The sequence below is a fragment of the Acipenser ruthenus genome, chromosome 18 (assembly GCF_902713425.1).
Source record: "Acipenser ruthenus chromosome 18, fAciRut3.2 maternal haplotype, whole genome shotgun sequence".
Lineage (NCBI taxonomy): Eukaryota > Metazoa > Chordata > Actinopteri > Acipenseriformes > Acipenseridae > Acipenser > Acipenser ruthenus.
In genome coordinates, this window is record NC_081206.1 from 19497465 (window position 1) to 19569553 (window position 72089).

General features: G+C 37.7%; 2 protein-coding genes across 2 annotated transcripts; one reads left to right on the top strand and one right to left on the bottom strand.

The window, feature by feature from the left end:
• Positions 1-20642: 20642 nt before the first annotated feature.
• Positions 20643-57557, bottom strand: plcb2 (phospholipase C, beta 2). Its single transcript, XM_058992176.1, has 32 exons — positions 57443-57557; positions 56680-56757; positions 49759-49827; positions 46685-46825; positions 45605-45684; positions 43276-43329; positions 42513-42588; positions 41597-41697; positions 41141-41307; positions 39696-39842; positions 38763-38920; positions 36283-36365; positions 35718-35802; positions 35319-35505; positions 34864-35012; positions 33943-34039; positions 33273-33357; positions 32767-32891; positions 32023-32174; positions 31524-31688; positions 30620-30719; positions 29911-30015; positions 29481-29536; positions 29051-29135; positions 28164-28544; positions 27300-27495; positions 26881-27016; positions 26318-26394; positions 24711-24806; positions 24318-24375; positions 23988-24074; positions 20643-22765 (listed from the first exon to the last, which is right to left on the bottom strand). Exons 1-32 carry the CDS (start codon positions 57524-57526, stop codon positions 22595-22597), a joined length of 3831 nt encoding a protein of 1276 aa, XP_058848159.1. The 5' UTR covers positions 57527-57557; the 3' UTR covers positions 20643-22594.
• A 7912-nt stretch (positions 57558-65469) lies between these two features.
• Positions 65470-67897, top strand: LOC117419153 (uncharacterized). Its single transcript, XM_058991437.1, has 2 exons — positions 65470-65661; positions 65859-67897. Exon 2 carries the CDS (start codon positions 65921-65923, stop codon positions 66674-66676), a length of 756 nt encoding a protein of 251 aa, XP_058847420.1. The 5' UTR covers positions 65470-65661; positions 65859-65920; the 3' UTR covers positions 66677-67897.
• The last annotated feature ends 4192 nt before the right edge of the window (positions 67898-72089 follow it).

The following is a 72089-nucleotide window of genomic DNA, read 5'->3' on the forward strand; positions in this document are numbered from 1 at the left end:
TAAACACTAAGCAAAGCATATTCATTCATGCAAATCCATTCAAAACCAAAACTCTGCTCCAGTGCAAAGTTTGGACTACTTCAAATAAATCAAATAATTAGCATACTAATACAAGCAAGCAAGCCATATTTTCCCCAAAATGAATAAACAGCTAATGCTTAACGATGGTATCTCTCGACTCCCATGCCAGCAGACAGTTGCAAAATCTGCAAATCATTATTTTGTCACCGTCAGCTGCATACATCCCGTCGTGCTTAAATTCTTTGCAGCGTTGTTTAATTGTTATGCACGGTTTAGACATTTTAGAAACAAACGTCTCTTTTCTTCCATCACAATTTTAATTCCCCAACGACTCACTCCAAATGATACATCTGCAGAAGTGCTTGTCAGAGCTTCCGTTTCCCTTCAGACAGTGTCTAGGGTAACGGCTGAGCCTTGACAACTACGATTGTAGTATTTTTGTATAAACCTCCCAATTTAAAAATGTAATTCTATGTTTGCTTTATAATGATTCTTCATTTTATTTAGTTTTATATTTGCATTTTGTTTTATTTCTTTTTAACACATCTAGCATTCCATCTGATACATCATGCCCTCTAGGTGCTTTGCTTTTGTTCACCAAAATGCCATTTCTAGATTTGTATGATTCCTGAGTTCCCTGTGACATGTCACAAACTAGGCTATCAGGTATCTTGTTTTAGACTCACTAATTAGTGCCTTGCTCTTCCGAGAAGTATGAGCGTAGGTTGTGTATGGAAGAAATTGGGTTTGTATCACAGCACATTTTGTATCACTGCTGTAATTACCATTAAACTGCAGTTTAAAAAAAAAACATTAGTGTCTAGCTGCTGAACAGTCATAGCACTTGAGTCTGAGGTTCAGAGGCAGATAGTTTGATTGCCAATTTCACCAATGATCCCGTGCTTTGTTTCCTGGGATCAAAAGCATTATCAGAGGTGATATTTATTGAAATAGACAGTGCTTCCCAATGTAGATCTGCCTTTGACTTGTTACTACAACTTGTTTACCACTTTTTGACCCGTCTAAATGTTGCACCACCACACAAGACTGAGATAAACATGCTTGTGGTGAAAGAAAATGGAGTTGACAAAGTAAAAGGACAGGGATCCAATGCATGTAAAGGTTCATAATACAAGGTTTCGCTGAACACTCCCCCTAAACCAGAGCTGATTCTGTCACCCATTTCATAATGAAACTATCAGGTTGATTTTATAAAGGGCTCAAAATAAGAACTAGACTTTTAAACCTGTTATAGTTCACATACTGGAATATGCACACATGTGTTTTTAAAAAGTTGTGTTGGAAGTTGAGCTGGAAGTTGTGTTGTATAATGTGTTTTCATCTGAACATCTACTCTAATGTTGCAAAGATGAGAATAGAGGTTAATATGTCTGGCATCCAAAATGTATACAACAGCAGGTTCATACTCAGCCACATCTGGCCAATGACAGCCCTGGGTTTAGTACATGTCATGGTTTTAGCCTAAAGGATTATATGGAGTGCATAAAAGGGTGGGATGTCTGCACATTTGGCAGTGCTCCTGGGTTTTCCAGTGTAGCTATGGTGTGTTGCTTAGGAATCACTCTGTACATACATAAGGGTAGATTATAGTTTTCTGAGACTTGCGTGAGACTTGATTCTGTCCCCCAATCCTTTGTAGAATCTGATTGCAGAAATACTACATATTGTAATCTTTTATTTTCCTCGTATATACAGGTTACTGTCTGGAATCTTGTTGTTCTGTTAGTTTTGTTTAAATAACTTCCTGAGACCCACAACAGCATAACATGAAGTTACAAAAGGGGATTCCTTACATAAAACTGACAGAACACAACATGAATTTAATTCCCTTTTTTAACTGTATACTTGTATTTATTAAGCATTATTCCTTAAGCATTAAACTACGGTGAGAGATCTGGCTAGCTGGTTTAAAAAAACTTGTGTGCTTATAGAAAAGTAACATCACCGGCAATGAAACAAACAGCCCGGGATGTGTTATTACTTTGGAAACGCAGGGCTCTTGTCTATAACCAGCTGTCTGCTTTGTTTTCCTGTAAGGCACTTGGAGTGCGAAGCAGGTGGTTATTAGAATCTAAGGATGTCATTGGAAGTGGTTAGCTTCTCAACAGGATCTGACAGAAAACTGACATCTCGCCTTGCTCTTCCTGTGAAAGTGCAGTCGCACTCTGCATTTTACTCAGAAAGGGTTTGATTTACAGTATTACAGTCTAGCTGCTCAAATGCTCAAACAGCCTTTAATTACTGCTTTCCATTAATTAGTATTATATTTAAAGTGGTAGCTTCATACACATTTAAGTTACGCATTTGGTAAACCGAATTTTTCATTTGTTTCTGTGTTTGTTATATAGTCAGAAGCATAGAGTACAAATCAAAGGAGGTTATGATGAAGTTTTCTAACACCCTCGAGGCCGTGCTAGAATACTGTGTTCAGTTCAGGTCACCACATTACCAAAAGAGCGGTGTGTGGTTGTTGAAATTCTAATGAAAAGCAACCAGGCCAATCCCAGGGCTAATAAGGAATGAGTTATGAAGATGTTTGAGGGAATTTGATTTATTTTAGCTTAGAGCAAAGAGTTAGGTGTGTGTGTGTGTGTGTGTGTGTGTGTGTGTGTGTGTGTGTGTGTGTGTGTGTGTGTGTGTGTGTGTGTGTGTCTGTGTCTGTGTCTGTGTATGTGTGTGTGTGTCTAACCAATACTTTAAGTGCAGCACAGAAAACCAAGACCAGAGGGCAATTGGAAATGAAGTGGAGACAGACAGAGAAAGGAGACATTTCTTTACACAGACAGTCGTGAGGGTATGAAATAGGTTACCTAGTTATATTGTTTAACGTTGAATCATGTGGGATCGTTTAAGATGAGACTTGACAAGTTTGGAGATCAAAAGGCAAATGTATTATTTTGCCCCCAAACTTCGCTCATGTTCCGTATTGCATGCAGGCTTCCTCTGCTTTATTCTCTATCGCAAACACAATGTTTCTCTTGAGTGTCAACACTGTTCTCTTCAAAACTATTTAAAATCCCGTCACCAGTGTGCGACCGTGAGCTACAGTATTTGTGTCTAACATTTGTTTAGAAAGCAGGGTTATTTTACTATTGAGGTGACATTAGTTTGCAAGTACATGTTACACAACACACAGCAGCGACAATCAAATCTATCAATCAAAACCTTTACTTTTCCAGATTAGTCAATTGAGAACAAATTCTCATTTACAATGACGACCTGACAAGAGGCTCACAACACCACAGCAAACAACGTAAAACACAAACAGAAAGAACACCCTCAAATGCACTAATAAAATGCTGTTTTGTTAACCTCTAGGCATGTCAATTAAACAAGTCACAGGCTTTTCCACATATCGATTTTTAGATGCCTTTCAGTTTATTGTTAATGCATTTAAAGAGTTGCATGGTGGTCACAGAAGGGTAGGATTTACTAAACCGGTGGTACCACACTAGAATAAGACCACTATGAGAAGGACCTTGGTGTTGTGCTAGACTTGATGCTGACAGCAACCAGGTAGCGTCGGGTGGCAATTGCAGTTTTACCGTGCTTGGGTATGTAGTCAGAATTTTAGAGTTAGCAGTCAACTCATAGTATATGAGCAGCAGTGTGGAGTAGTGGTAAGGGCTCTGGACTCTTGACCGGAGGGTCGTGGGTTTAATCCCTGGTGGGGGGACACTGCTGCTGTACCCTTGAGCAAGTTACTTTACCTAGATTGCTCCAGTAAAAACCCAACTGTATAAATGGGTAATTGTATGTAAAAATAATGTGATATCTTGTAACAATTGTAAGTCGCCCTGGATAAGGGTGTCAGCTAATAAATAAATAATAATATAGAAATAAAATGAGGTTATTTTTCAAAAATGAAGAACAGAACATTCAAAGGTAAATCTGTGACTTTAAAGACTGACGTTTTAAATGAGCAATAAATACCTTGTTTACCTGCTTTTAAACTAATGTTAGTGAATTGTTAGTATACCCACGTAATGAACTGCCAAGTTTATTAATGAAAAAGGGAGTCACTTTTGCCCCGATTTTGTATTGCTCTATTTTACTTTTATTTTGCACATTGGGCTTTTTTTCTATGTATCACATCTTTACATGGTTTATTATTTGTTTCTTACTTCTTTTGGATTATCATAGTAACACTGTCACAGTATATATTTTTTTTAAAAAGCAAAGAATAAGAAAAAACATGAACATAAAAACATGTTATATAATTAAACAAGACAGGACTGGAACTTGTCCTAGTACACATGAAAGTTAATTTTTTTTCTCGATTGCTTATCCAACTGTAATTAAACTTGGTATTGTACAGTAGGTAACCTTGACCTACTTCAGTTCTGGCATCTGATGAGTTGGACTATAATCAAGCCACTTCAGAATCACTTGCATTTCCTATGAGATGCTGTTCCCACTTTGATCCATGTATAATGACTTCCACACTACCTTGTTTAATGTTGTAACCATTGGCGTAATAATTATATGAGATGGAGCTAGTGCAATCCGACCAACTGTGAGAATAATTAGGTCAGGGGTTTCAGAAATAAAGCGCCATAGTTCATAATGTGTCCAAGGAACATCACAAATGAAGAGGCAATTGGTTATTGCATGCAGGAATCTGCCTACCTGTTTTAAGCAAATCCGTTGAGGGAAGTTAATACAGTAATGACCTATATTGAAGCTGAAACTAAAAGTTCAGCTATTTACTGAAACATGTTGTGCTTTAATTCTCCCCTAAACTGCATACTTCCATGTCCTGACTGAATAACACAATCATTTTAAGAGGCAGTTTGGTGCCTCTTAAAATGAAGCATGACAACAATATATTCAGAGCTATACCAGGATGGATCTCAAATCTTAAAGATTTGTGTGGATTGTTTTACATAAGATTAAAAAGGTAATTTATTTTTAGTACACAATGTCCCTAAAGTTGTGTCTTAATGTATGCTTTGAATAAACTATAGTGTCGGAACCTTTACAGCTTTAGCCAATAGACTTTCGACACACAAAGTGTAAATAAAGTGACTTCTAATTAAAGTTAATTACTTAATATCCACAGACAAGAAATGTCACTGTTCTGCTACTGTGGGTATAATATAAATGAATCTATAGGTTCATTCTAAATAGACAGCATTTTATTTTAGTTTTATTAAGTACTGTATCTAAAACATTGCCTTGTTTTTGCAAGTTCTTAGATCTGGGATTTGATACTTTATATGTTACCAACACTTAAGTATTGCTGGTGCTGTATTTTTGGACCCCAAGGACCAACAGGCACTACTACCCTTTGGTTGTAGATGATGCATGAATGGTTACTAACTTAAGCCACATTTTGATCATGACTGTGATATAAAGAACCATTTACTAAAATGAATGTAATGAATTATGTTAGACTGGTATCAATAACCACAAAATAATAAATAAAATCAACTATTTTGTAAAAGACAGTTCACCTGGACAGGATTCTTTCTGAAATACAGTTTCCTTTAAAATTTTACATAGCCCAATTTACATAACCGGTTATATGACCTATTTTGAAAAGGTCATAAATAAGTAGGACACAGTTGTATCTGGAAAAACTAAGGTTGTGTCTAAATTGGGAACAGTAATGAAATAACAATGTTCTCTTGCATGTAATAATGGTATTCAGATGTAATAGTCAAGATTTCAAATACTGCCTGCATATGAACATGGTGTTCGCCACTGCTTTGACTGTGCTTTTCCTTGCATTATTGAGCTTAAGCTGAGTTATATTAATATACCGTAGCTTTATATTTGTTAGCTGTCTTGGTAGAGGGAGAGGAGAGTGGAGCCTTGGAATATCATTGATGTAGATGTTATGCAGTGTTACTAAGCTGATGGGACTCGGTTGCTGTAATCAACATGGATATACCTTCCTTAACAACTAACTGTCAATTTTATCATTCATTTATTTATTCAACAATTTTATTCTTGGCTCATTCCAGCTCGAAGGCTTTCCAACCAAAAATAATCAATTAATGCAAGTGGTTGAAGTAAAAGGTGGAGTAGATCCTTTGATAAACTTGAGATGGGATGACTCAGATTCAATACATTTTGTATAGCTCCTCGTTTTGTTCAGACCCATAAGCATGCATGTAAAACTCCACTGTTAGCTAAATCAATACACTTTCAATCATTTTGTAAACCTTTTATAATGCTTCATTTCAAATCAGATGTATATTACAGTTGGAAATGATCATTTGATTAACCAAAATGTTGGATTATTGGGTAATTCTGATGACCGGAGCTCACAGTGACAAAGTACTGCTGTATCTAACAGGAATTGCAGGTAATTACCAATGGGCCACAATCATACAATCATTGCAGTTTCAAGAACTACCTTGATCAACCTGAACATAATCAAGAAGCAGTGCATTGGTCTTTGGTCGTGCAATTGTCATCTGAATGCTCAAGTAAGATATCAGATGAGCACCAGTTTATTTGCAGACAGAGTTACAGTAGCAGGTTGATTAGCAGGTACTGAAGTAATTCATTGTTTTACCTCCATTGAAATGTTTAAATATGCAAGTTTACTTGCCTTCTCAGTAGTAAACTAATTTATCTTTACACCTGACGGTAACTTGGATAACAAATCAAATTGCTTTTATTTCTAAAATATTAGCAGAATTGCAGTATAATGAAGCTAGAGCTAGTAAGAGGTTACAAAATATATGGTTTACTAATTCAAGGAAGTTTTATGAATATTACTGTTCTTAAATTAATTTCAAAATATTGCATGAATAAAGTTTGCATATGTTTCAGTTAAACCATTTTTAATACTAAATAGTACTGTGTATCATAACGGAATTCAAATGGTTAAGGCTTTACTTCAGTCTTACTTCGGTGAAAGGTCACTACCAAAAACGCTAGGCCATTTTGCAAAGTCAGTGTAAAATCTGTGCAATGCACACACTGACTGTTCAAAGGAAATAAGCAGCATAATAGAAACAACTGAAGCGTTTGTGACTTTTATGAGAGAATCGTGCGTGCAAGAAATGTGTGCCTAATGGCTTTCTTGGCATTTGCCATTTTAAATATTTACAGCAGGTGTCCTTTCAGTGAGCATTTGAAGCACAAAGTATGTATGTGTCGTAAATCAATGTCACTGTCCAGAAAATCTGCAGCGCTCAATAAATGGAGAGGAATAAGCATTGCTGGATTGTTGCTAAACCCCTGTACATTGTTCAGTTAATTTGACAAAAATTTCAACCAGTTTAACAGCTACTGTAGAAGAGTATAAATTAATCATTATCAAAATTTTGCATGTCAAGAATAAATGTTTTTTTTCACATCAAGTACAGTAAAACTAGCGTTGCAGGACAAACAGTAAAATTGTTATTACACTGTTGAGACTCTGCAGACCTGTGCAGGGCAGGGTAGGATAACCCACTCATTTCTCATTATTTCCTTGGAAGTAATTTATTCCAACAGCTTACCTTTTTTTTTTTAATCAGTCAATATTTTTGAAAAGAAAAATATTTTCTAAACAAACTCATTGTTTTAGTGGGAAAATCCTTTTATTTATTTTTTTAAATTATTGGATAACAAAAAGATCAATTAAAATGTATGCAAGTTCAGGGGGTATAAAGTATTCCTTTAATGTTCATTTATATAAAACCCTGTGTTTTGTAATTATCAAACCACAGAGTGTTTGTTGCAATGTTTTCTATCTATCTATCATTTACCCCTGTGTGATGTTCACTTGCCAAACTACTGTTAATGCCTTTATATCCATGAGATTTATGCAATGCTTTTTTATTTTTTATTTTTTATTTATTTATTTTTAAATTTTTAGACGTCGCCATTATTTTTACCCCGGTTTTCACCCCAATTTAGCATGCCCAATTATTATCTGTATCCCCAGCTCACCGCTCGCAACCCCCCCACCGACTCGGGAAAGGGAGGCTGGAACACGCGTCCTCCGAAACGTGCTCCTTCCAAGCCGTCATTTTTCGCACTGCAGATCCACAGCAATGCCACCAGACCTATAGTGCCGGAGGACAACACAGATCTGGCGGCTCCGCTGCAGAGCCACAGGCGCCCTATCGGCCACAGGGGTCGCTGATGCGCGGTGAGCCGTGGATTCCCCTGCCGACCTAAGCCCTCCCTACCTACCCGGGCAGCGCTCAGCCAATTGTGCGCCGCCCCCTAGGAACTCTCGGTCACGGTCAGCTGTGACATAGCCTGGATTCGAACCTGCGATCTCCAGGCTATAGGGCACATCCTGCGAGGAGCGCCTTTACTGGATGCGCCACTCGAGAGCCCCTTGCAATGCTTTTTTAAATGTTTTTAATAGATCTCACAGGTGGTGTCACGTAATATATCACACAGTTACAATACATCTCACAATAAATCAATAAATTGCAGTATTGATTCATAAAGTTTAAATATTTAAATTACATTTTGTATGACCTAATGAATACTATCACAGTCCTGCATTTAGATTTTTGTATTTTTTTAAAAAATGTATACTTCTGCCCTATGATTTCTTTCTTTTAAATTACCCTGTTCTGCATCTATTTATCCCCTTGTTGTTAGAGGCATACAGGAAACGGGGTCATACAGTGTGCAGTGTTCATGGAGCTGTCTACATAATTCAGGCTTTGTAATTTACAGCTCATAAAATGATCTTGGATATGACTGGACTTCAGTTTATACACTTCTATTCATTTGTGAAAATGTTTTCGGAAGGAAGGAGGCCTTTAGTCTCCCTTTATTGGCAATGAATAATTCAATGTGAATGTGTTGTACAGGTACTGTATATAATTTGGTCTCTCTGCAGCAGTAGTTAGTTGGCAAGATAACTTTGCAAATGGAGCATTTGGCATTCTGGGGAGATTTGCCTGTGGAAACGGATTATATAAGTAATACAATGTATTAATAAAATTCAAAGTTACATAAAACAGAATTTATACAGCCTGTTCCATTATTGGTACCGGTGAATATGACTGTGTGGTTGACAAGACAATTTCTTCAAAGTTGCCAACAAGAATGTACCTCAAGCAGAGCTTGTGTCAATGTATATTCCATGGAGATGCGTTTGTCAAACCTCCACCTAAGTTTGATAGCAGGACATGTGGGGGATTACCTGGGTATGCTGTCCTGCCCGAGAAGCCTTTTGTGGGGTATTTGCTTTGATGTCACTTATTAAATACAGTACCTAAACATATCGGTAGTACCATTGTTGCTACCCTCAATTCTCTTGACAAATCGTTGCCTATTACTACTTTCTGAAGGCTTTTTTTAATATTGTTGAAGACGAGCTGTAGGTCACAAGCAGCTCTATTCTTTACTGGCTCTTGACAGTGTGCAGATGCAAGGTGTGAGTTAATTTGCTTAAAACCCTCCTGTGAAAATTGGGTGTCCTGATATTTGCTCAACAGCTTCCCTTAGCATAATAGACACAGCACCAATATATGGTGAAAGGAGAATTTCAAAGTGAACCCCTAGCTTGGGTGAGATCAGGACTTTGTGGGGTGTTACCTAGACAAATACCATGCTGCCTTTTGAAGGTGAAGGTAGACAACAGTTGAATTGCACTGTAACTGCAGTTTAAAATATATAGTGATCTCATATATCACATATTGTATAGAGAATAATGCATGGGGTAGTGTGTGATATGAGAATGTAATGCCCATCTGAGGGGTGGGATGCTACAAGCATTCCATTCCAAGGGTGGGAATTAAATTCTCATTTGTCACACACTACCTCAATGCAGTATTTTTTATAATCTCTGGTGAGCAAATTATTTCCTGACAGATTTCCAAAGTTCTGTATTGCTTGTTGTGTAGTTCCTTTCCGTTTGACATTATATAATATATACTGTATGTACAGTGCCATGAATATGCATTCAAGCTGCATTCTGCAGTAGCTGAGCTTAATAAATAGAGGTTCCTATTTTCAATGGATTAAGTGGTCGGAGCAGGAGAGCTTTATTTAAATAAACCAAAGGTGAGACAGTCCATTTTAGGATTCGGTCACCCTTAGTCTTGACATGTCCCATGTTAGTAACTATATCGATATCACCCACTTACTAAACTGATTTTTTAACCTGACAGAAACCTGCTTTTTGTTCAATTGCTACCCCATTTTGCCCATACATATTTGTGTGTATCTGTGTAATTAAACCCTTGTTTAAAACAGTTTTTAAAAGTCAAAATGTAACCCATAAAACACACAGAAAAAATCAGAACCTTTTTTTTATATCCTTCTATTTATAGCTAGGTCCAGAAACATCAGCCAATAATGTACAATTCTCTGTCTATCTTGTCTGATTAAAATTGTTACCCAGTATATGTGATCTGCGTAGTCGCAGGAATAGAAGAAGCCAGAAGACTCCCACTCCATCTCCTCCTGACAGGTTCTATTTGTATAGCTCTACAGCACTTTCCAGTGACAGCTTAATACACTGGACAAAACAAATGTCTTTCACAACCTATGTTTGCAAGCTGAAAGATGTGTATGGCTCTATAGTGTGTGTAAACCAGCAACAAAGTTCACCCTAGTTAAAAGTAAAGTTGAGAAACTCATCCCCTGGATCCAATTACAAGCCTAAGAGATCAAGGCCATGCATGTCATTATTCAAGCTTAAGTTACAATCGCATCAGCTGCAGGAATTCAAAACAATATTTTGTTTTTAAATGACAATGTTTGGGAAACATTCCTGTGTGATCAGGGGTACAAATCGTTTTGAATATTGGTGCTAAATTGTTTTGAAAGTTTCGCACCAGAGAGCCTACTGGTGCTAAATTATCAAAACCCGCCCTAATGAAGTCCCCCTCACAACTTTCCACATGACACAAACCTTCTCTCCTGTGTATGTGGGTGGGTCATGTTAGTAGTCCAGACCCAACCATCTATGGTTGCTAAGGAATACAATAAAAAAAATGAAACCTGTCTACTGGCACAAGCATTTAATGTTGCTGGCTCAATTTGAGGTACCCTGGTGCTAGAATCTAGCACCATGGTGCCACATTTTCACCCCTGTTGATGGTGGTTGGGTTGGAAGTCAATTGTAAATTCAATTATATAGCTTATTCAGTTAAAGCCTTTATTGTAGCATTATTAAACTGTTAAACAAACCTACTATGTCCTTGATGATGCCAATATTTTCACAATATGCCCGTACTTGCCTTAATTCCACATTATTCAAATTGATCAAGTCACCTTTTCCCTTATCAAAGCTTTCTGCAATGCAGACAGTTTGATCCATCAAGCTGGCCCACTTCACTGTTCAGCTCAGTAATCACATGCCAAACACTGCCCTCTGCACATTCTTATGCTGGAGTTTGATATGGTTTATGTTTGTACAGTAAGATCCTGACTGACTGCGTTTCAAGCCCCATACACATGAAGATGTCTTTTGTGTGTTATTGTAATAAAGAGACATTTGAACTGTTTTTTTTTGGTATGTCTTCTGTTGATTCATATTATCTGAAGCATGAACACTTGAATGACTGTCTCAGTTACATTATGGGATCAGTTTGGGTGAATGTGAACACAGTTTTCATTCAATTCATATTGTGGAAATGTGGGATATCTCAAGCAGTGCCATTAAATAATATGGTTTTGCAGCTGCTAGGATATGCCTGATATTTGTTAGCAAGTGTTTACACAGGAGTCACAAATAGGTGATTGGGATCAGATAAAGGAGTAAATGTGTTGGAATATAAAATAGACCATTGGAATACAAAACACTGTAAATGGAATGATAAAATAAGAATACATCAACAAATGACAGTACGTTTTCAAAGATATCAGTCCTTACAAGGGGAACATTTGTGAGCACATGTGGCTGTCGTTTTGTGCTAGGAGAGTCAAAAAAATGCTTACGTTGTACTGAAGCTTACGTTGCTATGGTAATGGAGTATTCATCCAACACTGTATCAAGAGGTGGTGGTCAGGGGCCTCTCTTACTTGCAGTGTTTATTCATTGAAGTATGTCAACATGCAGAAGGTAGAATATGACCTGCTAGTACAACTGAGAATGCAGAGAACAGGCAACATGTCTAATTTGCATCACATCCACTTTCCTTTCATGTGTAATACAAAACAGGTGGGTCTAAGAGCCTAGTTTTGTGTGTGCTGTTGGAAGATTGTTAACTGCACTGTACAGTTTGTGTAAGAGGTTATTGTATCAAAAACTGCAATGTATGTCTACAGGCCTTTTCAGAACAAACTTATTTTGTGTTAATAGTTAAATCGTTTAAGTTTAATGATGTATATAATTAACAGCTATGCAGTCACGTTTTGTCACGTTTTGTTCAATGAATCCTGCTATCACAGTTTGTTTTATTATAGCCTTTCGTCTTTTGCATATGCTTTTTTAAAGTTCAATCAAGCAGGAAATAACTTTAGAAGTCAGGAGAGCAAGACAAATGCCCCAATATTTAGAAGAACCTGATTTTAATTACAAGATTTTTAAATAAAATGGAACACGGTTAATACAATAGTTGGCCAAACTCTACATAATACAGGTGTTCTGGTTACGTGATAAGCCATCAATGAATTCTATGAGAGAATTTTGTTAATTTTATTTATTTCTTTTTTAAGCGTATTTGCATTGTTTTGCCATTTTGAGTTCCTGAAATCTGAAGGCTAATGTTATTTATTTTGGTACAGTCTTTGACATTTTAGCTGCTGTTAGACTCATGTATTAACAGAAAGTCCAGCCTGTATAGAGTCATTAGCTGACTACTACTTTGCTTATAGGCCTTTCGCATGTGGAGTTTTTTTTTTTTTTGGACATCATGATATTTTGACATTTCAACAGTTGAGTGTCACAAAGAGGATACTGCCTACCTGAACATCTAGAATATACTTCCATTTTAACATTGTTGTTAGGTTGGCAAAATATATGTGTCGAGAGTCATTTTAAGCATCTTTTATACAGGAAAAACATGTATGCTGTTCCAATCGCCACAACAAAAAATATATTGTTAGAGACTGTTACAGCTTAAAATTCACTATTATTATTATTTGTTTATTTAGCAGACGCCTTTATCCAAGGCGACTTACAGATACTAGGGTGTGTGAACTATGCATCAGCTGCAGAGTCATTTACAATTACATCTCACCCAAAAGACACAAGGAGGTTAAGTGATTTGCTCAAGGTCACACAATGAATCAGTGGCTGAGGTGGGATTTGAACCAGGGACCTTCTGGTTATAAGCCCCTTCCTTTAACCACTGGACCACTATTCTATCTTGGTTTATCCATTCAGACTGCAAAACTAATGAGCAGCACATTCGTTTCTACTGCTGTTATCTTCATGTACATGGATTCAGCTGCAGATGCTGTGGGTGGCAAAAAAAACACTGATGCAAAATTGACCCTGTACTGTACATGTATGAATATTGAACAGACTGGCACATGATAGCAATGTCTGCAATGATACCCTGTTGGACGAGAGCACTGTGAATTTATTATTACACAGTATTGTGCACTGTCACATGTGGAATACTATTCTTTTCTTTTTTTTGTGTGTGTCCCTTGGAAGCATACAAAAATCCTGCTACTCCTACCTCAGTATTGTAACATTTCAGGGAAATGTCTTGCACCCCATCCAGTAGTGAGTAATGTCCCTATTTATGCAACATTTTACTCCTATTTTAAAGTAGTTACCATCATGAAGAAATTACTAGGCAACGCGGTATCCAGATGGCTTTGGGAAACAAGAAAGATGAGCGCTAATTGCCTCCGCACAGTTGAAGTGCCACTGAAACAGCTTCTGAAATATCAATAATTAAAATTCAGGAGGCTTTAATAACGGAGCCCAAAGGATGCACTGAGAGGGCTACCTGACCCCCTCCCCAGCTTTTCCGCGTTTCTAAAGCTAATTCAGAAGAGCCGCCAAGCAGACCCCTTGCTAGGGGGGGGGGGTGTGATTGTGACTCCAATTGTAATTGCTTTTTCAGTGGACTCCGCCCCCACCCACCCCTCTCAGAAAGATTGACCAGCCTGTTGGATGACTTGCCAGATGGGCTGACAAAATTAGATAACAGGGATATGACTTTTTACTTGCTAGAGGACCCACACTTAATTTGTTTATGAATCTGATGAAACTTTAATCCGTGATACCAATACAGTACATCAAATATTTTAGCAATATCTTTAGTACACTGATGAAGGCACAAGCCTACAGTTTTGTTGATTTGATTTATTTTCTAGTTATTTTTTACCTTACCTTGACACTGCTCATCCAATTCCTGATAATGGCTGATCACTCTTACCATTGTCAGCCAGTATTTATAAAGCATTTCATTTCCTGTAATGCTGGTGTTGTGTTAAGCAGTAGTTCTCAGTGTCGGCCCTCAACAGGTTTTTTTTCAACCAAGAACTAATGGTCTGCATTGTTTCCCAGTGCTCATAATACTGGTCTCACAGATATCTGAGACGGTGTGTGTATAGTCAATCAACAATTAATCTATGGGCACAAAAGGGGAACTGTTGGGTAGGATCATGGAGGGTTATAACCCACTGCTTAGCTGAAACAAGCACATACAGTAGACTTTCCTGTAGCAACTGCCAAAACAGAAAACAAACAGGACATCATTAGTGTGAGTCAGGTGGTGATGAGGACTCGGTTACTAAAAATGCACTAAGAGCAAACGTCAAGGAGCCAGCAGCATTCCTGTAGTTAATGCCCGGAATTGTCATGGTTGTTTTCGAGGAAATATTTCCGTCTGTGCTGTTGCACTCCACTTGAAACCATCTTATGGCACCCCAGGGGTCCCCGGACCCCTTTTTGGTACCACTGGTATACAGTTCATTTTGCATTTAGCAGCCATTTGATTTAGCGACAAAGGGATGATATATTTTTATTGCCTCAGAAACTGTAGAAACTTTCAAGGCAACATTACCATCTAAACAACACATGGTACATTGTGACCATTTAAGAGGTTTTCACAAGGATAGCTACTTATTTTTTAACTTAGTCTTTTACTCATCAAGCTGGTATTCGGGTTATACGAGCTATGTGTGTGTCGAATACCAATAAGCGCTTCAGTATGTGATCTTAAAAAAGCTTTTTTATTACATGTCTGCTTCATAAGAACAGAATGTGATGAATGAAAACTTTCACACGGAAGTAAATTACTTACAGAGTGAGTTCCAACAATGAAACATGATTATGGTACTTTAAATGGAATAGAGCAGAGAGAACCTGTTAAAAAAATGATAAGGATTACTTTAATATATTTTTTGACACATTAATTACGGGTGACAATTCCAAATGGGCTCTTTATTTTCCTCTCTGTTGACCCTGTGAAATATGAATGGATAACAGTATTCTAGAATGTGATACAATGCCAGGATTGTTTTTTGTTGAAACTCTTTAATTGGTTTAGTGTCCTTATGTTCATTATTATTATTATTTATTTCTTAGCAGACACCCTTATCCAGGGCGACTTACAATCGTAAGCAAATACATTTCAAGTATCACAGTACAAGTTATAATACAATTGAAGTTCATGTATTGCACTTCAATTAGTTTTAACTTCTTAAAAATCAATAGTTTTCTTTGCCTCCTGGGCTTTCAGGCCTGGCAAGGATTGGTTGACCTTTGTTTTTATTAATATATATATTAGGAAACAATAGAAAAAAAGCCAGACTAATCATTATATAAAAATTGAACTTATCAATGTTATTTCCCTCAGGGATCTAGTGGAGGCATTTGCATGTACATACAGTACGTCACGTAGTCTTCCATGTTGTGATAAAACTTGGTAGAAAGATATTCACTACCACTGTTGGCTTGGGATCAGACTTCCCATTGCAAATGGAAAAACAAAGTGATGCATCCCTATGAGGGGAACCTATATGTCATTCCTCTACTGCTCCTGCTACCCTATTCCAATTACTAATATCTCATTACCCATTACAGGAGCCATCTTCATATTTACAATGTTTTGAAAATCTAACGGCACCCCTCACTGTGACCTACTGTAAGATGGCTGACATATTGTGGTCATGTCACTTTTTGGTTTCCGGATGATAAAGACCTAACAATTGATGCTGGCTTTGGACTCGGTACACAGTTGAATTCTATGATTCTTCAAGTCTATTCGATCGTGGGTCTCATACAAGAAAAATGAACCCTTTTGCGGCAGTAATTTTATAAAGTGGCTGGCACCACACTGCCAAAGCCTCATATCTCAGAGAACTTAAGGAAGTGGCTTTTATGTTTGCAGGGTTACATAAACACTGTTTGCTAAATTTGTTGGTTACCCTGACATTGACCCCTGACTTAATATGGCTGTCACATTGAGGCCATGTGACTTTCTAAAGTTTCTGGGGTATAGAGGAAGAACACTTTGATTTATTGTCTTAATATTTGGTAAACAGTTGTATTCTATAATTTTCTCAATTAAATAGGATGTTATCAACATTCCTTAATAAACAATTCACTCCTTACTGTTTTTTTTTTCTTACAGTTGGTAAACAGTTATTTTCTATAATTTTATTTTTCAGTTAATTTCTATTTCCAGTGTTGTCCTGTACAAAATATACCATTCATTGCCACATAGTTTTAGACCACACACTTTATTTGTCAAGTAGACAATGGATGAGAGACCAGTCTGTCAGTGGTAGAGGGAACAGCTCAGTCTCCATGGCCATCGAATCCATGTCCTTTTTTGAGTACTGGCTTTGTGACTATTGCCAACTGGCACAGAGGGACAAGCTGAGACCACCGCACACATTGGCGCATTTTATTGCCACAGATAATCTTACATATGACTGTTAAAGTATGGGTTATGTTGTCTCTTGTTGTTCTGAGTACATGTGTATCTTCATGTATCATTGTAAGTTAATAGTTGTCAAGAAGTTTGTAATATAAAAGTTGTGATTTTCTCAGAAAATGGCCATGTAAAGCAAATTGGTATTTACTGACAAGGTACTGTATCTCAGTGGTAATTAAACCACAGGTGGTCTACAGTAACTTAAAGTGGGTTGACAAAATTACAACAGTGCCCAACAGTGGAATTAGGATGTTGTTTTAAATGACACAAATTGACTGGACCAGGATATAACCAGTCTTAGAGTTCAGCTGCAATTCCTTTATCACACTAATTGACATAGTAGTCGTGAGTCTTCTGCTCCTACTAATTGGGTGGAACTGCTGTCTGTGTCATTCTAAGCACTTTGAATAACACAGCACACACTGTAATCAATGCGGCTGGGTGCTGTGTTGGATAAGCAGTTTACTGCAATGCTGCCTGTGGGTTGTAACCATGTCCCAGATGAATCCCATTGCGCTTGAGTATATGCATAATTATATAAGTAATGAAAGGGGTTATAGCAATTGAAATGAAAAGCCTTAACTGTGGGGCATTTCCATTCGCTCTCGTCTAACATGTGTAGTTTTGATGAAAGGACCACAAGTACAGAAATAGCAAACATACTAGTTTTAAGAAAGCTCACGGTTTGCATGCCTATTAGTCTATTTTTTCAGTTCCTGGATCTTCTACCTAGAGAACTAAATTCTCTCCACCCCTTCAATGCCACCTTTTCTTCCCATGTTGACAAATGCTTTGAAGCCAGTAGTATTCTTTGACTCTGCAGACCATGAAATAAACTTGCAAATTGAGAGCTTTCTTTAACCAAGTGGTACAACATATCATAATATTTTTAAGTGAAAATTAAAAAAAGAATATTTGGGTGAGAATCTGTTGTTTGCATTACATGGTCAGTTGCAGTGACAATGGATAGCAAAGGGTTCTGTGTAACACATAGAAGTGGTACTGTACTGTGCATGATTTATAAATGAAAATCATCCTGTTTAAATAAACTGAGTACTGTAGGGTTTACTATTTTATTTACCCATGTTTAACCGAACTGAGAAACAACCCATCCTCTACTACAATATATTAGTACAGCTTCAGCAGTCCTTTTTTTTTTTTTTTTTAGAGCGTATTGCTTTCGGATTGACTAGGCTATGGATAACCTAGGATTTCAATTGCTTTTCTTCATGTTTCTGAGATTGACTTCTCATTAGAAATTGTATATTAACAGATGTTTTAAAAGTTCAGTGGTTTTAAGTCATATCTCACATATGGGTCAGTGTGGGAGTTTATCAGGTGTGGTGTTTGGTGGGGATATGTATTGTATTCAACATATAGTACCTTGTAACTATTTTGTTTAACATTTATAATTGTTGTAAAAGGTATCTGACATTCATCTAACCAACACATCCTAAGGACATATAGTAGAAATAAGTGATTAAGCAGGTATTTCCCTTAACGTTAATTACATTTCCACCTTCATTCATTAATGTTCCCCTGTGGATATGCGAACTCTTGTTTGTTAGAACTGTTATGAGCTCCAGAGCGGATGTCAGCGAGCTACCAGTCTTTGGAGGACAAAGGCCAGCCCTGCAAGTGTCCACTTGCACTCACCAGGTGCCTGGCCAGTAGGATCCGCTGTAACACGATGAGGAGAAACAGTCCCTGCAGCTCCTAAACCCGTGGGAGTGCTGGAGTCAGAGAAACTCCCTCTGGAATCCTCAGTGAAGATCGGCACAATCAACAAACCTGATACTCATCTGACAGGGGAAAGTAGCTCTTCTTCCTTGATTTTGCTTGGTGTGGAGGGGATATTACTTCTAGCTTATGGGGGGTGAGGGCATTTAAAAAGGATTACTGCTTACATTATCCGCTTGGAATTTCTCCTCTTTTTTTTTTTTATTTTTTTATTTAGTTGTTGCCAATTTTTTTTTTTTATTTTCTCCCAATTTGGAATGGCCAATTATTTTATTACAGTCGGCTCACCGCTACCACCCCTGCGCTGACTCGGGAGGGCGAAGATGAACACACGCTGTCCTCTGAAGCGTGTGCCGTCAAGCCGACCGCTTTTTTTCACACTGCAGACTCACCATGCAGCCACCCAAGAGCTACAGCGTCGGAGGACAACGCAGCTCTCGGGCAGCTTACAAGCAAGCCTGCAGGCGCCCGGCCAGACTACAGGGGTCGCTGGTGCGCGGTGAGCCGAGGATACCCTGACCGACCTAACCCTCCCTCTCCCCGGGCGACGCTCGGCCAATTGTGCGCCGCCCCTTGGAAGCTCCCGTCCTCGATCGGCAAAGGAATAGCCTGGATTCGAACTCGCGACTTGCAGGCTATAGAGCGCATCCTGCACTCACGTGGAGCGCCTTTCCTGGATGCGCCACTCGGGAGCCCGGTTCTCCTCTTTTGACTGTATAATATTGCAAATACAGTGATGATAAATCTTTAATTGACATCAAATGGATTTCACTTTTTTTTATTCCATAGTATAATCATAATTCACATAAGATCTCTGGTATAGTGTATGCAGTGAAGCATAATGTACAAGACAACTTTCAACCTTTTCTGGGATCTTTTTTCAACTATACTAGTAGACAAGTGATGATTATCTAGCAGTATGTTGAAAGTTCAAGCCATGATTTGAGTAACTTCGACAGAACAATCTTCAGCATTGTTTTGTGTTTCACTACCCTATGAGCCAGGGGATCATTGTGTGACCTTGGGCAAGTCACATGACCTCCTGTATCACCCAGTAAAACTGTATATAAATAATTTCACAAAGCGGTATGGTGTATATATGTATGTTTTTATTGTATTTTTTGTGTAATTATTATTCATACATATCCATAGGCAATAAATAGTTTATTTTAAATTACTTTAGAAAGATAACTGATACCATTACCATTTTTATAAACAAATACAGTAATCATGTTTACTGTCATGATCAATACACATCTATTTACAAAAGTGTAACATTACAATATGGAGTTAAAATACAAAATAAATAATTATACACTGCAACATAACCTTATAAACATGTTTATCCTGGAGAACAACAGAAGCAAGCTTTATATGTCAATTACTTGAGATAAAAACACAATCGACATTGTTACAATCTTGACACATTCTTTACTTGCTTGAGGAGTTACAGATGATGGGCTGTTGTAAGGAACTGCCCTTATAGCTCCCTGCCAGTACATGTAGGTTCTACATTCAAAAAAATACCCCACAGTCTAAGATACAAACGAGGGCTACACAAGAAAGTGCATTTTCAAAATGATTCTACCATTTCAGACACAGTGTAAGAGTCAGGCTCAAAAGCCATGGAGAGTATGCGTTAGTTGCAAGCTCTTGTAGATCAGCCTCCTGAGCTCTGTGAGTAATTGTAAGTGCTGGGAATGCCAGGCAGACAGTACACAAGTTGTGTGATGGATGTCACCTTGATTGGTCACTGCAGGAGCCATCATTACAATCGGTTTATACGGTATGCGGGATGGTAACAGGAAGTTTTCTAGGCAATGTGGATCTCATCTTTCTGTACCATCCTTTTTCCTCTTTTTCCTAGCAGCTTTAGTGTGCATACATTTGAAATGATATATAGATGGAAGGTTGTGAAAGAAAACTATTATTCTAAGGACAGGTGCTAAGCATTTAGTTATAAAGCCTGGCACATTTGAGTACATTTGTCCTGAAACAGCTTCAGTCAGTGCTTTAGTAAGAGAAATTACCCCTATTTAAAAAGGTCTATAATATTTGTTATGAAACTATATTTTATGTGTACGTTTAAATGTTTAAAAAAGTCACCACCATTATATTTAAACTACAGAATCCTTTAGGAACCCTCTTTTAAAACATGTTAGCTGAAAATGGGTTTAAAATAGGATTTAAAACATACCATTATGTTAACAAAATGTATGTAACCATAACCTTTGATATTCTGATTAACATTCAATAGGACTCTAAAATGTGGATTTGTTAAAAACTGTCAATGAAAAGGGAGAAGCAACCATTTTTCATGAGTTTCAGTAAAAGTATGATCACAGCAGAAAAATGCATATAATTGAGAAATTATATACCTCTTAATCCTAATAGTGCATCAACAGAACTTGAAGCTGTCCTAGTTTTTCTATGTAACTCATCATCCATTCACCGGAATCACTTAAAATATTTTTAGATTCTGTGTGCTGCGGCTTCACATCTGCTGGGGTTGATCTGACCTCCACAACTTCATCTCCTTCTAATCACAGTCCCAAAGAAACATTACAAGTCATTTATATAGGCCATTTTCATTATTTAAATACACAACTTTTGATTGGCTTATCAGTTATATAGTCCCGTCAAAATTTAGAACGGGTGGGGGGGGGGGTTGTCAATCATAAGGTGAAAGCGACGTCGAGTTTTAAGATGTAGCAAGTGATACCGGAACTTCTAATTGTTGCAACTATATATTTTTTTACTCACTTTTTTACTATATTGTACTCAAAAGTAGATTTATAATAAACAATTGTATGAAATTATAACAAAAAGCAACTAATCAATGTATTGCTCAAGTTATAGAAGTGGGTCAGTGCATATTTGTAACAGGTTTAAAAAGAAAATCAGTAAAACCTGATATCTAAAACAAAACACAATTCTAATAATGTCTTCTACATAGCAAACAATTACAGATATGTAGATGTCCAATTTTATCAACTCTTACTTCAGACCAATTCATTCTTCCACAGATAATGTGATTAATTACAGCACGCAGGCACAACAATTTAATAGGAGAATGGCTACACTGAAGAGTTGAAAATTGAAAAGCGGCAAAAATGTAATTTAATGGTTCAGTGCTGTTTCTAGACCAGTTATTGGCAGCATACAGATTTGTGAAAAGGAAGTAGTTATTTTGTTGTTCACCAGTTTATACAATTTCACTAGTTAACTATTCTGCAAGTGCCCAAAATGAGTGCATATCATTTGTTTGTCTTGCAGTGCAATGGTATTGAGGTTGTTTTACTTTGGTTGCTATAGACTGGGTTTGATGATAAATGTTACTTTGGTACTTCTTACAGTATTAAACGTGTTGTCTAGTGTTCTGTATTAGAGACCACCTAGATTGTCTATTTCAGTTAGGTAGAACAGTCCGTATCCTACAACCTTGGAAGCTCACTGGCCTTTATAAAATGTAAACTCTCACTGTAACTTACATTACCTACTAGATCATTTCACTTGCCTTTGGCTGGGGACATTTAACTGTTGTCTCTATTAATTATCCAGCAGGTAATGCTCCTTGATTAGGATGGTATTCGTTGTGCCCATCAGTAAAGAGAAGCTTAAAAATATAGGTTTATAGTTCATAGTTCTGTTCATTTAAAAGCCCTTAGCAGCAATATTTTTAAATAATGTAAACCCTTATGTTGTTTTATTAGTATAAATAAATGATTTTTAAAACAATTAACTTTGCTTGATTTAAAAAGAATGCTGTAATTTCTCAAAACAACTTGTAAACATAGCCCCTCTGGATAGCTTAGTTGAGGTTATGAGGAGCCAGTTTTGGCCTCAAAACTCACCATTCAAATTCTAATTCCCAGTGCATATAGGCGCCTCTTATAAACGGTGAGCTTGCTAACCCATAAACTATCCAAAAATGTTGTACCGTAGCTTATGAACTTGATTTCTATTAAAAATAAACAAATAAATAAATGCAAACATATAGGTAATTAAAACAAACTTATGACTAGTGGGGACATGGCATCCCAATGCATCTATCCTGTATACACCTCATTAGATAGACCTTCAACCTGTGATCCATTCTCCTTGGGTTTCTCAACTTCATCTGGAAAGTATGGGCGGACAACGCTGTTCACACCCTCTTCCACGTCCTTAGGGAGAGCTTTCATCTTCTCATCAAACTCTGTGTTCACATCCTGCTTATGCTGTTAACAGAATGCCAGAACAGAGAATTAAGCTTAACTGTGTAGTTAACTTTACGGAACAACATTAAACGTAAAGCAAACAAAATCAAGGACATTATAAATAAGCAAGCCCTAAATTTTAGCCTCACAACAGCAGTAGAGATGAATGCACAAGTCCATAGAAACTCAACATCTGCTTAGAAAAAAGAAAAGAAAAAGGAGGACCTTTGTTCTCTGTGACTGATATTTTGCAGTAATATCATGGAAGAGGTCTGTTTGAGCATGGCGCAAAAATGGAAATGGACTTCTGGGAGGGGGGTTGGCCTAGTGTTTAGGGGTAATGCATGTGAATTAGTGTACCACAGTCTGAGCATGAAACCTTGCCATTGCCAAGCAAGCATCTTAACAGCTGCACAACAGGATTGATCCTTATGGGATTGTGTTTTTCCTTATCCCATTTTGTCTGGCCACATACAGCCACAGAATCCATAACTACACAGCATCACATGACACAAAGCTGCCCTGTTCACCAGGAGATCCTGCTCAGATAAAAGGTAATCTACTGATTCACCATGTGACCTTGAGCTCGCCACAGACCTCCAGTTCAACCCAGCTGTTGTTGGTTCTCATTAAACAAGTTCACATTCCAAACTCTACTAGACACATTGCCTACACTGCATGGCAAATCTTTGAAGTTTAACGCTGCCCGGGTAGGGATTAGGTCAGCTGGGGAGTCCTTGCCTCACCGCACACCAGTAACCCCTGTGGCTGGCCGGGCGCCTGTAGGCTGGCCTGTATGCAATTCAGAACTGCATGGTCCTCCAACGCTGTAAGTTGTGGATATGGCTGCACGGCGGGTTTGCAGAGTGAAAAAAAGCAGACGACTGACAGCACTCGGAGGACGCGAGTGCTCGTCTTCGTCTCTCCAGAGTTAGTTCGGGGGTTGCAGTGGTGAGCCAGGTTGAATAATAATTGGACATTCCAAAATTGGGAGAATATTGGAAAATAATTAGTTAAAAAACAAAACAAAAAAACACACACACAATAGACCATTGGGTTTCACTACTTTGTGGTGCATACTGATGAAATGACCATATCGCTGAAATATTTACTACTGGTCTGCTGTGTTGAATGAAGTTATTTTCCCGTGCCTACTACCATGCTGGGTGGTCCTACAAAGGTTAAACACCTCAATGTCCATAGACACTTGAGTAATTGGTTGGTCTCTGATGACTATGTTTACCTTGTCCGTTTTCTCTTTGATCTCATCCAGAGTGGCAGCTTGTTTCTTCTCCAGTTTTTCCTGCTGGTCAACAATATGTTCTCTAACCTATAAAAAAAAAGCATAACAGCAGCTTTAAATCTATCTTGGCTATAACTACCTAAAGCAGGACCAGAGACAACACAGGACTTCCACAGAGTGGCAGGCAGTGACTGATGATGGCTACTTAACTTCTTTTTCAGCAGAATGATATAGAGTTTGAAAACAGCACGTATGTGCCTCCAGAAATAGCAGAATAACACCCAACATTTTCTCAGCAGGAAGTGAAAGAATCAGCTAGACACTACTTACTGCGGTTGTCATCTGAACAACTTCCTGGATAAAGGTGGTGTTGAGCTCCTTTTTTATCCTGCAATGCAAATAACGTGAACATTTCCGGTTTTAAAGGTGTTTCCAGTAAAAATGCTTCTCTACAAACGTGTGTGAAGGGCAAGCAAATATACCCAGTTATCTTACTTGAGAAGAACGTGGGGCTTGTTTCTGTATTCTGTAAGTATGAAGTATTAGACAAGCATAAAAACAACTGCTATTGGCAAAGAAAAGCAGCAACATCGGTAACCTATGTGTGTGTTTGTGTTGTGAGAGGCATCACATAGCTGTCTTGGCCCCCATTTCTTATGCCAGTACAGGGCCACACCATGTGTTCAGCTGCAATACAAAATGAATGAATGAATGTTTCTGCACCTCTCCAGAGTGGCTTTATCAGAACCAGGCTTCACCATTTCACTTATCTTCTCATTTCGCTTCACTTCAAGCTGCTTCTTCCTGGTTTTAGTTTCACTGCAGAGAAATGAAAGTATGTTTTCCAAAGGTAAAGACATATGTAACAAGCATAAAATACAATAATGTGACACGTATAATTTATTGGGAGCCTATTTGTACCAGGTAACAACAAATTAATGAAAATAATTTACCATATACATTCCAGAATTATAGTATGCAGATATTAATTTTAGACATTTCTAATAGGGGATGTACCTGTGGTTGAAACTAATGTTGAACCATGTCGAAGCAAGGGAATTTATAATTAACATTTAGTTACAGAAGATGAAAAAGCCCCTTCAAAAATCAGGATGTACATACATCCTATTACTATTTCATTTTGCTGTATTGTTATTCAATACTAATGCCACATAGGGGATAGCTGTAACATAATATACATATGTGACATCACAGCTAGAAGACCGTGTCGTGTGTCAAATCGGGGAGAAGGTTTCAGAGGGGAAGCTCTGCCATTGAAGAATATAAACAATCTGGGTGGGCACCTTTCTAATAAAGTCCAGTTCATTGAACTCTAAACAGCTGAGAAATGTCATAGATGGTCACCAAGGAATCACATGTTGCTGTATGTAAATAAGATGGGGTGTCCATTTACTTGAGACAAGCCTGTGTAGATGTTTGATTGTGGGCCACTGCAACTTTAAAATCCTATTCATTTAATCCAATCGATTTTCAGGAAATGCTGGCGGGCTCACAATCATCACAGGTAAAAGTAGTAGGTTAAAAAACAAAAAAGATTGAGCCTTTAGTCTTACAACATCCTAAGCAACACTGGCATCTGGTGGTTCCATCTTGAACATGCAGAATACATGTATTTTGTGGATAATGGTAATAGGTTATATTTTGTAACTATCATATAGCGCTTGTTTGCTTCAGAATAGAGTGTAATTCACATGTATGTGAATGTGCCTGCTCTAATATGTGTACAGTGGTGGCCTGTCTGACGAGGACTCACTAAGAACATTGAACAGATCACAGACTGATTCCACTTCTCAACAGATAGCAGACCCAATGCAGTTTAGCTGACCTAGCTTAGTTGGGATCCAGGTTGTTAATAATAAAGATCGATCCAAATATATTGATAAATACATAAATATTTGTCTTCTGGTCTGCAGTCACAACTAAACTGAACTCTGATGGTAAAGTTCAGATATGGGTTACATGGAGTTTGAGGTAGAATATTTGAAAAACTAAATATTTTCTCAACAGACCCAATCAAATCACTCAGATAGGGCCACGGAATGACTCATTTGCCATTTTATTTTTGCAAGCATGATTTAGTTATGCTGAAGGTCAAGTTGCCCTTCATAGGGAATACTGTGCCCTGAAAGCAGCTGGCAGAATGTTGCTAATTAGCTCATGTGAAGCGAGTGTACTTTTAGTAACAAGAAGCCTCAAGTGTGTCTTTCCCAATTCCTTAGTTCACTAGTTTTTGATTGAGAGCTTTTTCCCTCATTCATTATTACCATCCACAGTAGTACTACAATAAATGAGTGATACAAATTCCTGACCTGTCAACTGATTCCTTCAGTGCTTTCAGCTCAATTGCATGTTTTTCTTTCGCTGTTTCCAGCAGCTTCACAGATTGCTATCATAATAAAGAAAGGACACACTTTTAAAATAATGTACAGTAACAGACGTGGTTAGAAAATCAACAACAATTACAGATATGCTTCATGACCCAACGTAATATCCTTTAGCTATGTTCTTATTGTATGACTTATATTGTAACACTTGAATGTATTTGTATTTGCTTGCGATTGTAAGTCGCCCTGGATAAGGGCGTCTGCTAAGAAATAAATAATAATAATAATAATAATAAATGTGCTTCTAGAAATGTATAGATTCATTTCTTTTGTACCGGATTGCATTGGGATGCAATACCACTAGGTTTAGTCTCTGTACTTTGATTCTGCCTAAAACGGATCTGTGTGGTTTATAATTATCCTTCAACTTTAGCAGGGGTGGCTAAATGTGGCTTTTTTTCTTTATAAAACATTTATAAAGTTTAGAAATGCATTATACTCATAACCTAAATTGAATGTGATTGTTTATTTCCCTAAAAGTTAGGCACCTCTGCACTGTGCTCTTCTTTCTTTTTCTTGATGAGATCGTACTGTTCCTCCCGCAGCTGTGTCAACTCAGTCTTGAGTTTCTCCTTCAGCTCTGCCACCTTGGGGTCTGGGGCAGGGGCAGAGTCTGGGGTGTCACTGCCAATAAAAATCAGAGACTAGCTGTCAAACCATTCTGAGGCAACAGGAAAGGACTGAAGCATTGCCAACCAATCCTACAGCATGTTATTAACACATCTTAAGAAGGGAAGGTGTCCCATTGTAATGTGAAGTTAAGTTTGGCAAAGAAACACACAGGCAGGCTATTGGTAAAAAAAAGGCAAATACTTCCTCTAAGGGCAGGGCAAATACTTCCTCTAAGTGAATGTTTTCATTTCTTATAAATGTCATTTTCAGGATGGCAATAGTGATAGCAGGTTACCCTTTCTTCAAAGAACCTGCTTTCTTTTTGAGCTGGTTCTGAAGAGCTGCAAACATTTTGTTGTATTTCTTAACCAGGTCATCCCCTTTTTTCTGATACTTCTTCTCCAGGTCTTTTATCTGCTTCTCGTGTTTTCGTGAGATTTTCACAAAGTTTTTGTGTTGTTTTAGCTCCTCAATGGTTGCTGTAGGTGGCTCTATGAAAAGAACACAAGTTGACTGACTACATGCACAAGAACCCATTCAAGAAGCCTCCAGTGAGACCAGTACTATTGTCTATTCTGGCTAAAATTATCTACCGTTTAGGTGAGATTCCTAAGAAGTACAGATAAAAAAAAAAAAATTTCAGGTCACCCATTTTATCGATAGTGTTGAGTATTTAAAACCAAATACTAATAAATGACATGGAGTGGGTTTTAAGGTTTCATTCAAGGAATTTAAAAATTCCAATAACATAGCTAGGATAAATTTGATCTGCAATGTGAGAGCATTTCCTCTAGGGCTGACAAAAACTGGATAAAATTGCATGTCTCCATTAAATTAAAATCTAATTCTCGAGAAAATGTCTCTTGCAGTTTGTCAACAGCTACTTGATACCACAGCTAGGAATAAGTTAATACATCATTACAGCACCCACCCCAGATATATGATTCTGGTTATTCTGGTTATAACAGATAAGTAGTAAAAAGATTATTTTGTAATCTTAGTTGTATGGGATTCTAACATTTTCTAAAACTTATTGGAAAAGTATAACCCACCTCACTACCCCCTGAGTAATTTGCAATTTAAATCTACTATGCATGTATCAGCCAAAATTGACTTAAGGCTACAGTGCGAGTGGTTTACAGCTGTGGGTATGAAATACCTGGAGAAGGTTTAGAAGGCTCTTGGGGAGCTGCAGGGGTGGCTGCAGGGGTTTCTGCAGGGGTGGCTGCAGGGGTTTCTGCAGGAGTTTCTGCAGGGGTAGCTTCAGGGGGGGCTGCAGGGGGGGCTGCAGGGGTGGCTGCAGTGGTGGCTTCAGGGGGGGCTGCAGGGGTGGCTTCAGGGGGGGCTGCAGGGGTGGCTTCAGGGGGGGCTGCAGTGGTGGCTTCAGGGGGGGCTGCAGTGGTGGCTTCAGGGGGGGCTGCAGGGGCGGCTGCACGAGGGGCTGCACGAGGGGCTGCACGAGGGGCTGGGATCGGAGTGGGAGTGGGGGCAGCAGCAACATCAGGAGCAGCAGAGGAATCAGCTGGCGGGTCAGGAACAGCTAAAATCACACAGCAGCATGGGATACAAAACATAGGATTTAGTTTTATCAGCAATGGAAAGTATGTACAAAAAAATATGACAGTATGTTCATACAGTGCAGGTATAGAGATGGTGAGTATTTGGGATACATTTTAAAAGAAAGCTGATTTTTTTTTAATGAAAACAACATTATTGTTTTGACTAGAAAATGATAATCCAATGCTTATGGCTTTGCTGTCTTTTGTATATTGTTAAATTATTTTTGTGCTTGTGATTCTCTTCTGCTTTGTAACCACTGTAATTCCCAGGTAAATGTCTAATACAGACAGAATATATGCAAACATCCCCCTTTGTTCGACCTGCTGATTGGATAAGATAATGTGAAACACATTTCTGAAGGATTGCACTTGTGGTATCTGTTGTTACAGACCCTCTAAATCAATAGCCCCCCACTGCCACCTATTGAATAGAAGCAACATACAGAAAAAAAATTGATGGACAACTAATATGAGGTCTTTAACTGACCTGTGTCCAGTTTATTCCCTGGAGTACTTGGTGTCTCTGGAGGATTGTTGTTTGAGGTCTCAGCAGGTGGTTTCTGAACAGGAGCCTGGTAAAAAAAAGGATAGTTACCTGAGTGTCCTTTACTGTATACCAGTTAAGGCAGATTTGGAATAATATAAAATATTTTTAATTTATAAATATTTAAGGTGCATGATGCTGTTATTGCAGTAAAATGCTGCAGCCATTATGAACCAAGGAATAGTCAACTTGGATCAGTTGTTTGGTTTTTAATTTTTTTGTTTGTTTGTTCGTTTGTTTGATTTACCAGCTCTGAAACATTTAAAGTAAACTAAGGAATAACCTCTACATCCATAAACTAGCTTGCTTTTCTTGAACTGCAGGGACATACTGTAATGTGCTTGTAACAGAACTTTCAAAAACACACACTTACCGGTTTAACTACTTTCTTATCTTCTTTAGTGGGATTTGATAGGAGGTCTGTGAAATCTAAAAATATGTATGCCTAGCATTTATAAAAGACATATTGCATAGGACGTCATACATGGTTAATAGGTAAACATTTGTATGAAAGTACGCAAAATATTCTCAAACTTAGCCCTTATTCTTAAATAAACACTAAAAATACGTTCTTCAGTAGACTGATAAGGGGACCAGTGTGCAGATTGGGAGTTTAAACTGTTATCCACTGTAAAAATAGCAAAGTTATTCAAACTTGAATTTTACAACAAAATACATTGACATAATACATCAAAATATTGACATTTCTTTCAGAAACAGTGTAAGAACAAAATCGCATTTGCCCACATTATGGCCTGCATGCAAGCTGTACAGTTTGAATCTATGTAGGTTAGATCAGTTACCTGCAAAAGAGGCAGGGATGTAATCCTTCACCTCGATGTAGACAAACAGAGCTGGCAGGTCCAATGGCATGTTACTCTCACTTCGCAGGCATATGTGGTGGAATCCTGAAATAGAGAAATCGAATTGGAAAGACAGTTTTCATTTAGGTAAACTAGGCAACTGTCAAATAAGGTCCCTGTGATCTTTACTGGTAGAGGCAGGGCAGTGGTTTCCTCCCTACAAATGTTGCCTAGCTTACAGGCCATTGGAAAGGCACTTAGGTGCCTAAAAGTGTGACAAGGTAGCAATGGCGAGCTGCCAAGTGACAGAATACTCCACACTAGTGCTTGTTTGTCACATTTATGGTGGGTTTTAGACCTAAAACAAAAGAAAAAAAAAAAGCCCAGACGATTTCGTGGAACTCGGGCATAACTGCTGCATCATAACCTTGACCTGCTTAGGAGCTGGATTTCATTAAACTAAAGATGCATGCAAATCAGAATAGTTGCACTAAACACAATAATGCAGACTACAGCTGGCAGTGTAAGGAGAAAGTACCTCTGCCATTAAAAGGTGCCATGTTTGGTTTTTTTTTCTAATATAAAATCTTACAATAGAGCACAACCACAGCCAAAGCAGCACTTTTTTTCTCATGCTGCGATAGAATAGGATCAGTGCCACATACAGCAGGTCTTTATTTCCTTGTCACTTCCATTAGGTTAGTATTACCTGATCGCAGAGCATGGACAGGGATTATTCTGTGTCCAATGAACTTTCCATGTTCTTCATGAACACAAATACGCAAGAAGGCCATCTCCGGCATCAGAATCTGTTCACACAATCAATTATTCGGATCAGTTATTGAATGTGGAAAAATGGGGAACAAAAGACTACATCTACTGGAGAACAGTATACATAATGAATGAATGATTTATTGAGATAAGATATTTCAATATACAGGGGCTGGACAAAAAATATTTAAACAAGATGTAGCGACACTGTCAATAGGATATATTTTTGAACGGTCTATATGGAGGGTGTAGTTTTAGTTGTGTTGCTCCTTTTCTTTGGAACTCATTACCAACTTTCATTAGAGAATCCACAACAGCAGCCAAATTTAAAAATACCCTTAAGGCACACTTATTCTCCGCTGTATTTTCTTAACTCTTTGACTCTACTGCAGCCTGCACTGTTTATTACAATATACTGTACTTTTATGATGATCGATTTTATCTTTATATTTACCTATTTTATTGTATTTTACATTATGTATTTATATACTTTTTTTTTTTTTACTGATTGTGTTTTGTAGTGTTGATTTGTGTTTGATTGTTTTGCTTTGTACAGCGCCTTGAGGCGCTATAATAAAATTAAAGTTATTATTATTATTATTACAGCAGAAATAGAACTAGTCACATTACCTCGATATGGCAGGCAGTGTCATTGCCAGCAACACAGTCAGCATGCAGGGATTACAGTATCTGCAGATATGAAGTCGCTACCTAAAATGGTTCCTGAGATACAAGGATTTGACTTTGTGGCGGCAGAAGCTTTATGAAGTAACTGACACGAAGGGAACCTTAAAATGGCAACAGGCTCAATAAATAAAAGCATAAAAAAGAGAAGACCGCACCTTCTCAAACACAAAGGGCTCTTCATTCCACACAGGGTTGATGGAGTTGTGTGCCGCAGACCACTTTGTCTTGTATTTGCGTTTCGGGTCACCGGGCAGACCTATCACCTCCACCTCAACTCCTGTCTTCGCATTTTTGTCAGACAGGAACTGGCCAGAATATATCTGTTGGGGGGTGGGGCAGAAATGGAGCATTTAGAAATACAAGCGATCTATTAATCCTAAACACTGACAGGCAGAAGACAGCACTGTCTGCTTTGATCTGAGTAAGCCCAACAGCTTTCTGATGATAATTATAACCTCCTAATAATGCAGTTACATAGCAGCATAACTGATTCCAGGGAACAATAGTGAGTTATATCACTGCACCTATAAACAACGACAACACAAACAAAAAAAGTCTGCTTTCTAATGCGGAGCAATGACGGTTAAACTGTAAAAAATCATTTTTTCGCCTGGTCCCACATGTGAGAAAATGTACCTGGGGTGAGATACTTGCCTTGATTGAGACAGTGTTTGCCACAATGAAGTCGATTCTGTCAGAAAAAGGGTCAAATGTCTTGTCAGATCGACGCAAAAAATCATGTTTGAGGAGCCAGCCAGTTCTGCCGTTGTACTCGAACATGGCCATATTCAGCTGCATTGGAAAATCTGGTAAAGAAGGAAATCATGTTATTTCAAATCGTATTACTAGATATAAGGTGTTATACTTCTGATAATAGTGTAAAACCATAAAAAGACAAAAAGCTTTAAAATCACATTGAGAGCCTTTATTTCTTTAGCTGCACTGACCTCTAGTGGCCTATTTCTATGTTCTGTTGCAATGACGAACGATGCAGAACTTGTTTTGAAAACAGGGAGCTAGCCATCAGTATAGGATAATTTGTCAGACATGGGGCTGCAGTTGCACTTGGTCATTTTGTTTGTTTTGTACATGATGCTAAATGTCTACATAAGTTAAAAAACGGGGACGGCTAGAGTATGATGTGCTAAAGATGATGTGCGTGTTTGAAAAAAATACGCCTAAATAAAAATCTGATAGAGTGCAAGTGTGCTGCCTTTAAGTAAACATTAAAATACTGTGCTAGCTACTGTAGGATTCTACACGAACAAGTGTCAGTGACATTATGTCACAATAGAAACACAAAGTGCACATTTTAAATGTGCAATAGGTGACTACATCAACTTTTGCCATGCAATTCCCATGTAAAGATAGCCAGTGAGAATGAGAAGCACTGATCACCCATGGTCTGATAGTTGAGCGCCACCATCTGGCATCCAGCATTCCAGAACAGCTGAGGGTTGTAGTTGGAGGAGTCCATCCTGGTCCCTTTGGGGTAGATTCGACTCATCTGCCTCTTGTTATAACTAATTCATTACTTTGTATAGAAACTTTATAACATCAATCACAGGCTCTTTAAAATGACATTTTCATGTTATCTTGGTTGACAATGTACGGAGCCCGGGAAAAACCGTGGGGAAAAAATATATATCGTGCACACAAATTAATATATCTTGTGTGCACGAGATACACATATATATATATTTTTTAAACATCTGCTGGATGTTAAGTGTTAAGTTTATAATGACTGTTGAATAGACTAAATGTGAGATGAACTTTTGTGAACTGGTGAATACACATTCATATATACTCAAAATCTATTTCATCATAAAAACTAAAAACTAGACCATTTGGCAGCAAAGTCTATTTAGTAGGCAGGAACGGCACAATGCATTTCAAAAGGATACTTCACGAATTCCACCGCAGACTTGGTAGCCAGATCTCCCCCTTTAGTCTCCACAAAAGAGGTGACTGCATAGCTGCGGTTCTTTTCTGAGGTTAAAGAAATAGTTGGAAAAAAAGATTAGCAGGCTCAATGAATGGTTTTATATCCCATACATTTACCGTAATGGAATACATTTTACACTGATGTTAGTCTGGGAAAATAACTTCTGACAATTATTGTTTTAAATACATTTTGGACTTCGGCTGCTTGAAACTTATGCTGCCGTTTAAAGTGTCATGGTTCTGAAGACCTGTTGGCTTTAGAGTGCATCTACCATCAGCAAATTAGTGCTGTACTGGGAACCTAGCAATCAATACAGTTTATGAACAATTTAAGCATAAATCAGCACCTTTAATCATAACTCACAACTACAAAGCTTCTGTGTCCCAGAATCAGATTTGTATTAATATATAGTTCCTTGGTGTCTGTTTCCTACATTCTTGCATAGTTCGGACCTTGTACACCCAGTTTGCTTACATTTCCCATGACTTGATACTAACAATCTTGAGACAAATACAAATGTATCTGCTAACTTGACATCTTCAAGCTCAGTTACAGCTCAGCAGGCACAATATAAACAACAGCCTACAAGAATAACATGCAAAACATCAGGAAGAAACAAGTAGACTTACTTTTCGCATTCTCAAAAGAAATAAACTTGTTTGGCTGGATGTAGTTCACCAAAGAAGACATTGCCTCGACAGCTTTTACTTCTTGGCCTGCTGTTCCCTGATGGGTAAAAGTAAACACTTCAAAACGTTAGCATCCATGATTGCTTTTGAAAGCTACTGTAGTATGTTGACAAAAAAGGTTAAAGTTTATTTTTTTTTGTTACACTGTAGCATTCACTGATAGACAAGTACAAGTAATGTACACCCAAATGTGCATAATAAGGCTGAGTAGAATTGTAAACCTAGCAGTGTTCGTTTTTTTAACAGCTGAAGACATATTGGGAATAACATTGGAAAACAGAAATTGTAAAATCATTTTTAACAATTAATTTTACACATTTTTTGTGCGGGGCGAGGAGGCACAGGAAAACTATATTACTAAGAATCGGCGTAGAACATTTGCTTGGCTTTGTTTGATGGTGGAGCTGGATGATTTCCTTGTCACTTAAGAGCCTGCTTCCTGAGGGCCATCAGTCTAGCATCCCAAGGAGGGTATGTGGCTGAGTAATTGCGTCATTCTGCTCTTCCACAAATTTCTCCCTGTCTTCTGCTGATAAAACTTTAAATCCACAAGCCATTATTGGCTTTTTTTGGTATTGACTGTGTTTTGTAGTGTTTATGTACTGGTGGGAGAGTTTGTTTTTAATAACTGTGGTAAGCAATTTTATCATCAACCTTATTCTAGATGGACAATCTTATTCTACACAGGTCTTGCGCCACCACCATGTATAATAAGACTGTAAAAGTGTCTAAGGAAATGATTGTTCACCATGTATTACAAGACAACGAGGTACAATTGTATGCACTGGAATCTGAAAGATTAAAATCGCAATTGAAAAGAGGTTTGAGGAGTGTGTTGATTTGTGTTGCACTCTACAGCACCTCATCGGAGTTCTTCATCATTTCCTCATCATGGTCATGATCGTCGTGGTCGTCGTGATCATCATGGTGATCGTGATGATCTTGATGATCTTGATGATCGTGATGATCTTGATGATCTTGATGATCGTGATGATCGTGATGAGCTGCCTCTGACAGAGAGAAGCAACAGTTACAGGGATATACAGAAAAAACACACCACTAGACAAGCCTGTTGTCTTACATTATATCAGAATCTCTTTGACTTTTGACTTTGATTAGGATTCCAAATCCATACATCCTGCAAAATACAGGACACTCTTCCACTTTTGATATAAAGGGACATCACAATGTAATGGGATTGCTACTATATATATATATTTTTCTACATCCACAGACTGGAAGCATCACTTTTTTATTTAAAAAATCAAGAACCTTAAAAGGAAATGCGGGCTGAGTATCTTTTCTGTGAAACATACCATGGCCATGATGCGGGTTTGTGCTGCTGTTGAGTTCATCTGTACTGGCATGGTGTGCTGGGTGGGTGGTGTGTGGATGGGTGTGTGGATGGGCATGAGCATTCTTCTGAGGCTGATTTTTTTTGTTCTTGATCAGGATTTTCCCCATTAGTTCTGCAGGAGATGGTACGGGATGCCCTGGCTTCAGCTGTCGTATACAATTAGACACACATAACAAGAATGAAAAAGTCATCTGTTGTGAGATCCTGTTTTTTATTGGTAAATAATTATTCTTTAAAACTGAGCTTTAACAATATGAAACAAAAGAAACTTTGAAACATACAGTATTGACTTGTGAAAGGGAACCACATGACTAAAACTCATGACTGCATTCCATTAGTGCCTAATCTTTCTACTCACCGGATAGTTTTCCAGTGGATCTGTGAGCAAGGCATCTCCAAATATTGTCCTGCAGTACTCTGCCATCTTTTCTTGCTGTTTGGCACTAATGAAAGAAAATAGATACAAGAGAAAGAGAACATACAATGGTATGTTATTCTATCACTGGTATAGACAGGGGTTGGCTATATATTTTCTGTTTCCCAAATGATACATATAGTGGACTCTCAGTACTCTGAGCCAGTGGTACCAGATCCAGTTCAGATTGCTGATTTATTTAAAGTATTGATTGTAAATCTGTACTATAATAAAAATGTCTAGTCTTTGTCTTATGCGTCTCATACTTTATCACGTAAAAGATTGCATAATAAACATGTGAATAAAAAATACAGAGACAGCTGTAAATGTTTTGAACATGTATTAAATAAATGTAAATGTAATACTGAAGTTTGGTTTCTGCTATCTTAAGACCAGCGAGATTCTACTTTGTCTAAAAGTTTAAAACTCAAGAAACTTGTGTTGACATTCACAAGAGATTGGATGTTCCTCATGCCTGATTTGAAAAAAAAACCCCCTTCAATCTCACCAGTCAACATGGTTCTCAAAAGACAGGATCACTGGGTATTGAGAGGTTTTGAAAGCACACTCTGCGATGGCCTCAATAACATCCTGCCAGAAGTAAGAACAAATTATAAAAAATACAACAAAGTGAGCAACAGGAGATTCTTCGGGGTATATTTTACCAAAACAAAAATGGAGCAGGAAAGCCATTTTGAACCAGCAATTATGGTTTCAGTGCACAGCAGAAATAACGGTGTGAAGCTGTTAAAAACAACAATGTCTGAAATGGCTTTTCATGCTGTCTCAAAGAAGGCGGCACTTTACTCAGGCCTAGAGATTTTTGGAGTACTGTACTCCAAAAAAAGGAAATTTTCTGTATCCATTTAGGGGAACTGTCATGGAAACACACACAAAAAACAAGTCATTATGGTTTTTATACTGATAATTTTGAATTAAAGTAAGTAAATACAACCTCCATGACCTTCAAAGATCCCTGTCATATAATCGCTGGATTGTATTAGTTCTTCTTGTATAGTAGTTACGCACTTCAGTATTGTAAGATATTTCCTCTCAGAAGTCATGGTTATGCTTGGGAACTTAAGTAAAATACCATGCATACAGTGCCTTGCAAAAGTATTCGGCCCCCTTGAACTTTGCGACCTTTTGCCACATTTCAGGCTTCTAACATAAAGATATGAAACTGTAATTTTTTGTGAAGAATCAACAACAAGTGGGACACAATCATGAAGTGGAACGAAATTTATTGGATATTTCAAACTTTTTTAACAAATAAAAAACTGAAAAATTGGGCGTGCAAAATTATTCAGCCCCTTTACTTTCAGTGCAGCAAACTCTCTCCAGAAGTTCAGTGAGGATCTCTGAATGATCCAATGTTGACCTAAATGACTAATGATGATAAATAGAATCCACCTGTGTGTAATCAAGTCTCCGTATAAATGCACCTGCACTGTGATAGTCTCAGAGGTCCGTTTAAAGCGCAGAGAGCATCATGAAGAACAAGGAACACACCAGGCAGGTCCGAGATACTGTTGTGGAGAAGTTTAAAGCCGGATTTGGATACAAAAAGATTTCCCAAGCTTTAAACATCCCAAGGAGCACTGTGCAAGCGATAATATTGAAATGGAAGGAGTATCAGACCACTGCAAATCTACCAAGACCTGGCCGTCCCTCTAAACTTTCAGCTCATACAAGGAGAAGACTGATCAGAGATGCAGCCAAGAGGCCCATGATCACTCTGGATGAACTGCAGAGATCTACAGCTGAGGTGGGAGACTCTGTCCATAGGACAACAATCAGTCGTATACTGCACAAATCTGGCCTTTATGGAAGAGTGGCAAGAAGAAAGCCATTTCTTAAAGATATCCATAAAAAGTGTCATTTACAGTTTGCCACAAGCCACCTGGGAGACACACCAAACATGTGGAAGAAGGTGCTCTGGTCAGATGAAACCAAAATCGAACTTTTTGGCAACAATGCAAAACGTTATGTTTGGCGTAAAAGCAACACAGCTCATCACCCTGAACACACCATCCCCACTGTCAAACATGGTGGTGGCAGCATCATGGTTTGGGCCTGCTTTTCTTCAGCAGGGACAGGGAAGATGGTTAAAATTGATGGGAAGATGGATGGAGCCAAATACAGGACCATTCTGGAAGAAAACCTGATGGAGTCTGCAAAAGACCTGAGACTGGGACGGAGATTTGTCTTCCAACAAGACAATGATCCAAAACATAAAGCAAAATCTACAATGGAATGGTTCACAAATAAACATATCCAGGTGTTAGAATGGCCAAGTCAAAGTCCAGACCTGAATCCAATCGAGAATCTGTGGAAAGAACTGAAAACTGCTGTTCACAAATGCTCTCCATCCAACCTCACTGAGCTCGAGCTGTTTTGCAAGGAGGAATGGGCAAAAAGTTCAGTCTCTCGATGTGCAAAACTGATAGAGACATACCCCAAGCGACTTACAGCTGTAATCGCAGCAAAAGGTGGCGCTACAAAGTATTAACTTAAGGGGGCTGAATAATTTTGCACGCCCAATTTTTCATTTTTTTATTTGTTAAAAAAGTTTGAAATATCCAATAAATTTCGTTCCACTTCAGGATTGTGTCCCACTTGTTGTTGATTCTTCACAAAAAATTACAGTTTCATATCTTTATGTTTGAAGCCTGAAATGTGGCAAAAGGTCGCAAAGTTCAAGGGGGCCGAATACTTTCGCAAGGCACTGTATAATGTAAACAGGTTTGGTCTTAAACAAAAGTAAGTGTAATCTCCAAAAGTAAATATTTTAACTATTTAGGTCTGGCATTAGCTGATTAGGAATGGGGGATGTGGAGGAAAACATAAAAAATGTAGCATAGGCAAGATTCAGAGGGCTCCATTTTCTCTGTACCAGCAATATTTATGAATTATTTTTGTATCTCTCCGAATCGATGATTGACGAGGTAATTGTTCCATTTGACTGCTTGGACAGACTGTCTCTACCTTGAACAGAATTTCCGTTGTCATGGTGAACCCGTGAGTGATGATCGGCTCATCATCTGGTGGCTTTCCCTTCCAGCAGTCAAGCTCCAGGCAGCGGCACCCTGCGAGGAGGCACTGTCGGTACATCTCTGGGGAAGAGATTCCTGAAAACTGCCCCGCTAGAAACGGATCAAACACTAGATGTTAGCTTTGTGAAAAAAAACAAAATAAACTCTGTGGGACAGAAATCAAAGGCTATCAAGGTTATTTGATTTTTTTCACCAAGGCATTCGTATTAGTATCATATAACCCTTAAACATTGAAGCCTGTATTTTAATTGCTGCTACAGTAGATTATAAATGCATGAAGTCTGATTGATAGACTAGGTTCACAATGGGGCAGCAGTGTGGAGGAGTGGTTAGGGCTCTGCACTCTTGACCGGAGGGTCGTGGGTTCAATCCCAGGTGGGGGACATTGCTGCTGTAACCTTGAGCAAGGTGCTTTACCTAGATTGCTCCAATAAAAACCCAACTGTATAAATGAGTAATTGTATGTAAAAATAATGTGTTATCTTGTAAGAATTGTAAGTCGCCCTGGATAAGGGCCTCTGCTAAGAAATAAATAATAATAATCACAAGGGTTTTGTGTCCCCTACTCTTTATTAGCTTCAGTGCCTGTTTTCACCTCCTGCCCAGTCACAGTTTATTTTCTAGTTTCTTAAATGTCTTCTTTGCTTTGATAATTATCTCAAGATACATCACTACAGAACAGCCCTCTACTCCTTGTTGGTCTACATCTATCAGAGTTCCTTTCCAGAGGCCCGGCACATTTCCTCAGTGCTGTCCGGCACAGATTATTGAAGAACTCCTCTATAACCAGTGAGGACCAGCAAGGAACAGAGGGTTGTTCTACATACCTTCAAACAAGACTACAGTACACCAGTTTGTGAAGTACCTGTGAGGTAGGTGTTGTGTGAGGACTTGATGTAGTAGTGTGGTATTGGCTGCATCATATCCTGGTGAAGAATCACCTTTTCAGGGTCGACCACGTAGTTTTCAGAGCCATATAAGTAAAAGAGCAGTCCTTCTGGTGATATGTGGCCTGTAATCGAACGACAGCAGTGTGAACAGCAGGACCCTATTAATGTAATATTTAGAATGGGTTCATTTTGTAGATGTGTTTTGTTGTTCATAAAACACTGAAGGGCATATTACTAGGATAAAGCTACTCACTTAGAAGGGCTATCATATATATGTGTTTCCCTGAAGTGGTAGAAAGAAGATTGTATAGGTCTAACTTTGCTGCCTGCCCCCCCCCCCCCAATCATTTAAGACTGCTCTTCCTGTATTTTTGCATGTGTGTGTATACCGTGTTATAACCCATTTTGCCCTTTCTTGTTTTGTTGTTTTTCTGTGTATACTGTACTCAATCACTGCACCCGTTCTATCAGGAGAAATGCAATACTGCCATACATATGTTTCACCACAAGAGGGTAGTCTTTCAATAGCTTTATATAAAAACATTAAAATCTGCAAACTATTATTGGTATTATACAGGCTTTCACAGGTTTTAACATTAAACACTAACAAACGTATTATATTACTCATTATGAATGCACTGGGGAGAGTTTGTAGACTACCAGTCTTATACAGTAAGTAGTTTGATACAGGCTCATCAGTGTTGTTAATTGGGTTTGAGCCAATAGCGAAATTCTGTGTTTCTAAACGATATTGAAAAGATATGAAAAGTTTTAGACCAAGGCTCTGCTGAAACCCTGGTCCATGAATTTATTTCTTCACTACTGGATTACTGTAACTCGCTGCTCACTGGTCTAAACTCCACTTGGTTATGAATTCTGCTGCCCGAATCTTGACTCGTACTGGGGCTACAGAGCATAATGCACCGTTCTTGAGAAGCCTTCATTGGCTGCCTGTTTCATTTAGGATTGACTAAGATCTTGTTGTTGACCTGTAGGATCCTTTCAGATATGCTGTCTGAATATGTTCCAGCCCATTCTTTACACTCTTCTACAGCGGGGTTACTGACTATCCTGAAGGCTTGGTTCAAAACTGTGGGAGGTAAGGCCTTAAGGCACCGTGCTCCCAATCAGGGAGTCAGCATCTGTGCCAAATTTTATTTTTTAAGGTGTTTCATGGAAGTCACTTTATAAAACCCTATTGTATTCTTCTCTATCTGCAATAAACACCTAAAAATGCTAAAAAAAACATTTTTAATAGTGTGTACATTTAAAAATGAAAGTCCATTTAGGTACAAACAGACACAAACAGGGTCCTCCATAGATCCCCAGCTTCGAATACTCTCAATAAGGTGAATGGCCCTCAGAGCAGTGTGTGTAAGTAAAAACCCAGAGCAGCGCCTCTGCTGTGAATGTGACTCACTCCTGTGCTTGTTTGAAGCAGCCGGCTCGTACTTCTCAATCAGGCTCTTGACCTGGTCTGGCTTCAGCGGGGGGAACAGCGCGTCGTTCAGCCGGGAGTCGCGCTGCTTTTCGTTGATAAACTTGGTCAGGTCCTCCTTCGTCATGTAGGGCTTTGCCTTGGCACTGCTGCAATACAGTAGAACGATTACAGTAAAAAGCTGCTCTTTTTAATTCTTACAGTGCATGACAGGACCGTCATAGAGCTACGTCATGAAAATAATCTGATATTGGCTAAATATTATTTTAATATGTACTCATATCATCCCCACATCACCCTCTCACAATGTTCAAGTACTTATGGACCTTTATTTCCAAGACAGGCAAAAACAATTATCTTCCAACAGTAGACTATGTGTGCAATATCAGGATTACAGCTAACTTGACATCACTCTCAAGACATCAAAAACAAACTTACTAAGAGGTAAATATTTCATATATTTCTGGTCTTGGGCAAAGATTCATCAGGAATGTCCTAAACTCTGATTCAGTAAATTCTCCTGCCTTCATTGTGTCATTCTGAAAAATAAAACCGCAATAACATTTCAGTAGTTTGGGACAAACACCAATCACAAAATGTTTTAGTAAAAATATTTATTGTGGAGAATGCGGAGTATGCGAATTTACAGAGAAGTATGTTGTATATACACATTAATTTGGCATCAAACCTAACTTGGTTTTAGGGCTCACTGCCTGGCCGACTGGACGAGGCGGAGACCCCCATAGACAAAACCTAGAAATTGTTTTTAAGAAAAGGTGGAGATGGGGTGGGGGGGGTGGGGGGGGTTGCGTTGAAATCGAAACACACGAGAGGTAAGTGAAGAGGGTATTTATAGTGCTAACAATCTTAATTAGCTAATGTGTAAATTGAAGGATTCAATCTGGTGATGCGGAGATTGGTGTCTGACCCGCCTCCCGAACTTTAGTTATGAACTTCATTTAATATTATTCCGGGGTTTCAAACACGTAACAAGGTAAGTACACTGCAAGTTTCTTATATTAGGAACAGTGTCATTTATGTGCATTATTTTAATATAGACGAGTTTTTAGACACACATTGAAGGGTAGCGTAGTTAACAATTCCCCTATGGAGAAATAAAACAAAAAAAATACTTGCCTTGCAGTCTGCTTTTCTTTATGAAGCTGCAGTCACATCATTTGAAACAGATCTCAGTTCTATACAATCTATAGAATGTAAAACCACTGTGCCACCTCAAAGATAAATGTGCATTCAACACTGAAATCTTCACCTTTAAAACCCCTTTGCCCCGGAAATATCACCCAACAAACCATCTACCCACATGAAAGACATTCCAGGACATGGACAGTCTCACCTTTCCTTTAGGGAGATGGCTGGAAACCAAGGCAGCTTCTACCCTCTTTCTGTCAGCAGGAAACATCTTATAAATACTGAAAAATAAAGACAACACTGCAGCATACTCAAAATCTCCCGGGTGAGCAAACCTACCAACAATCTTAATATTCCAACTATCTATTAGAGATGCAACATAATTAGTTTCTTTTAGATTAGTGTCTTTTAACGTTTGTACTGTAGCTGGATTAATCGCCCTGGTGCCCCATTTGAATATATATATATATATATATATATATATATATATATATATATATATATATATATATATATATATATATATATATATATTACTACCTCATGCATTTATATTTATTTTATGTCTTATATTTCTCTTTGTGACGTGTCTATTATTCAAAAGCAAGAAACAAAAGTATGTGTAAAGTCTTCTCAAAGCATTGATCATTTGTGATTATTACCTGTCTGATATTCGATTAGAATATTGGTTACTGATTGCATCTCTACTTATCTATTTTCAACTAAATATCTATAAAAGATAGATGTATCAGTGCGTGGGTATACAGGATGCATATATGTATACATACATACACACAGTGGCTCCCAAAAGTTACTTAGTAATATTTCCCACTAATTCTGGCAGTTTTATTGTTCAATTTTCGTATTATTCTTATTTAAACACATGTTATACCTACTGAACTCCCTACACGTTTGCAGTCTTCAGTTTATACAAACAAGAAATCATAGCCACTTAGCTTTATACTTACTTTTTTACAGGTATCTTCCCATCTTTGTTTGTCTTTAGTATGATTCGTACATATCTAAAAACAGAGATACAGACCAATAAAAGAGCATACTTCTGATAAGAGATACAGACCAATAGAAGAGCATATTTCTGATGAGATACAGACCAATAGAAGAGCATACTTCTGATAAGAGATACAGACCAATAGAAGAGCATACTTCTGATAAGAGATACAGACCAATAGAAGAGCATACTTCTGATAAGAGATACACACCAATAGAAGAGCATACTTCTGATAAGAGATACAGACCAATAGAAGAGCATACTTCTGATAAGAGATACACACCAATAGAAGAGCATACTTCTGATAAGAGATACAGACCAATAGAAGAACATACTTCTGATAAGAGATGCAGACCAATAGAAGAGCATACTTCTGATAAGAGATACATACCAATAGAAGAGCATACTTCTGATAAGAGATACACACCAATAGAAGAGCATACTTCTGATAAGAGATACAGACCAATAGAAACAGAGATACAGACCAATAGAAGAGCATACTTCTGATAAGCACCTTATCAGCAGCGTGCATGTCTCCATAATGTGAATTATTTACAAGCGGCTAATTCAGCATCATTAGCCCAAACAGATAGCCTACAATGTGACAGTGTGATACCACTACACACTGTGCTGAAGCACTCTTGATGGTAAAAAGGTTTGGCATTTCCATATGTTAATATATTAGAACACCAATTTGCAAAGGCTTTTTGGTTATTTATGTACAAGGCTAAGTTTCCCAAACTATATGAAAATATTAACGTATTAATACAGCTGTTCAAAATGTGAATACATTGAAATACTGGAGTCTAGAAATGTGTAAACAGTAAAAAGAAGAGGAATTAAAAAAAAGTTGTTTAAAATGGAACTTTCTAGAATCCTTTCAGTCACAAATAGGGATAGAAGACTACTGGTATTGAGCAATGCAAAGGGGCAGCTAATGAGGTACAGTAGGCAGGGAGTTTATGGTCAGAAAACCTTTGAAACCAATGAAACGAGACAAGGGGAAGAATAAACAGTTCTGCTCTGATGGGTTGGAAGTTGGTATAGTTGCCTTCCATATTTTTTTTTTATTGTTTAAACACAAAACACTGAAGGTTATTGCACTGTACCAGTGGTTTAGTCCCCTTCAAGCGGACTAACTTCGGGACCAGAAAATCCCCAGGAACTGAACAAAGTGAGTCCCAATTGCAGCGTACTAATCAGAAGATCCAGTTAATTCATTTAGCTGATCTGATCAAGGTAGACTGATCATGGAAACTAAACCCTAGGGCAGTATATTGAAAATAGAAACCAGAATTTTAGACTATTGGAAGAACCATTTTCTGTGCGCTGTAGAGGAAATATTCTTTGCCCGCATTATTCCCCTCTTATTTTATATAGATTGTGTTCCTTATCTCATTGCTTTCCCCTGTATTCATTTTTAACAGACAGGACTTAAACTAATATTATCTGTCATATAAAAGGTAAGTGTAATGCAGCGATCTACACAATCTGTATGCTGTAACATAGTGTACATTTACAGGACAATCTACATCCTCCCATTGTGCTCTGCATAACGATTTATAGCTGCTTGATAAAGGCTGTTTGGTATTCAGACTTTCAATATCCATAGTATGTCTGTGCATTACTTTAAGATGCAAATCCAAACTGCAATTCATAATATGCATAATTTTGCATAGGGAATTTCAAGAATATACTAAGAAATAAAAGATAGATCCACACGGTTTAGTATTATAGGTTAACTGTATTATAAAGGTGCAAACAATATTAGTATTCTGTATAAAGAACAAACAGTTTGCATGTGTATTTAACCCATATTACCCAGATCTGCATGAAAATACTGAGAAAAAGGAGACCCAAGCAAAGCAGACTAGTGTGTTCTCTAACTTCACAGGACTAACTTAATCCACTTAATGAGGGTCTGATTTAGTATGCTGCAATCACTTTAAACTTCATCTAGTTAACCTGATGATCCCAATGATCTAATGAACTTCTGATTTGCAGCAATTGGGATTATTGATATTGCTCAGTCTGTGCAAGTTGAGAAAACTCACTTAATCCCGCTGCTGGATGCATTAAGTGGACTAAAAGAGGGATGCTGCAATTGAACTTTTTATTCCTGTAGTTGTCTAAAAAATACTGTTTACATGTGTTTTGTGAAAATGAAATACAGTACGTTGGTGGATCCCTTTTCACTATTCATTGTTTTTAGGCAGAACACATGAAAACACTTGAAACCTTCCCATTTACAGTGAGCAGCGATGGAGAGTAGTGCCCTGTATACTTACATCTTGTCCAGGTAGGTCTGTCTACAGGCATTGTTCGTCAGTGGGTTGTAAGCAATTGCCAGTATATCATCTGCCCAATCCTATAGAAGATAAACAGCAGACAGTTACTGCTGCCAGTGCTCGTCACTGCACAAGAAGACTGTGATTTCACAAGGACTTGAAAACGACAGTCACTGAAACAGCAAGAAGGGTTTCTGCAAACTTGATTTAATTCATCGAGATGGGCTTAAAAAAAACAGTCCTTAACAAAACATTCTGGGAAGAAACAGTAAATAGGGCCTGTCCAATTTATTTACTTAACATTCACAAAAACACAGTTAGCGGGAAAGAGACCTTAAATGAATGATTTGTTTATTTGTAGTTTTGAAGCATTCAAATATTTTATAAAGTAGTAAGAAACTAGGAACATAAATTTAACTACCAAAACCCAAGTTGTTTTTTTGCTGGTATAACTTTTTTCCTCCTCATTGAAGAAATTGAGAACAATTTGCACTGGTACTTATATAAATTGTCTCGTATACGCACATACACTGTGCTTCCCCAAACACAGTGACAAGAGACCACACCACACCTCACCTCACTAACTCAATGTGGGTTAAATCCTAGTTCACTCACTGTGACCTGGTCTAAGTCAGTTCAGGAATATGCACTTCATCTGGACAGTGTGGGATAATCCTACTGAGACATGCACCCACTTTTAAGTAACACCAGCGACCATTGACAGCTGTGACCCATATAAAACCCATGTACAGTATAGTCACACTGACATTTTTTCAGTAATATAATATAAAGAACCATAAGCATCCTTCTAAAATGGATCTAAAATATAATATTTGGGTTCATTTTAGAAGTCTGCATATGGTTCCCTATTGTAAGTGATTGTACTTTGGATAGGGGGATCTCAGTAGGCACTTCAAGTAATGTGGGCTCTGTGTGTGTGATAGTAGTACCCCCAGAACCCATTTTAAATCAATGCCACCTCTAAAGGCTGTCCTTGTATCTCATATACGTGGTGTGTGCTTGGAAACCCTCATATCCACAGTATCAGTGACCCTGGTAATATTGAAAACCATGTCTTACCTTGCTAACATTTTCCTTGGAAGCGAAAAAGTTGTGAAAGGTCAGGTTCACCATGTCAGGTCCCGATACTATAGTCAGTGTTTTTGTTAAGTGGTGGCTTTCTGGAAAATCCATGTTGAACACATTGCGAACCTTTGGAAGCTATAGGGGGAAAATATACTTATTTACAGAATACTGTACTTATCAGTGTAGCTACCCTTGCACTACTGCATTTTGATGGCCTATGAAGATTATTATAAATCATATACAAGTCAATTCATTATATTTAGTATTGGTATAATTTTGTATTTTCAAATACTGAAAAATTGCTTAAAGATGGCATTGATATGAAAAACTGGTATATGGTCAAAATGAGCACATTTCAGAAACTGTATTTTTTTAGTTTGGGAAACTGCACTACATACTGTAGCCAGCATGTTCATTACAGGTATTGGGTCTAATCAAAGATTGCATTTTTCATGCTTTCTTGTAGGCTATTTCTCAGTGTTGTCCCTTGTCCTTTGAGGTCTGTGGGACACCTTTACCCATATATTTTTTATTAAGGGGTTACCGGGGGCTAAATGGATTTTGATGACTGTTTTTTTTTTATTATTTCTTTAAAAATTTCACTTCTAACTCAGTTCCATCTACTGCAAACTGTTCTGTGAAATACCTTTAAAAGTTATATTTGAAAAGGTTAATACAGCATGTTTGAAAGAAATTGTTAATTATCAGCTTTCTCAGTCATTCTATAAAGTTTACCGTACCATAGTGAAAGTATAGCAAAGTGTAATAAAACAGAGTGAAAAGCATAGGTACAGTAACGTTGTAAGAATCGTGAGGTATGGTAAAGCATATTAATAAACATGGCAAACCAGGTTAAACTATGGTAACCATGGGTAAACTGTAAAAAATACCATGCAAAAATATTGCGGTAAACCCTAATAAAGGGATAGTTAAACACCCTACAAAACATCACTATGTCCCTATGTGTGCATTGACAACCCACCACCATTTGAAAAAGATATGACCTCTTTTTTCATTTGTTTACATGAGCTACAGGCCTAGTTCCCCTTTTTTTATCGTTCCATCTTTGCTGTTATTATTATTATTATTATTATTATCTATTTCTTAGCAGACGCCCTTATCCAGGGCGACTTACAATTGTTACAAGATATCACATTATTTTTACATACAATTACCCATTTATACAGTTGGGTTTTTACTGGAGCAATCTAGGTAAAGTACCTTGCTCAAGGGTACAACAGCAGTGTCCCCTACCGGGGATTGAACCCACGACCCTCCGGTCAAGAGTCCAGAGCCCTAACCACTACTCCACACTGCTGTTGCAGGTAGTAGGAGGAGCATGCATATATAGCACATAGAGTGACAAGAAGGATTCATAGATGTGGGATTTAAGGATGTAGTTACATAATAGTGGAAGTACTGAAGTGCACAGAAGGGAAGAGGAAATAGCATAGTAAACAGCCAATGAAAAATCCTATCAAATATTAGTATAAAATTGAACACCTTTGAGTAAGTAAATAGCAGCCTTAATGGTTCAATAGCAGCGACAACAATAAATGGAAATCTCAGTCAGCAGTAAATGCAGGGATACCACAGTTGCGGTTGCAGTGGATTTGCACTTAAGGTCATGAACCTCCCTGTTCTTCTCAAAGGGATCAGATTGTTGAGGATGGTTCTTTTTTAAAAAAAAATTGTTAGTGTTTCTGATTTGCATAATGCCTGTGGCCGTCAAGGAAACCAGGCAAATCACAAGCCATATGCAAAACCAACTGGAGCTTCAGTCAGATTGACATGCTGGGAGAGACTTTAACATCTCAATAGAGTAACAACACTTAAGAACATGTGGACTACAAAGGGAAGTTTATGGGCTAGTTTCAGGTAACATAGCAAGTTTACCATCGTAAATTTGCAAGGTCATTTTGCAGTTTTCCCCCCATGGTGATGTCATGCTTTCGCCATACCTCTCTTTGTTTTATAATGCTTTCCTTATGGTAACTAAATGAATACTGAATTGGGACATATAATGATCCATGGCTGGGTGTGGTCAGAGTGGTCAGAATGCATTGCTACTATAAGTTAATGCATCATGTGTAGGGTGTCACTTATTGTTTAAGAGACATCACACCATATTTTCAAAGTGTTTACTCCAGTCTTTAACTCCTATTTTTTGAGAGGTAAAACACCTGTTAATTTGTATAAAACTTGAACCTAACAATGTGTTGTTTCGCATTCTGTAACATTAGCATGGTTTATTCTACTTTAAAAAATAGGAGTTGATTAAAGAATGGAGGGAAAACACATTGCATTATAAAAGGTGTAATATACTAGATCATTTACCTATATGACACTGACAAATCCTGTATTTTAGCATACAGCTATAAAAGAAGTAGCACAGGTTCATTACAATGACAATTATGACAAAGATGCCAATAATCTCTGATCAAGTGAAATGTAATTTATTATACCTGTTTAACACTATAGAATCCTTAACCTAAATGCTCTACATGCACACGACATCTGAAACCAAGCTGGGGAAAAGCCTGTCACCAACACCAGTGTTTCTGGGGTCACAGAACAGCTTTTGCCATTAGAAAAACGTCTCCATCACCCCCAAGCTCTACTCCAATTTAGATTGGCCGAGGGGTTCAGCTGCATTTTTTTCTGAGCATTTTATAGTGCAAAGGAATTCCCCTGGAAATTCCCCTCATTTTAAGGGGTATTTCCCCAGTGCAGTAAAATGCTCTAATAAAATCAAGTTGTGGTTTATCCCACTGGGGTAATGGTTGATCAAATCAAACTCAGAGCCAATCAAAGTCAGAGAAGAGATTGATGGGTGGTTCACCAAGCAAACTTTATTCATAGCACAGACATCAGAAACAAGCACTCCAGAAGGAAACATCGGCTGCTGCAACCAAAGTGGTACTGTATTTTCACAAACTATGCCATGCAGAATTTCAAAAGGATTAAAAAGGTAGGTATTTTATTTGAAAATCTATAAAGGGGGCCACCTTTGTTTAGTTATTGCTACAACAAACGACCTCAGTCTCTATAAAAATGGAATGACTTACCTTGGGAAGTTTAGCATATTTCCCTGATCTTGTGTCCCGTATGCTTGAAAATTCTAGAAATTCCATGTCCTACAAAGCACACACACACACAAAAATATATATATATATATATATTTAAAAAGAAAATACAAAATTGAAGACAATCTACAGGTATGCACGTGTGTACCACACAAGAGAGGCGCATCACAATAGTTGCGGTGCACTTGAATCGAGTTTACATACTTGTCTAATGCAAGCCTCAAAATATCATTTATGATTGAAAGTCACTTTAATCCTTGCATACACAAGGTCTTCTATCTTTCCAGGAACAAGCCTCAGTAATCCCGGGTTTGGTTTTGAGAAACATGCAACTTCATATAGCTGCTAAAATCAATAGCCAGCCTTTTATATTGGTTAAACATTTTGACCTCACAGACATACTGAAGTGGCTCACATGGCAGATTAAAACAGCCAGCTATCACCTGCATTGATGTGAAAGCCAGCTCCATGACCAAAAGACAGCATATAAATGATTGTATTCAGTATTTCAAGGCCGATAAAATTTCCTGGGACTATCAGCGTTTATTAAAAAATAATTAAAACTGGTGAAAAGTAGTGAGAATACTGAATGTGTCAGTTTCCCATATGCAAATTGGTAATATACAATCAGAAAAGCAGCTCATCTGCTTCTGTTTTTAACCCAATTCTCCCCTGAAAAGCTGTTTTTATTCCTGAGCGTACTGATGAGTGTATTATTTATTTACTAATTTATTAATGTATTAATTAATTAATTTATTTATTTATTAGCAGAAGCCCTTACCCAGGGTGACTTTCAGTTGTTTACAAATAAAAATACATATCAATAATTACAGTACAATTAAGAGCAAGATACAAAACACAATGACTTCAGTCCTAATAAGAGCAAATACGAAGCACAGTACGATTTGATATCGGGGCAGTTCAAGTGCAGATAACAATGTTGATAGTTACATCAGGGTTAGATACGAGTGCAGGTGAAATACAAAATACTACAGATTGGGTTAAGTGCAGGATTAAATATAGTAAAATAGGGAGCAGATAAGTGCAAGTTAAAGTGCATTAAAGGCAGAGTGCTATATTGTCCAGGAGAGAAGAGTTGAGTTTTACAGGTGTTGTCTGAAGAGGTGTGTCTTGAGGAGGCGCTGGATGGTGGTCAGGGACTGGGCAGTCCTGACATCCATAGGAAGGTTATTCCATCACTGCGGGGTGAGGGTGGAGAAGGAGCAGGCTTTGGAGGCAGGGGAGCATAGAGGAGGTACAGCCAGTCTTCTAGTGCAGGCGGAGCGGAGAAGTCGGGTGGGGGTATAGGAAGACATGAGGGCCTGGAGGTAGCTGGGTGCAGTCTGGTCAAGGCAGCGGTAGGCGAGTACAAGAATCTTGAACTGGATGTGAGCAGTGATTGGGAGCCAGTGGAGTGAGGGGAGCAGTGGAGAGCGTGGGAGAAGCGAGGCAGAGAGAACACCAGGCGAGCAGCGGAGTTCTGTATGAGCTGGAGCGGACGGGTGGCAGATGCAGGGAGGCCGGCCAGGATGGAGTTGCAGTAGTCTAGGCGGGAGAGTACCAGGGCCTGGACAAGAAGTTGCGAATGTTGTTCAGGAAGAATCGGCAGGTGTGTGCAAGAGTGGAGATGTGCTGGGAGTAGGAGAGGCAGGGGTCCAGGGTTACTCCAAGGTTCTTGTTTGAGGAGGAGGGAGAGAGCGTGGTAGGTTCCAGAGGAATGGAGATAGAGGGATCAGAGGAGGGGGAAGATGAGGAGGCGAAGAAAAGGAGGTCAGATTTAGAGAGGTTGAGTTTGAGGTGATGCAAGTGCATCCAGGAGGAGATAGCAGACAGACAGGTAGAGATATGGGAGGGGATGGTGGGGTCAGAGGGGGGGGGGGGGGAGGAGAGGAAGATCTGAGCATCATCAGCATAGAAATGGTATGAGAAACCATAGGATGCGATGAGGGGGCCCAAGGTGTGGAGGTTGAGCCGCGCCAGGTTACCTGGTAGGTGTGGTCGGAGAGGTAGGAGGAGAACCAGGCCAGAGCAGTGCCAGAGATTCCCAGGTCAGCGAGAGAGGATAGGAGAATAGAGTGATCGACAGTGTCAAAGGCGGCAGAGAGATCGAGGAGAATTAGGACAGTGGAGGCAAACTCCTCCTTAGGCTAGGATTGGAACCTCCAATAAAAGCTTCTAAAAAGATGGGCTACATCTTGTAAAAAAAAAAACCAAAAACATTTGACAACAATACCAGAAGCATGTTGTGCAATTTATTATTTGCCTCTCATTACTGAAAACTGGTGTGGATTTCATAGTGAAATGAGCTGCCGACATTGTTTGTTTAAATACAAAAGCACCTGCAGGTGTGTCACCACAAGAGAAAGCCATGAACAAACCAGTGGCATCTGTGCTGTGCTGCTCTTTTGGATTGTTTTATGTTATTTGTACACAACATTGACAGTCCAGTCATGGATTTATGAAGGTTGTGAAAAGGCTGCAATAACACTGTATAGTTGATGTGTGCATTGTAGATATTCTCCAATCCGTGTAACGCCAAACAGTGTACACAAAAAAAAATGCAAAAGGGTGTTGAACACATATCGTTCACAAAATGAATCTACTGTAAGTGAATGTTGGATTGCAGGCTGGGCAGAGATCATTGGCGGTTTATTGCGACATGCCCCCTAATTTGATGATGCTAAGACATCGATTTCATTAACCTATAACCTTCCAGGATAAGCAGCCCCTGGATTTTATTAGTATTTTACAGCACTCAGAAAGCTCTGCTATTTAAAGATAGAAAGTTCTGAAATCAGGAGACAGGGAGACTTTTAAAGTCATGACGAGAAAGGCTGAGGAGTCACATTTTAATATACTATATGGCGCCAACTTCGACACTGTAGATCAACTTGGAAATAACCTGTCAGATATCGTGGCGAGATATTTAGAGCTGAAAGAAACACTTCTAGTCAAAATGTTTGTCTTTAAAGATGTTTGTCATTGCTTTTATTACGTTTCTTTGAGTATTTATAAATGTAGCACTGTATTGCGTGTTTAATATAGTTGGGTCATTCTACAGAAAGGGGACAAATTGGGGTTACAAAAAACTGAGAAATTGATGTGATATTTTTTTAGTGAAACAACCAAAATTAAAATTAAAAAGTCTTATCTGCATATAACATAACTCAACCAAGCTGAAATTTTAATGTATTTTTTTATATATTTGTGTTCAAAAATGTTTTAGCACATAAATCTGTCATTACCGTAACACAACTAAAAACTGCTGTATAAAGAGGAATATACATAAAATTGATTAGACATTATAACATTACACATTAGTGAAATAATTTTTCAAAAGATAAACTTTGATTTTCATATTTATTGAGTAATAAAAAAAAAAGTTATCAGGTTTTGTACTGCTATTTTTAATTAAGAAATATGTTAACAATGATTCAAAGTATACCAAACTCCTATTTTTTTTAAATATGAGCCCCTTACCCATTGCTAATATAACTTTCACTCCTGCAAATGCTGGTGCAGTTTTATTCATTAAAATATCTATTGTTACAGTAATGACATTACAGTTACAGTAATGACAGCTTGCTATGGTAATGACACTTAAAGATTTAAAGTGATTTAAAATAAATATGTAAAGAAATAAACCATTTATAATGACACTACACAGATTCCAAAATAGGTTATATTGGAAATCGTAAAACTTTAAAACACATTGGGGCTGATGTAAGGATAGCTGTAGTGCAAACAATTGTGGCTGCAAAATCCAAATTGCCTAGCAGCTAGGGAATTATTTTGCACTGTGGCCTATGTAAACTTAAGTGCAATGCAAATTACTCAACACGCACAAATAATGAGCTGCAATCATGATAATGAGGGTCACAATGAGAACCAGGCTATTTAGCAACAGGCTATTTAGCTGACGCACTTAAAACCAAGAGGTGAGGTGAGTTAGGAGTCTAGAGAGCAGTAGGTGCTGAATGAGATTTGTGGAGCACAAAAATCAAACCAAACAAAAACATACACATAAGAAATAAGAACATTACAAATGAGAGGAAGCCATTCGGCCCTTCTTGCTCGTTTGGTTGTTAGTAGCTTATTGATCCCAGAATCTCATCAAGCAGCTTCTTGAAGGATCCCAGGGTGTCAGCTTCAACAACATTACTGGGGAGTTGGTTCCAGACCCTCACAATTCTCTGTGTAAAAAAGTGCCTCCTATTTTCTGTTCTGAAAGTCCCTTTATCTAATCTCCACTTGAGACCCCTGGTCTTTGTTTCTTTTTTCAGGTCGAAAAAATCCCTTGGGTCGACATTGACAATACCTTTTAGAATTCTGAATGATGAATCGCTTTGTAGTCTTCTTTGTTCAAGACTTAATAGATTTAATTCTTTTAGCCTGTCTGCATATGACATGGCTTTTAAACTGAATAATTCTGGTCACTCTTCTTTGCACTCTAAAGCAGCAATATCCTTTTTGTAGCAAGGTGACCAGAACTGAAGACAATACTCTAGATGAGGTCTTACTAATGCATTGTAAAGTTTTAACATTACTTCCCTTGATTTAAATTCAACACTTGTCACTATATATCTGAGCATTGTGTTGGCTTTACTACCTTACACTTTTTCTATTAAATGTCATTTGCCATGGGCTCCCGAGTGGTGCATCCAGTAAAGGCGCTCCGCGCGGAGTGCAGGATGTGCCCTATCGGTGAGCCGAGGATACAGATAATAATTGGGCATGCTAAATTGGGGAGAAAACCAGGGTAAAAAATTGGCAACGACTAAATTAAAAAAAAAAAAAATTTAAAATTAAATGTCATTTGCCATGTGTCTGCCCAGTTCTGAATGCTGTCTAGACCGTGTTTAACATGTTAGCTTACTATACCAGAATCTAAGTCATTAATGTAGATTAGGAAAGAGCATAGGACCTAATACTGATCCCTGTGGTACTCTACTGATTACCATATGCCAGAGGAAGGGCAGCAAAGTCGTCTTGGCACATAGAAAAAAAATATATATATATATCTTGGCATTGTCAAATAGAGCAAAATATTGATATTATATATTAATTATTATTAATAGGCAAATATTTCATTCAAAAGGCCATCTTACAAGGGAATCTGAGGCCTACACATTCTGACCTTGCCTAAATTTGAACATATAAATCATGAAATAATTCTAACCTATAATCATTTGTTTTGTAAAACATTTAATCATAGCAGAATAGCATGTACGGTAATGACGCATAATAAACCTAATCAATGATTTTCAGATACTTGAAGTGATTTTTGAAGAAATGTTTGAAACGGATCTACTCACATACATGCCTAAAAAAATATTTTAAAATACTAGTTCAATATTACACTATGATACAACATTCCTTTTTAAAAAATACTGTCATGTTTTAAAATGATTCCATAAAATACATGTGTTTTGATGAGAAAGTATAAGAACTGGAAGTGGGGACACGGAACTGTTATAAAAAATCACCCTTAAATGTTAATATTGCATACTAATAAGTACGCATATTTGCTAAATGTTAATGAAAACAGTGAAAGAAATATATGTATATTGCATCTGACAAAAGTTTTTTTTTTAATCTTTAAATACGCTTTACTTTGAGGTGGGGACTCAATTTGTCCCATTTCTGTAGAATGACCCAGTTATGGATTTTTCTCATTTTGAAAAAAACGAAATCTAATTTTCACTTTGGAGTAAATCGGCCACCATAGTTTCTAAATTTACCTGAAGCAAAGAAAAATCTGGTAATCATTGCAGTTGACTGTAAATGTCTTTAGATTTAAAGCTCACAGGCACTTTGTCATTGAGGGATGTCTGTGATTGTGCTGCACCACTACTTAAAAACAGGTCAGCAAATGATACAACAGCCACATGTTTTGCATCAGAATATGAACGGAAGTGGCGAGGTCTAAAGGTGCTTTTAAGTAAAAATCATTTTAGAACACAGACTATCCCAAATTGATCTGCCAGTTACGGCCCATCTTCACTAATGAGCATTGTCTTGTATACACCCCTTATAAAGATTTATCAAGGTAAATTTGCACACTAATATATTTATCAGCATTTTACAATGCCTTATCATGCCGTACTTATCTGTGATTTACCATTCATCTGTGCTCTACCACAACTGCTTTTACTATAGTGCAGTATAAATAATATAGCATTGTTGACTGTTGCACATTATGTTACAGTGTGTGTAAAAAAAAAAAAATCCTCATAAAAAGACAAAATATTTTAATAAGCAAGATGTCCCACAAATACAGTGACATCCCAAATGTTTTCTATTGACTACCAATGCAGAATGACATGGGATATTAGTTCTTCTCTTTATTTCCTCCCTCAAAAACTTTATTTTACAGTGCAATATTCAACGTGACACAAGCTGGAAGTATGTGTGGAATGTCTTGCTTATTAAAACCTTTTAAGTGGACGGTATTCTATTCAGGGATTTCAGGACATTAAGTAAACAATGAGACAAAGTGGGGTTAATGGCCAGTAAATGTCCCACACCCAGTAGCTGGACATTCATAGAACATGTGAAACAATTTGAGACACCACTGCTCCTGTGAGACAGCTAGATCACCACAGTTATTTGTATATATTTGAAGAGAAGATGATTATCTATTCAGGGATACCAAGATATTTATTGAGAAAAGGTCTGAGTGGAGTCAAGCAGGTAGCAACTGCCCTATACTGAAGCACCAAAAACCAGAAGTGGTGTCCTAATACTTTTTGAAGCCTCTGTATGTCTGTACAGTATCCCTGCCTCCACTATATCTCTGTGGCTAGGTTTATGTACCTCTGCAGAAGGTGCTGTTTCTATGATTGTAGTGTATTTACTGTTCCTACTCATTAGTCAATTATTTCCAAATAACCATGCACCTACGTGGTTCTGGTGGGTCCAGTACAGGTAGTAGCCCTTTGGGTCCACTTTTAGAGTCACTGGGGATGTAACTGCTGTGTCCTGGAAAGCAAAAACAACTATTATTCATTAATCAATGTGTCCTAATGGGTATTTAGTTTATGTTCATAGCAATTTATCATAATTCAGAAAATGTTTAGTCATCCCTCTTGGCAATACTCTATGAATAAAAACATATTTAAATTCAGGTCTAAATTTTATTTAGTGCAATTAGATCTTATTACTTTATTAAAAACTCCTTTCCTGTGTGATGGACTGATCCAGCAGCACACTGTCGAATGCCTACTGTAGCTGCTGAGTAGCCAGACTGAAAAAGTTATGAGCCATTCATGAATCATGAGTCTGTGAGCTCCATGAGTGTGGTTACATATTGCTGTACAAGGAGCAAGATGATTGTCTACTGTCATACAAACCAGTGTGTCATAATCCTGCAGGCTAATGGCTGTTGAAAGAATAGTTCCAAGTGCATATAAGTATGTTTTTACACCTACACGTCTACTGTGTAAACACCCAGATCAATACATAGAAAAAAAGGTAATGGTAACACTATGAAACTTGCTCTTATATTCCAGTATCTACTGTAAGATACACACATTCTTATCATCTAGATTTCATTCAGGATATGCATACTCAAACGTATTAACAGAAACAAGACAGACATGCAGTCAAACAATGAGTACTGGCAGTAAAGTTATTCCAACAGTGACCCCAAGTTAGTTATACTCACATCATCCCACTTGGTAAACCTGGCTCCTTTGGTCAGGTAATCTTTTACTACAGGAGGCTTAAAGACAGGGCTAGTGTTCTCCATTCTGAGAAAGGGGTTTACCTTGCTACAGCCACAGAACCCTTTAACAACTGAATCAGAAAGCACACAGCGCTGTTTATACCAGTCCAGAGATGACTGTAATGTGACTTGCAAATGAGCGCGGAGGTAGTCCTATTTCAAAGCAATGGCAAAGGCAGATTAATACGTTTCTTGTGAATAATACAACTACTTTAAAAAGTATCAAAACTCGAAAGAGATAACTGTTTTAAAGGAGTTTACTTCAGGTTTTATACTGTTAAAACGGTTGAATTCCTCCTGGATTTTTTTTTTTTTCACCTGCTTAAATATATATATATATATATATATATATATATATATATATATATATATATATATATATATATATATATTTTAGCTCAAAGAGCCAGCTGCCCAACGTTTCAATATGTTGTACATATTGAAACTCATAAAATAAAATATATATAAAATAAAATAAAAAATCACGATTGTACCATTTTTACTATGTATAAATTAGGATGAAGACACACAATATCCAGTAATCTAGGAATAAATACAGATGAATGATGAATGATATATCGTGGCAGAATTGACAGAAGACAGAAACAGAACCAAGAGTCAATGAAGAGTCGTTACTTCAGTCTGAGGGTGCTAGTAAACTTGAAGGGGACTTTTCTGGCTTTGCTATTAGAACAAAATGGCAGACTGAGCATTGAGTCTGATAATGGATGCCAAATGGATTAAGTCACAAGTAAAAACTATTTTTTAACCCAATTTCAGGTCCATTATCATCAAGTAAATCGAGCTCGAGTTGGCTATTTGAAGTTATAGAAAGTGCATATTAAGCAATATAAACACACAAATTAAGTTATATAGGCTTTGTGTGCAGTCTGGCATTGTTGTGCCTACCTCCTGTGCACTCAGGTCAAGACGGTTCTAGAATTCTACATTTGTTTCTGAATACCTCCAATGTTTTGATTCAAACACATGCTCCCTTGAGAAAGATATGTACAACATATCGAAATGTTGGGCAGCTGGAACTTTATATATATATATTACACAGACACTAAAGCTGAATTGCATTTCCTCTCTGCCAAAGGATCACTAACAACAGATTGGTCAATAGAGCAGTGGTTTGCCCGTTCTTCAAAAGGAGCTGGAGTCTTACTTTTTAAAAGGGACTGAAGCGTCAGACCCTTTGCTAACTAGATCAATCTCACTGTTGCCTATGTGGGCAGAATGTCTGGAGAGGGTGGTGTCAGTCCAGATTACTGGATGGTTTCTTGACCCCAACTCAGTCAGGTTTGTATAAACCTAAAAAGCAGCCACAACATGCATATTAACCATCTCCATTGCATGAAACTTTACAGTCATCTAACTCCAAATTACAGCATGGGGGTCATGGATGGGTACTACTGGCTGGTTTGTGTATGTCGCACAGATTTGTTAAAGTCATCAAAAAAATAAAATAGGTTGGTTTACAAGTTTTAGGAGAAATTCTGTGTTACATACACAGGTTCAACATTACTTATGTGCAGCATACTTGGTGTAGGTGGATTTAAGAGGTGCAGGTAACTCAGTCATGCAGAGTGTTCCACAGAAGGTGCATTACATATTTTTTTCCCGCATATTTTATTAAAGAAACTCAGTACAGTTTTCAATACATAAACTCGAAACAGAAAACATTATCTTCAGCTATTACTCAAGGTTTCATTTGTACTTTCAGTAAAGGTGGAGTTGAGTTACATCAAATAACTTAAGGGCTGCCCAAACTGGCATTATGATTATGAATCAAAACCTCAAAACTCAACAGCAGGGGTGAAAATAAGACTCCCACTGCATAGCAGTTTGATCCACTCGTGGTTTCACTATGAGTTTAAGACAACACACCTGAGCTTGTTACCTGTACACTGTGGCTAATCAAGCTTGTAGTAAAACCTGGAATGGGTGAAACTGCTATGCAATAGGAGTCTTATTTCCATCCCTGAACAGGACCAAGATACCCAGTTGTCATCATAGAGTTGTGTCTCATTATGACACTCAGATTTAAATAGGAGTAACAGAAAGGGAGATAATACTTATCTGAAGCAACCTACAGTAAAAAGGGTCACTAGTGACTAACGTGGGGTTTATTATAAACACTCAATTGACTGTGGCAGACAATATATATGAGTGAGTTAAGTGGTGAGGATTCGTGGTTCCAGAGAAGCAGTGTCCAGTGTCAGGTCATGTAGTTTGAATACATTTTGAATATTCAACTCATCTCAATGATCCATGCAAATTCTGAACAGGCAATGTTACAAACATTCTTTAGCGCAGTACGATTTCTTCTCCATTTACTCTAGGTGGATATTGCTTACATTTTTTTTAAATAATTCAAGTTTAGTTTAATGTTATTTCAACAGCTTATTACTGCCAACAACCGTCTAGAAATTCATTGTGTATGGTTGTATTTTAAACCTTTTTATAGTAATTAAGCAATAATACCAATTTTTTTATTATTATTATTATAATTTTTTGCCTTGAGCCACCAAGTTTTGCTTTTTGAAAAAGTAGAATGAACAGAAAGCTAAACAAACAAACAAACAAAAAGCATCACCTGGTAAAGGCACGGCCACATGGTGTGATTCAGGGTGGGCCATACAGACAGGGGAGTATCCTGGCTGTGCCAAGCTGTCAGTCTTGGCTAGGGAATCCCACAGGCTGAGGAGGGAAACATCTGCCAGGACTGTCCGGGGATCTGTACCCATCTGAAATCCACTGTCAAAGAGTGATTGGCTAGGCGATGGGATCATCCCCTGGCCTTCAGGTCTCCTGGACTGTTGTGGGGAATTCCTGCAGTGAAGGAACATACTTTGACATTCTAAATTGAGTAGCAAAGCAAGGGTCTAACTATTGTAAAACTGAACAACATTGTAGATTTAAGAGGAGCCATTAACATTTACATTAACATTTGTACAGAGCCTTGCCAATACTGCATAATAGAGTGCCCTGAAATAGTTAAAAAGAGGGGATCGTTTGTCACTATTAGTGCCATGAAAAGATTACATAGCAAGCTTCAAAGAAGAGTAACGTACTGCGTGAGTCACCTATTCAAAAACAGACTCCCAGACATTTAGAAACACAGTGTAAAGATGCCTTAAATGAGTCGTCTCTTTCTCATTTCAATAGTACTACCGTAGTGAGCTGTTTAACACCGCCAAGCATTAGGAGTCTGAGAATGAACCATGCACTGAAACTCCCTCATACATGACTTTAATAAAAACACTTCCCACTGTGTAGTTTTTATAATAAAGTGTAATAGGTTTAATAAAGTAATTTTCTCCAGGGCAATGCAATGCACTAGATTAGATTCCCAAAAAGAATTTAAAAAAACAAAAAACAAAAAAAACAACCGAATTAGGCATTTGTTTGGGTAAACCGTTAATACAGTAGACTGTCACTAATCCAAGCCAGTTGGGACTGGACCTTGTTAATATTAGTTATTTGTTACGACACTGATAGTAATCAGGACCATAATAAAAATACCTCACCTAGTCTACGTTTCTAATACGTCATCATAAATCTGTAAAACAAAATGACCGTTGGTTTCTGATGCTTTCAGCATGCATTTCATTATGATTGCATGGCTCAGATTATAGATAAATTGGAATTCACTGCAATTCAGAATACATATGCTAAAGGGTTGAAGGATGTTGGTAGTTCAGACAAAGCTACAGGTAGGTACTGTGTACGAGCCAGGGCTGAGAGCTGCATTTCTTCAAATGTCAAGGGAGGTAAACGCTGTCCTCTAGTGGACATTAAATGAACACACATGCCGAGTTCTGTAAATGCTTATTGTTCATCTGAAAAATAAAATTGTAACATGTTTTTATTTTATTTTATTAAATAAAGCAATGACATGTTATATTAATGGTCTAATTAAGATCTAAACTGTATCAGAAGTGTTTATGGACAACACAAGAGGATATTGCTGCAATGAAGTTTGAAAAATTCAAGAGCGTACTATAGCTACAGGTTGATGAATCCTGCCTCAACACTTGGCCCAACAAATAATATGATTGCTGATGGATAGGATCCATCTGAATGTTAACAAACCCAAATGGTCAATGTTTTCTAGTCATCAACAAATATAATAAAATGTGTGTTGTCCCAAATGGAACAGGTAGCTAGGTTACATTGTAAAAACCTAATTAAAAGTCAAACTATAAAGTGAAATTGCCTTGGGGAGAAAGACTACTGTGCATAGCATATATACATTAGGGTTACAGTAAACCCAAAAGAACACTTGTGACTTCTCTCAGAAGAATCTACCTAGAAATCTGATTGGCTGATATTATAGTACACCCCCCAATCAAGCACACCTGTGATATTCCACAGCACAGTGCAGTAAACAAAACTTAAACAACAATCTAAATTTAAAACCTGTCTTGCTCAGCTGCTGAAATCTGATAGGAAATCACCATAACATTAAACAGACAACTTACACTACATATTTGGCCACCTGCAATGCTAATTATTACTATGAATATAGACCTTGTGTTTGTTTGGTTTTTAGCATGTTGTCTGTATCATCATGTATGTCTAAGAATTAAGAATCCAGGAATGTACTCTTTTTAACAGCTTCAGATGTATTATGCTTCCTGGATCATTTCACCTGGAGAATAAAATTGTTCCTACCCTTTCAGGGCCTGCTTTCCTGTGAGCAACCAACCAGCTGCTTGCCCTAATGACTGACATGCTTTGCAGCCAGTTAGATACTTTGACCCCAAAGACAATGCAGGGCCTAATTTATTATTATTATTATTATTATTATTATTATTATTATTATTATTATTATTATTATTATTATTATTATTAGTTTATTTAGTAGACCACTTTATCCAAGGCAACTTACAGAGACTAGGGTGTGTGAACTATGCATCAGCTGCAAAGTCACTTACAACTACATCTCAGTTAAAAGATGGAGCACAAGGAGGTTAAGTGACTTGCTCAGGGTCACGCAATGCATCAGTGGCTGACCTCCTGGTTACAAGCCCTTTTCTTTAACCACTGGATCACACAGCCTCATTTATCTTCCTGTACTATTGATTTTAAGAGATGAAATGTCTGCAGTGTTTTTTTTTGTATATATATATATGTAGTTACTTTTTCAATTAAAAAGATCATATTCTTTAAATGTCTATTATACAGAATATCAAATGCATTTTTTTATTCATTACAGTAGTTTAGCTTCTTATAACTTGTGTAATTTATGTAATATCAGCCAATCATATATATATATATATATATATATATATATATATATATATATATATATATATATATATATATATATATATATATACACACTACCGGTCAAAAGTTTTAGAACACCTCCATTTTTCCAGTTTTTATTGAAATTTACGCAGTTTAATGTCTCAATGTACTCTGAAATTAAAGCATAGAACAAATAAACAATTGGAGATAAAAAAGAAATCATGGAATCGTTTTGTTTAACAAAATTGAATCTAAATTTTCGACTCATCAAAGTAGCCACCTTTTGCAGATATAACAGCCGAACACACTCGTGACATTCTTTCTACAATGGAAATCAAATATTGTTCGGAAAGTTCTTCCCAACACTGTTGCAGAAGTTCCCACAAATGTGTTGCACTTGTAGGTTGCTTTGCTTTCACCCTTCTGTCCAGTTCATCCCAAACCAGCTCGATGGGGTTTAAGTCTGGAGACTGTGCTGGCCATTCCATGATTTGAAGCCTACCGTCTTGTTCTTTTCTTCTAAGGTAGTTCTGACATAGCCTGGAGGTATGTTTTGGGTCATTATCTTGCTGTAGGATGAACCCCTGACCAACTAGGCGTATACCAGAGGGTATTGCATGGCGCTGCAAAATGCTGTGGTAGCAGTTTTGGTTCAGGGTGCCACTCACTCTGTGCAAGTCGCTGACTCTGGATCCAGCAAAAGAGCCCCAGACCATCACGCTTCCTCCTCCATGTTTGACAGTTGGTGTCACACACCGAGGAACCATCCTTTCGCCTACTCGACGGCGTACAAAAACCCCACGTGATGAACCAAAGATTTCAAATTTTGATTCATCGGTCCATAAGACCTTCTTCCAGTCTTCAGTAGTCCACTGGTGGTGCTTCATGGCCCAGGCAAGCCTCTTTTTCTTATTTTGCCATCTTAGCAATGGCTTTCTTACTGCCACTCGACCTGTCAAACCTGCAGCTCGAAGTCTTCCCTTCACAGTTGAAACTGAGACTTGCTTACTTCGACCAGTGTTAAGCTGTGCTTGAAGCTGTTGTCCTGTGAACCGCCTATCACGCAAGCTGTTGACTCTCAGAAACTTGTCTTCCGATTCTGTTGTGGCTTTGGGTCTGCCAGACCTCTTCCTGTCAGAGTTTCCTCCAGTTTCCAAGTGCCTTTTGATGGTGTAGGAAACTGTACTCACTGACACCTTGGCTTTCTTTGCAATTTCTCTAAAGGAAAGACCTACACTTTTAAGGGTTACAATGGTCTGTCTGTCTTCCTCTGTTAATTGCCTTTTTCTCACCATTATGAGAGCAATATACTACTTCCTGCAGTACAATACTGTCCAAATAATGCTTCAGAGGGTGTAGTAACACAGTCTGTTCCAACATTGCTTTTATACAGACAGAGGGTTTGTAAGTAATCAACAAAAGTTGGGACACCTGTAGGAATTGTTAGCATCAACTTTCAAGGCTTAATTTACTTCCATTGCTGCAGAACAGCTGTAAGTTGTTAACCCATTACTTGTTCCCTGAAAAAGGCCTTTTTGTATAACTCTGAAATGTACATTATTTTTCAGTTTTTGGTAACCTAAACTCTGGCAGTTTATCGCTTACCTTTGTACCATTTCAGGTTATTCACTGGACTTGAACTGCTTAAATTTCAATAAAAACTGGAAAAATGGGGGTGTTCTAAAACTTTTGACCGGTAGTGTATATATATATATATATATATATATATATATATATATATATATATATATATATAATGCATCTCGAAGCAAGATAACTGAATAGATAAGAGAACTATACACCTTTGTAAACCCTATCCACCTTGCAGTACCTTTAAGTGTAAAAGTAAGAAAATGTATTCTGTTTTTAATTTGAGGATGCAGTCCTCTTCCCAAGACCAGCTGTGCTCACGTTAACCTGTGAAGTGTTCATGGGTCTCAACGCCCTGGTGCTTTTATGGTGTTTGTGCTACTATCCGCCAGCTTTCATCACTCCACAGCAGCATTGCAAAGTGACGTATTGACTACCATATAAAATGTCAATGCTGCTTGCCATTATAGTACCACTAATTTAACATGAACTAATGGTACACTTAAGTACAAACAGGTTTCCCCAATGTAATATTTTTAAGTAACAAAATAGATGTGTAAAAGCACAACTCAGTGATGTATTGCTTTAACTGAGCACAAAATTGGCAGTTAGTAGAGATACATAAATTAGACAGACAGACAAAAAATAATTATAAATAGGGTTGGTAAATTGGGTAAATATTCACTTCGGGCCAAATAGCGGCTACGTGTCTGCTGGTTTATTATATTTACAAAGGCAAATATAAATCCGGTTACATACGTGCAGTGTATGAATCACGTCACACTTTTGTCATTGGCAGTATGCCAAGTTCTTTTCGGTATCATTAAACTCTATAGCCCACGATTCATAATTAAACACAGGCGTTGTTGGGGCTGTACAGGTTATGCAATACAGATTGAGATATTCCAACAGAGATTATTTTTTTGTTTGTTTTGTTTTTTACTGTTTATTTGTTAACTAACCAAACTGTTCTGGGTCAAGAAGTGTGATGTGTTTCAACACCTCTGACAAATGTAATATCTACAAGAAACGCGCCGCTTGTGAGACCTGAAATACATTTTTTATAACGCAGCACAGCCCCTTTAAGAGCACTCGCCCGCCTCCTTCGCCGTGTTACAGTAACTGAGCAAGCCGCTTCATTTGTTGGGTAAGAAGAACAGGCAGCTTGTGCAGCATATGCTCTCATTTAATTATTACTCATATAGATCACATCGAAACCCATACTGCAGAATTACTGTATTCGTCTTAATCCCCTTGGAGGTTTTGGAGGAATAAACAATTCTTTCTGGAGAACACAGATCTAAGAGAAGGTGAGAACCAGAACAGACGTGTTTTTTTTATTATTATTTTTTTATTCTAAGGCACAAATGGAGTGCTGCAGTGGATTTCACCCAGAATCAATGATTATTTCGACACTGAGATGAATGAAAGCAGTACAGTTTCGTAACAAAACAGAGACCGTTGTCTCAGTCTGTCTTCTGTATTCCGTTCCCTTCTTCTCTTGTAGGGGTAACAAAAGCGTTCAAAACGGACGGGGTAGTGGAGCACAGGGGTAAAAACCGGGGTAATATGAAGGACAGGGACTTAATGCCCAATATGGAGAGGGGCAAACCTGCCACATACACTGGGGATAAAAAGGCAAAGATGGCTGCGAAGACCAACAAAAAGTGGGTGAGACTGGCCACTGTTTTTGCCTATGTTTTGTCCGTGTCACTGGCTGCTATTATCCTGGCAATTTATTACAGTCTGATTTGGAAGCCCGTTAGGTCTCAAGACGCCACAACCACTTCTCTGAGGCCCGGTGGTTCGGACGGGACTGCAGCCAACATTTCCAGTACGAATACATCTCAGTCGAACCTATCACCTGCTAATGAAACGAGGTCGACTGGGGAAATGGGAAACAGAGAAGCCCAGCAGATGAATTTACAGCAATGGGGGCTGAGCAGTCCTGAAATAATTTCAGACAAAATGTTGATCCAAAGTGCGCAGACTGTGCCACCTAGACACAAAGAAGTCGACACAACACATATGTATAAAGGCACTGTGACTAAAGGACTGGCTGCCCATTTAAAAACACAAGAACATTTGATGATAACAGAGGCTTCCAACATCAAACACACAACTGCACAGGATACTGGAGAAACTGAGGTTTGGGAGACAATAACTGTGGATCGAGTTCAGCAACAGCTGGATAGGACGGGGCCGTTTCCTTCTGCCGATCCCGCTGCAGGTGGTCCTACACAAAGTCTACAAGACGCATCTAATGCGCACGCTGCTCTCACCGAAGCTCTGCAAGGCTTGCAAAGTGCTACAGAAGCGGACTAGGCCACTAAAAAGGGCTGCGGGGTTTCACAGATCTGAACCGAGAAATCATGGATGTAACAGAAAGGTCTTCCTCGTTATTAGAGGATCTAGCTTCGCAAGACTTAGTGGATGTATCAGAAACAGCTCCAGTGACTTCATACTCTACACTGAGTGAAACCGTATAGAATTAAAATATATATACCATAAATTCTTATACTTCTATAAACACCCTTCCTCCTCTATTACGCCTTAAAACCATTTTTGACAGCTATCCTTCTTTCTGATTGACGGTTTGTTAGACGTTTCTTCACCCAGCACCAAGGATAAAGAAGAATCGATTACATGCTATTTTACATTTTATAATGTCTAAACAAACTTTGACATTTTAGAAGTCGAATGGGCTTGTCAATTGTCAACACAATACGCTGAAATGCTATTTTCTTTCCCTTCAATTATGAGTAGAGACTTGCATTTTGTTTGAAATAATTTTACAAATTTACCAGGATTCCACAGGCTTAAGAGGAACAACTTATATTGAGTTAAGCTCAGGTATGTGCATAACTAATTATAATAAATATGTAAATGTGAAAAACACTGTATATGTGGTATTGCGTACATATATAAGGAATATTGTAAATGCTCAGTACTGGGGTTCATTTTTAGCCTAGATACTTTGGTAACACTATTTTCAGTTACTTTAAACTAAAATATAATTGCACAAATATTTGTTTTTTGCATTAAGAAAATATTATTTAAATTATACATTACACACTATGTTTCTATCCCGTAAAATACAAATACGTTGTTCATTTAAACCGGTGATAGAGGTGCCTGAATCGCTAGGCCTATGTATATTTTGGTCAAACGTGGGAACCAAAAACTTTTGAACGTTTCCTTTTTTTATTTTTTATTTCCATTGATTTCTAAATCGTGTTTAAAATAAATAAATAAATAAATAATGAGTTTGAAATAATGCAGGTAGTGTAAAATGTATGATTATTTTAGGGATTCTTCGTGTAAATAAAAGAAAATAGTTGAAAGTAATTTGTTAAGTGTATATAACTATACACGGTTGTTAATGGAACCAAGGGTTTTATTAAAAGTAATAGCCATATAACAAATCCAGTCAATGTCTTTCTTGCTAAATGCATTGTTGTTTATAAAGGTTTTGTAAAGAGAAAATGGCAGGCAACGCTTCTTTCTGATAGACATTTCCTGAACCATTAAACTATTTTATTTATAGTTATCGAGTACCATTATTTCCAATGCATATATAATAATAATACTGCTACACGTGTTTGTGTCTATATTGGTAATTCAGTTTGATGGTTCTATATGAAAACATGTATTAAAATGCAGTTTGATATTTAAAAAATATTTTTAAAAGTGAACGATTTTCGGCCACAGTGGACCTAAACTAAAAAGTAGGCTACATCTGAAAACCGAATAAAAAAATGTTCGGGCAATAAATGTTTAATAAAAACGCCATTACTGTATGCTTTGCCTCGAACATAACTTGTGTTTATATTTTATATATTAACGGTCATTTGGCAAATTCAATTTAAACCACCGCAAAATCTTAAACGCGTCCTGTTTGACAAGGCCTTGGCAAGACTTGTTAATATGAAAACCAGATTCCCGTCTACAGCAGGATAAAAGCATGCTAATTGTCTTTTTGAGGCTGGCTATGTTTTACACTACAATAAATTACATATCAAAGCGCTGGGGCGAAGCAATGACGTTAGCAATTTCAAAGGCAGCAACTGCATAATGTTGACAGCATGATCAGATTAGAAGGGCCGGCGTGTCAATTAGTAAACAAAAATATATACCATAGCTGTTTCAGGTTGTGCAAATATCGTTCAATGTGCATTTGTTATCAAAGTATATATTTTTTTCATGCGGAAACGCCTGCAGAAAGCTTTTAGCATATGTTGGCCTATAAAGGAGGTTTGTGGCAAACATGCATGCGGCTATTACAACTGTGGAGTTTCAAGCTCTATTACAGCACAAGAAGCACCTTTTATTTTACTGGTAACATTTTACAGGAAACACAAACACAGTATTTAACATTGCCTTGTAAGGTAATAACCGTGTAACACTTCTCATTTCATTACTTCAATTTTTTTAGAGATGGCAATTGAAGCAGATCTCATAACAGTAATGGTTGTAAGAAAATATAATACATTATTATAACAATGCATAAACCATCACCCCTTTAATGGCTTCTACTGATGTTGCCAGGCTGCAACTAATTACAGAGATATGTTTTTATCTTTTTTAAAACAGCCTGTCATAAGAAGAAGTAAAATATTGATTAATAACAAAATCTGTTAAGTAAATTAATATTAATAAATGTTCTGCTGAGTGAACACATCTTTAAATGTAATCACTTCCACCTTTAGTAAGGTGCAGACGTGTATATCAATGGAAACCCATACTCAAAATGGGAAATTACATGTAACAATGATGGGCTCAGAAGCCCCACATCGTTTCCTGATTTCTAACCCCATCCACACACTGTATTCGGAATGCATTGATGATCCTGAGAATGAGATGCATCGAAACTCATGAGGAAGAGGAGAACAATCTCTGGAAATGCACCATCAACCATTTCTACAATTATATTTCCATAAGGGATTGTACAGCACTGCTGGTTCTTTTTCCTCAGCCTGTTCAGCTACAGTATTCTGTGACTTGAACCATGCTTCATACTGACACATTTGTTCTTTGAATCACCAGATTTATGTTAAAATACCTGCTGTGCAGTTTAGTCAGAAGCAACCTGCTGGAGGGCTGCTACGTCCTTCAAACAGCAGTCAGAGAAAGAACCAGCAGTATTAACTAACTGTTATTTAAGAAACAAGCTTGTTTTTATCATAAAAAAGTGTGACTTCAGTTGCAATTTGCAGTCATCCTGTTTAATCTCTTAACCTCCAAAGTGTCCCCTTGCATCTGAAAGTGTGCATTTCCAGTAATGCACCCTGCTGTCTTTAAAATCATGAGCTCTAATGCAGACCGTTTATCATGTTACAACATACTGTATGCATTTGACTAGGAAAAACAAACTGGTAATGCTACAGATCTAGCAAGAAACTACAAGGGTACAGTATAGTTATGAACACACAGTAGTGGGTTATTTCATTAGCGATGCAGCAGATGCAGAAATGGTTACAGATTAATGACATTGTATTGATGTTGAACTTGGTTCAGGAAAAACATTTTATTGAACGGTTTAAAAAATGGTTGCAACACTTATTGAACACTTAATGTTTCAAACAGCCAATATCCACTGAAGCACCTACAAGATTTTACATAATGTCCAAATATGTTTCAATATTTTAATGTACAGCATTTTTTTTTTTTAAATGTTTAAATCGTATACAACTTCAAAGATATATAATATAACACATTATGTAACTTGTAAAGCACAATGGTTTTTAAAGCTGTCAATGTTTTTACTGTAGGAACACATGCTGTCTGGTACATACTGTAACTTCAAAAACACTCAAGTATAGAAGTAAAGTGTATTGTAAAGCATTGCCAAAGCATAGTGGTAGCAAGGCAAAGGTAAATAATAGATGAGTATGATGTCATTCCAGCTTTAAAATGATACTAACATGGAGAAGAATACGGTCCAAGGTTATCAAAATGTGCATTTATGCAGTGCACACAATACCTACCCTGGGACTCTTTTCATCTTCATGTATCATCAGCCACAAATACAGGGGGGGGGGGGGGGGGCAACTGAATATCGTCCACTTGAGCTGGAATAACCCTGTGGTAAAGAACCACGGTCTAGCACAGTGAAAGCCAAGCATACACATGGGAAACTCATTTAGTTGAGCACTCATATCACAACAAGCTGCAGGCAACAATAACTGATCTTGTTTCTCTTTGTTTGACCTCTGCTGCAGCATATGTTTAAAGTTATGAAATGCCAAATAGTCTGAAGATAATTCACCCCATTGTAAAACACATTGAGGTTACTGGAAAACACTGATATGGATCGATTTGCTTTTAATGATTTAAAACATATGTCAGGTACATATTTTTAAATGTGGATCAGGTGCATTCTGGTCTTGTGTTTAAAGTAAATATTAGTGGAGTATCAGTACAGTATCAGAAGTTAAGCTGATTTTTCTTTTGTATAATGGGAGTGTTCCCCAAACTCAGTGACACAGCTCAGAAGAGTTGCCATGGTGATTTTGAAGGCCACATCCTGCCCCAAAATATGTACACGGAGGGTTGGGAAGAAAGCACGCCTACTGCTTGCCACCTGAACACACAGACGGGTAGATAAAAAACAGGCCAATATACAGTATATACTATATTAATATGATTGGGTTTAATTTTTAGTAAACAAAGACTGCATGTTTTTTTTAATACAAAAGTGTTAATGTTTTTGTACTCAAAAAGGAGGGATAATCGTACTGCTGACAGTGCTAATAATACACTGACAGCTTCCCCTCCTAGGACCAATCTGTCCAGGTCCTTTTCAATTAAATTAATTATTGTTTGACTATGATAAGCAGCCCACAGGGTCCTGCATCTAATTTACAACTGGGTCCTGGAAGACAGCTGCCAGACACAACCACACTCGAGTACAAAGGATTATAATTACATTGTTAACCTTACACTATCAAGAATATACAAATTTGGCTCAAGTCACCAACTCATTTATAACCCGAACTGGATTCAATCCCCAGCTTTTAGAGGTGAAGGCATGAGAGACTCATTAATCTTCCTTCCCCATCACAGTATTACATTTTACCCTACATGAGCAACCCTATTGCACACTTTCGTTAAATGATGCTTTCTTTCTACAGTACTCATATTAATAATTTGATTCCTGGAATATTATACAATTAGAATACATGATGGTCCACCACTGTGACGTTTAAAAATGGTTAAATCACGTACCACCTTCTAATGTTACAGAAACGCATCTCTCTGTACTCTGTTTAAACTTCAAAGCACATTGTATATTGGTGGTAATATTTGATTAGACAGACATTACACAACCAAGACTTAGACCTCGATATTGCAGTTACCGGTAATATGTATCAGATTTCTTTAAATAATAATAATAATAATAATAATAATAATAATAATAATAATAATAATAATAATACAAAAAAATTAACCAGCCGTTATATATCTTTTTTTGTTTTTGTTTTTTTAATTGTGATGGAGTTTAGCGGTCCATGTCACTGCAATGCTATGCTTGTACACTACATCGTTGTTTACAGTCTATATACACTTGCAAATTAACGATTTAAATTTAGAATTGAAAATGTTTTTTCCTACGAACGCAGTCTTCCAAAAGGCACTGCTCAATGCAGGTGCAATCTCGGTATTTGTATCTGTCATTTTTTTTTTGATGTGCAGCAATAAAAGAACACTGTGGCGCTTTAATTGTAATCTACAACTC

Bases quoted from the DNA above. Each gene is read 5' to 3' on its own strand.
- LOC117419153 (XM_058991437.1), top strand. From the start codon at position 65,921: ATGAAGGACAGGGACTTAATGCCCAATATGGAGAGGGGCAAACCTGCC.
- plcb2 (XM_058992176.1), bottom strand. From the start codon at position 57,526: ATGGAGAACACTAGCCCTGTCTTTAAGCCTCCTGTAGTAAAAGATTAC. The intron at 32,892-33,272 runs GTATCCTTTTGA...GTAATGAATTAG, and splicing joins TCTGCGGTGGAATTCGTGAA to TTATAACAAGAGGCAGATGA. The intron at 24,807-26,317 runs GTCAGGAATTTG...ATTTCTCTGCAG, and splicing joins CTGAAGGAATCAGTTGACAG to TGAAACTAAAACCAGGAAGA.